Source organism: Impatiens glandulifera, chromosome 4, assembly GCF_907164915.1.
Source record: "Impatiens glandulifera chromosome 4, dImpGla2.1, whole genome shotgun sequence".
Taxonomy (NCBI): domain Eukaryota; kingdom Viridiplantae; phylum Streptophyta; class Magnoliopsida; order Ericales; family Balsaminaceae; genus Impatiens; species Impatiens glandulifera.
In genome coordinates, this window is record NC_061865.1 from 39901434 (window position 1) to 39955546 (window position 54113).

General features: G+C 37.1%; 2 protein-coding genes across 2 annotated transcripts; both read left to right on the top strand.

Moving 5' to 3' along the window:
- Nucleotides 1–6664: 6664 nt before the first annotated feature.
- On the top strand, nt 6665–11584 carry LOC124935117. The gene is made up of 3 exons (XM_047475575.1): nt 6665–8081; nt 8270–8919; nt 10781–11584. The coding sequence occupies exons 1-3, from the start codon at nt 6665–6667 to the stop codon at nt 11582–11584; spliced, it is 2871 nt and encodes a 956-aa protein (XP_047331531.1).
- An 11817-nt stretch (nt 11585–23401) lies between these two features.
- Nucleotides 23402–32049, top strand: LOC124936466 (IAA-amino acid hydrolase ILR1-like 4). Its single transcript, XM_047476968.1, has 5 exons — nt 23402–23828; nt 24792–24917; nt 30010–30324; nt 30698–30826; nt 31411–32049. Exons 1-5 carry the CDS (start codon nt 23466–23468, stop codon nt 31825–31827), a joined length of 1350 nt encoding a protein of 449 aa, XP_047332924.1. The 5' UTR covers nt 23402–23465; the 3' UTR covers nt 31828–32049.
- The last annotated feature ends 22064 nt before the right edge of the window (nt 32050–54113 follow it).

Below are 54113 nucleotides of genomic sequence, written 5' to 3' on the forward strand. Positions count from 1 at the left end.
AATTAGCTCATTTGGTGGACCAATGTCTTAGTTACAAAAAATAAAAATCAACACGGTTGCTTCATGTTTATCCTCGCGGCGTCACAATGAAGACGAAGATCGGAGCCAAAAACAATGTCGTTTTGTCTATTTTTGGTGTTCTGTTGGCGTTCCTTTAGCATTCCAGCTAACAACCGTTTGGTGATCGGTTACCTCGCGTGTGTGCGCTTCCTCCTCTACAACGGCTTGGGAGGTGCGCTCTTGGGCGTTGAATAAAAATTCAACACTAATCCAATGCGCGCGGTTGCGGCTGTAGCTTCTTCTTTCAGTTTCGGCTACACCCAATTATGAATTTGTTTTTTTATTAAAACCTTAAGGGTTTGTTTGAAATTGATTTTTTCCCACTTTTTGGCTTTAATTTTGATCTTTTTAAATACACAAAATATTAAAATAAATATTCCAAATATTTTACCAATTTATTTTTTATATTTTTAGGATTTAAATAAATATTTCTCTTTAGATGAAATGGATACAACAATTTATCAAAATTATTTAATTTTGTCCTTTAATTTTCTAAAATTATTTTGAGACATTATGGGTACAACATTTATCCCAAATAATTTTATTTTTTTATTTTGGCCTTAACTCTTAATTAATTTGATTAATTAGCTCAATAATTAATCATAATTAATTGTTTTATATATGTTTTTGGTCATGAGGTTAATTATTTTGATCTTGTTTATTTAAAAATAATTATTTTAATATTATAAATTGTGATGTACATTTTAAATGCTTACAATAATATATATAATTAATAATACTATTATTATATATTGAAAATTTTCTTACATTCGTCCTATGTAACTGCATATGTTGTCTTACCCTATTACTGGCCCAGCACATTGAATGCACACTTTTTGTGATTCAATCTCATATGATATTTGTGAATCCCCTCGAAGAATTTTTGGAGTGAGCCATAGTGATCAACAATTTCTTTGGACTTCATGATCATATATTTCACATAGACTTCAACATCTTTGTGTATCATGTCATGTAGTTAGGTCATATCGATATTGGTATGTCGCACCCTCATTTTTTAACTTGTATATTATTATTAAAGTTTATTAACGTAATATATATATTATCTTTTCTATTTCATAATTAACTTACAATTTTATTACATTTTTATCTTCTAAATGATGTTTAAAATTAATTTGTAACATTGAGAATCATATAAGTTATGATCAAAGAGAAGAAGGAAGATGTTTATGTAATTGTAATGATTCTTTTAAAACCTAATTCAACCTTATATATAAAATAATTTTATTAAATTTATAAGAAATTATTGGTCTTTTGGTGATATTTTTAGAATAAGGTGTTTAACTTTTTCTTCTTTAATTATAGATTTTAACTTTTTATTTTTTAACATATTTAAACTTAAATATTGTTAGATTAATTTATATAAAGAAAAAGATAATTAATTAAGGAAAAATGTTTTAATTCACTAACATGAACTTAGGTGAATCAAGTTTAGTACGACATAGTTTTAATGATGCGTTTGTGAATAAAACTATGTTTTGTAAATTGTCTATGCGCAGGTACAACTCAAGACGCACGAGTAGACGTCTAGCTTCTACAGACGTGTTAGTTTGAAGAGGTGCGTGAGCAGACGTCTAGCTTCTACAAATGTCTTAGTTTGAAGAAGTGCGTGAGCAGACGTCTAGCTTCTACAAATGTGTTAGTCTAAAGAAGTGCGCGAGTAGACATTTAACTTCTATAGACGAGTTAGTCTGAAGAAGTGCGCGAGTAGACGTCTAACTTCTATAGACGTGTTAGTCTAAAGAAGTGTGCGAGCAGACGTCTAACTTCTACAAACATGTTAGTCTAAGAAGTGCGCGAGTAGACGTCTAACTTCTATAGACATGTTAGTCTGAAGAAGTGCGCGAGTAGACGTCTAACTTCTACAAACATGTTAGTCTGAAGAAGTGCGCGAGCAGACGTCTAACTTCTACAGACGTATTAATCTGAAGAAGTGCGCGAGTAGACGCCTTACTTCTACAGATGTGTTAGTCTGAAGAAGTGCGCGAGCAGACGTCCTACTTCATCAGACGCTCTGGTCTGAAGAAGCGCAAGTAGACGCCTTGCTTCTGCAGCCGTCTGAAGAAGCATCCTCTTATCTACTCAGCTCATCAGCATAACGATCAGATGTGCTCGCTATCAACCGTCTACCAAGTCAGCTTATGTCGCTATAACTTCTTAAGTGTCACGTAATCAAATATTTCTACTATCCCACGTTGTACCTTCCAATACACCACATTCTAGGTAATATTCTGCAGTACAATCCGGTACGCCACAATCCAACGAATATATTCTCATGTACGATTTCGTACACTTGGCGTACGTACAACGTATAGCTGTCATGTATCCAAGAGGAAGATTCAACCGTTTCCACGACTTCATTATAAAAGGCAAATAGAGTACAACGACGAATCTCTTGGTTCTCTTAGTCTTTCTCTGAAAATTACGAATTCACGAATTTCTAAGCTTTGTGTGTTTACTTTCTCTAAGATCACTGTGTGATACACTAACCTAAGATGAACAATTGTTTATTGTTCTTTCTAAGTGAAATATCAGTATTGTAAGTTGATCTAGACTTTGTCTGTTCAATAGAGTGTTAGCTAGAAGTTCAGAAATAGGTAGATGTTAAGTCTTATGTGTCTAGTTGGGTTTGTGTAGTGTCTATACGAATTAAATCCTTTTAGTGAAAAAACTTTCTGGAAATTGAAGAAGGGGTGACGTAGGAGTTTTATCTATGAACATCCATAAAACTCCGTGTGTTATTTCTTTTCTGTATCTTCCGTCTTATATCTGCCGCTTCAAATCGAGCAAGCATTTTCGCACTTGAATCCGTTCAAGAGCTTGCGAAGATTTGTGAAGAATAGAAACAGATTTTCATCTCTAACAGGATAAAATTGAATTGAAAGTATCTTATTGAGTTCAACAATATTCAACCCCCTACTATTGTTGTACCCTATCCTAACAAGTGATATTAGAGCCAAATTTTCTATTCTCAAGCATCCATACATATCAACCATGTCTCTCCTAAGCAAAATTCCTATGTTCACAAAGGAAGTCAATGATGACTGGAAGATAAGAATGCAAGTGCACTTGGCCTCCCTAGATGATGACATGTGGTATGTCATCACCGACGGTCCAATCAAAATCATGAAGGTTAGTACAACCACAAACTCCGATGATACTCATGTGATGAAGGAGAAACCAAGGTGTGACTGAACTATAGAGGAAAAGAGGAAAAACAACCTCGACAATATGATCAAACAAATTCAGAATCTGACTATGTTGGAATTTTTTCTCCACTTCTTATTAATAATCCTGAGTTAAGAGTCCATGATGGGAAAAATATTCAACAATCTGGAATTGAGAATAATGCTAGCTCAAGGCTGTTACTTAGTCAAGGTAAAAGGATCGGATCACAAAGTGGAGGGACTAAGTCTAGTGCGGATATTCTTCTAAGGGTTGGATCGGCTAATAGTGCCCCTGTGGGTAGAAAACGAGTAAGATGGGCTGAGAAAGCTAACAAAGTGCAGAAAGAAAATGTTACTCCCCTAACTGAATCGGTCCCTGGTAATGTGCCTAATACTCATGACAAATCAGCTTCTTCTGATGTTCCACCTACTTGGGCAATGAATAAAAATGAAATATCTAACTTGACTGGATTGCGGAATCAGATTAGGAAGCTGCTGCTCCAGATTCGAAAGCATGAAATTGTTATGGTTAAAGACATATGTGAGTTGCTTAGTGTTCAATTTAATTCACACTATTTGAAGGATTGGAATTGTTTCAATAAAGATCAGTATGATGTTGTTGTTAACTGGTCAGTTAGCTTTATTAGAGAAGTCTCTAAGTGTCCTAAGTCCAGGGCATATTCTGTTAGAGGAAATCCAAACAAATCTTGGCAGAAGGGCAATGTATGGAATAATTCAGCTATGCCAGATCCTGAAAAGGGGAAATTTAATGTTGACACTGTCTCTTTGGTAGTGATCACTCTTGATCAACCTCATAAATTCAGACTCCCCCCAGAAATTGAGGAATCCTGTGTTAAAGCCTGAGAGTCTGTGCTGGTGGGTCATTTTATAGGCAACACAAAGGTCCATTTTAACATTGTTAGAAACTCCTTGCTGGAGAAATGGGAAGATTGTGGGCTTGAAAAGGTTACAGTCAATGATTATGGGTTTTATTTTCTTACCTTTCGAAATGGAAGTGAACTTCAAGGAATCATCAATGCGCAGTATACCTTTGTTAGAAATTACAGATTTAAGATCTATAAATGGAGTGAAACACTCAACACTAACAGCAAACCTCCAGAATGTGGGCAGATTTGGGTGCAGTTAAAGAATATTCCCCCTCATATTTACAATACCACGGGGCTTGCCTACATTGCTAGTATGCTAGGGAAACCTCTATTATTTGATCCAGCCATCGAAGGGTACGAGAGGGCCTCGGTTGCTAGAGTTAGTGTTGAAATTCACCCAGTCAGTTATCTTCCTATGAAGCTAGAGTTACATAACAGGCTTGGAAATGTGTTCTCTATTGGGGTGTAGTATGAATGGAGACCGAACCGTTGTAGTAGATGCAGCACCTTCACCCATTCCATCAAGACCTGTCCCATTAATAATATCAGCCGACCTGGTTTTTGTGCTCCTTCCTCAACAGCTGGAGTGAATAAAAGGAGCAATTCTGTCACTCCTGAATCCACAGCCCAGGTAAACAAATCGCAGTTGGGTGATAAGGTTGGTAACCGCCCTGATGCTGATTTGGCTGATGCTGGAAAGGTTGAAGGTTTCTTTAGAATTTTAAAGTCTGGAAAACTTGTTAACTTTGGTGCTAATGCTGAAATGGTTAAAGAACTGAACAAGTACCTGGAATCTGGGAAGTTAGTAAGCTTTGGTGTTAGAGGTATGGGTTCTAGGCAGAATCGACTGAAAAAGCTGAATTGGGTTAATGCAAAGAGAATGATTGTCAAACGTGATTGGGTCAGAAATAATAGTGGGGGTCTCGGAAAGTTGAAGGTCAAGAAAATTCAGAATAAAGTTAAAAATGCAAATCAGTTGGTTCATGTTGCTAAGGAGGTGCAGGTGAATAAAACACCAAAGAGTCGAGAATTAAAAAGAAGAAACAGTTGAAGCAGGTTTGGGTGAAAAAAAGGGCTGGATTTGGGAAGACTCAAGGTATTGACTAGGCTTCTTGTCAGGTGGACCATGTGAATGGTGTTGGGCTCAAACGAACTGATGACAATGGGGTTACTTTACAGAATGGCACCTTGTCTGATCAGGATCTTAATCAACACAACAATTGTATGATGTCCGTACCCTTAGGTCCAGAAGTGACTGATCTTGGCAAAAACCCAAATTCTAATGATCATGAACTGGTTTCTGCACTAAGTAACAAGGAAAATCCTTTTAAAAGTGGTCATGACTATGATATTGTAGAAGTACCCAAGGCGACAAACAAAGAATGTGACCAGAACAACATTAGAATTGAGGAGGAATTAAATGATCAAACTTGTGTTACACATCAGTCTGAAGTTTGTAGTTTGGCTAGATATGTTACTGTTGAGGACCAAATTGATTATATTGATAGTGGGAAACATAAAAGCAGGGTTGGGCTTCAGCATGTTCTAAGAAGCAACCACTTGGCGGAGACACTTACTAGTGAAAGTCACATTATTGGTTTAGTTGGGGTTGAATCTGCTGGGTCTGGGGTTGCAGGATTGAAGACGGATAGACTTGGATAGGTTAATTCGGGACAGATAGTCACTAAGGCAGCTGATGAGACTGGGTTAGTGGTTGCTAAATCAGATTTGTATAATTCTCTTGGATTGGCTGAGATTGATCTTGCAAAGCTGGCTTATGGGTCAGTTTTATCAACTGATATTAAGGGGATTGTTGGGTCTGAAAGGTATACTCTTGCTGATGTTGGGTCCAAAAACTCTATGGATGGTCATAAGGGTTCTGGTTTTTAAAATTCTGTTTCCAAAGCTGCTATGATGGGTATATCAAATTCAGCAGGAATCAATTTTGTTGGAAAGAGTGCTCTAAGTTTGGATGTCACTAAGGCTGGTTTAGCAAATTATTCAAGAATGGCAGGCTCTAATGCTGAGTTGACTAGTTTTTTTTGGTTCAGGTGGTATTGATGACAGAAGACATGATAAGTCAGATGAGGTTGCTTTGGTAGATTGGTCTGAAATTGTTAATTCTGAATCTCTTATTCCAAATGACGATGCTGGCAAACACTCTGGTTTAGCTGATGTTGATGGATTTGTTGAGACTGAAAGGTCTAGTCCAACTGGTTTTGGTCTGGATGTGATATTTATGGCTGGTTCTAGCCTTCCTAAAGCTGATAACTTGGTTGTTGATAGCCGTGATCAGCATTCTTTGGCGGTGAGCTTATTTAAATCCAATGGAGATGGACTTAGTTCATGTCTCAACTCTACCTTTGATGATAATCAGTCTGTGGCTATTGAAGATAGCAAAGACAGTGACTCTTACGGATTTTCTGGAAGCGAAGGCAGTGTTGACAAGGATCATATTATGGCTGGGTGTATTGATGGCCATGGTGACATTGAAATTCATGAATTCAATCCGTATATCCATTCATGAATATAATGACATGGAATATACGGGGCCTCAATGATCCTATCAAAAGCAAAGAGATTCGTAGGATTATTGATGATCAAAAGCTTGCTATTTTTGGTATTCTTGAAACCAAGGTGAAAGAGCGCAATGTGGATCGCATTAAGTGTCTTTGTATGGACATCAACTGGCATTTGGTTCACAATTCTAATAATAGGACCGGCAGAATTTGGGTTGCTTGGAACAAGGATGTGGCTGATGTTAAGATGATTTACAATTCTGATCAGGTTATTATGATTGATGTCAAAAGCAAGGTTGATGATAATCTGTTTCGGTTAACTATTGTCTATGGTTGTAATTCGGGATCTGATAGGAGGAGATTGTGGAGTTGTTTGAAAGCTAAGATTGATGATGGGGACCCCTGGGCTGTTATGGGGGACTTCAATGTTACTAGATTTGAGAATGAGAGGAGTCCTAAATCTGATATCACTCAAGACATGATTGACTTTAATGAGTGCATTCGTGACATTGGGTGTGTTGAACCGACTAACTTTGGCAATATGTTCACTTGGTCTTCAATGAGGGGTGATGAGCAAATCAGAAGGAGCAGGATTGACAGGGGTCTTATTAATTCGACTTGGACTGCTAAGTACCCTAGAAGTCATATACATATTCTTAACCCGGGAATCTCTGATCATTGTCCTATTAAGCTTTATTGGGAAAAGGATAAGAAAGTGAAACGACCGTTCAAATTCTTTAATTTCTGGATGGAAAATGATAAGTTTAAGGACATCCTCATTGAGGTGTGGAACACTCAAATGAATGGCTCCATGATGTTTCGCGTGTCGGAAAAGTTGAGGCTCCTCAAGAATCAACTTACTAAGTTTGATCGGAAGAAGTTCAGAAATATATCAAAAAGGGTCATGGAAGCAAGAGTTGATCTTGAGAAGATTCAATCTCGATTTCTTTGTGATGATATTGATGATACTCTGCGGGATCATGAAAAGACTGCCATTGCCACTTTTAGAGAGCTTAGTTCTATGAAGGAGAGTTTTGCGAGGCAAAAGTCGAGACAGAATTGGATTTCTCTTGGTGATAGGAATACGACTTTTTTCTACCGGAAATGTTCTTCTAGAAACCTTCGGAATAATGTTCAAAGGCTCAAAAATGACAAGGGTGATTTTGTGCACGGACAGGACCAAATTCATGACTTGGTTGTTCAGTTTTATCGTGGTCTCATGGGTAGTAAAACCAGGCAGCAACACGGTCAGCTTAACGTACTCTATCAGATTGTTGACAAGAGAATTACAGCTGAGGATAGTCGTGATCTTGTTAGAGTTATTTCAAGAGATGAGGTTAGAAAGGCGATGGCTAGTATCAATGGTAATAAGAGCCCCGAACCTGACGGTTTTAATGCGGAATTCTTTAAGGCTAATTGGGATATTGTAGGTAATGACTTTACAGAGGGGGTGCTGGAATTTTTTAGAAATAGAAAGATGCTTACCCAATGGAATGTCACTGTGCTTAATCTTATTCCCAAAAATTTTGTGCCTAAAAAATTCAAGATTTTCGACCTATTTCTTGTTGTAATGTCGTGTATAAAACCATTTCTAAAATATTTGCTAAACGTTTTCAAGGTGTTATTCCTAAGATTGTAAGTCTAGGGCAATCTGCTTTTATACCCGGTAGGTCTATTTCGCATAACATTCTTATTATGCAGAATCTTTTAAAGGGTTATGGGAAAAGGAAGATCTCACCTCGGGTCGCGTTTAAAATCGACATCCGCAAGGCTTTTGATTTCGTTAAATGGGGAACTATACATGATTTTCTTGTCGTTGCTGGTTTTCCTAGAATCTTTATTGAATGGATTATGCAATGCGTCTCTACCTCCCGGTTTGTAGTTTGTGTCAATGGTGTTCACGGGGGCTATTTTAAGGGCGAAAATGGTGTGAGACAGGGCGATCCTCTCTCTTCTTACATCTTTGTATTGATCATGGAGATCATTGAGAGTGTCTTAACGATATTCCGAAAGAATTGCCATTACACTTTCCACCCTTTCTGCGAAGAGGAGAAGATCACTCATTTATGTTTCGCAGACGACTTGTTCTTACTTGCTCATGTTGATGTTGAAACCATTAATACTATAAAAGATGCACTTAACTTCTTTTCTGATGTTACAGGTTTAACAATTAATGTTGATAAAAGTTTAGCGTTTTATGGTGGTGTTGGTGATGAGACAAAGGCTAGGATACAAGACATTATAGGCATCCCCGAGGGTTCGTTTCCGGTATGTTATTTGGGCATTCCGCTCACAACAAGACATATTCAAATTGTTCATTGTAGGACACTCATTGAAAAAGTTAAAAACGTCGTTATGGGGTGTGTTAGATAAATTCAGACCGGTTCAAATAAACCTAACTTAAATAAACTTTCCATGCAGGAACAAGGAACTGGACCGGATGAACAAGAGAACCGACTGAAGAAACCTAACCGGTCAAGCTACCAAACCGATCAAGAGTATTCGGAACATGACCGCACAAAGGAAGGATCGGCCAAAGCTCAAAACCGGAACCATCAAACAGCCGATCATCCACAAGACAAGAATAACCGGAAGAAGTCCGGTTACATCACTACCAAAAGACATTCGGCCAAGTCAAGCGGCCGACCAGTACAAGAAGACAATTTGGGTATCTGTTGAGAATGATACCAAAGGAACAGACTGAATACTTCCATATCCATGCAAGTCTGAGGAAAGACTGTAGGCTGCAGAAAAACAGTACTACCGGATCCTTCCACTTCGGGATAAGCCAGAAAGGAAATCTTCAAAGTACAGACAACTGTCCAAACAGACAGTGCCTACATTGAGTAAAAGACAAACCCAGCAGGTCTGTCTTACAAACCGGAAGAACAGACCGGCAGGTCTGAGACGACCGCAGGTCTGAACCTCTGAGACACTGAATCACTGCACCGCTGATCAGCCAATCAGATTCAAGGCAGTGAAATATGACCGTTGGCATATTTCACCTATAAAAGGAGGCAGTTGCAGAAGAGTAAATGCGGGACATACATTGGGATAACGAGCGCTAAGAGCATTTACTACAAGTCATAAGAGTGTGCTATTCTAGAAAGCCTAAGTGTTGAAAGTTAAAGTGTGTTTTACAACTTCGGTGTAAATTGTAAGAGTATTATCGAGCAGGAAATAAGTCTCGATCGGCCTGTACTTGTATTCCTTAGTGAATATCCTTCTCGCAGTTTCGAGAGGAAGGGGTGACGTAGGAGTTTTATCTCCGAACATCCATAAAATCTGTTGTGTTATTTACTTTCTGCCGGCTTCATTATATAACCGACTAACTTAACCATACCGCTCCAAACCGACTTTATACTAACCATACCGAATATCCAGATTACCGAAACCGACCCACCATTTCCAAAATCTCCATCATCCGAAACCGACCGTGCCTATCATACAAGCGTGCCGCTTCAACCTGAAAGCAAACCTCTTCCGCGCTTGAACCTAGTTCAAGGGTTTGTGACAGGTTGTGTAGTATTGAAACCCCGATGTTAATCTCTAACCGGATTAACCACCACCCTACGAGTGAGAACCGCTAACCGGTCCAACCCCCGGTCCACCAGCGGCGACCTAGATCCTAACAGGGTGGGCAACCAAGAAGATTTCATATGTGGGCAGAATTGAGTTGGTTGGAAGCGTGGTCATGGGATTAATCGGTTACTGGTCTCAGCAAATTGTGCTCCCGAAGAAAGTTATGAAAGAGCTCGATACTATCATGCGTAATTTTATTTGGGGCAGCCAAGAACGTGGAGGAAAGAAAGTCAAGTGGATCGACGTTTGCAAACCGAAAGACGAAGGTGGTATTGGACTGAGGAGTTGTATTGAGTGGAATCGGGCTGTTACCTACAAACATCTTTGGGCTTTACAAACTAAACAAGATTCTCTATGGGTCAAGTGGGTGCACTCTCGGTTCTTGAAGCGTGAATTGAGCATATGGACTTGTAGAATCACGGATGACATGACTTGGTCGTTGAAGAAGATTTTGAAACTAAAAAACAGCATTGGTTCGATCTTTGATATTCGTATTGGGGATGGGTGTGGTACTCTCTTTTGGAACGATCATTGGTTTGAAAACTAGCCGTTGATTACTAAAGAGGAATTTCGAGGTTTGAGAATAAGAAGGGATTGTGCGGCTGCCACGTTTGGTGACATTGATGCTGGACGTTGGGTCTCAATTATAAGACGAGTTTCGGAAGGAAGACGAGTATTAGACTATTTGAGCGGAATTCGTCTAAGCGATAGGGTTGATGTTCATTCTTGGGCTGCCGAGGAAGAAGGTAAATTGAAGTCGAGAATGGTTTGGAATGTAATTAGAGAAAAAGGACAAAACGTCGATTGGGCTGCTCTTGTTTGGTCTTCAAAGGTCATTCTGAGGCATCGTTTCATCCTTTGGTTGGCTTTACGTGGTAGGCTTAACACCCGGGATCGGATTCTTGCCTACATGGACATTCCGGATGCTAATTGTTTGCTTTGTGATGGGAATACGGAGTCTATTAGCCACTTGTTTGGGAGCTGCCCGTTTGTTAAGTCTCTTTGGAATAAGTTCACGTTGGCTTTGGGCTTTGTTCATTTACCGGGTTCATGGGATGAGATCATTGTTGTTGCCCGCATCAAGGCTAAAGGTAATAGATTTTCAGCCAATGTCTTCAAATGTGATTTTGCTGCCATTGTTTATCATGTATGGGCCGAGAGAAACGCAAGAGTATTTGGGAGAGTTCGTCGCGACGTTGAGCATGTATGGAGAGATATCGTGTTTGATTGCGGTGCGCTAATCGATACGTGGAGGCGGGTTCCCAAAGGTGAGCGTGAATGGACCCTTTGTAGGGAGTGGAAAATCGATTATGACAAAGTTACATCTTTTAATTTTTCGAAAGCTAGTTAGTTTCTTATGATTGATTGTAAGTCTCGTGTTTGCTTTGTTTGTTTACTTGAACCTAACTTTAACTTTCTAGGTTTGTTAGAAAGTTAAAGGAGACTATGTCCGTTTTTTTTTCCCGTTTTGGGTTTTTTTTAATGAAATGACAATAAGTTGTTTTCCCAAAAAAAAAAACGCTGGACAATAATATGTTCACAAGATCAAGACATGCACCTCTGCAAAATAAATTTGGGAGAGGTTGACTTAGTTGTGTGAGGGCAACGAACAAACTAAAGTAAACAAACTTATGGTTGCCACACAATAATTCGACAGCATCAAGATGCGTCCCGAAGAGAAAATGACTGAATTTGATGAAAGATTTAGTAGAACTATCGTTGAACTCACCACTTTGGGAAAGACATATAGCAACAAAGAGGTTGCGATTAAAGTTATGAGAGCTATTCCCAGAGAATGGGATATAAAGACAATGGCGATGAGGGAATCTAAATACCTCAACAAGATGGAATTGCATGATTTATTCTCCGATCTGAAGGACTATGAGTTTGATATAAACTCAAGGAACGAAGATGAGCCATCCACATCATCCATCTCAACCAAGGATCTAGTGACTATTGAGGAGCCACCTGCCGCGAATGCTGTGAAGTCTGCTGAGCACATCAGTAGTGATGCCATGGCTCTCTTCGTGAAGAAATTCGGCAAATTCATGAAGAAGACTCACTCTAACTCAAGCTTTTCAAATAATAATAATAATAAGAGTGATTACAAAGCTAACTTGAAGTGTTTTAATTGTGACAAACTAGGACACTTCAAGACAGAATGCATAAAGCCAAAGAAGGATGACAAGAAGAACAAGAAGAAGCAAAATGCTCTCCTAGCCGAAGAAAGAAAAGGCAAGTGGGTAGACAATGACTCTAACGATAACTCATCAAACGAGAGTGATGATGAAGTCATCAAGTGCTTCATGGTAGATGATGACTTTAAGGTATTTGACTTCTCCTTAGACAAGTTCACTCGAGATGACTTAACCACTGCACTCAATGACATTGTCATTGAGTACAAGAAGCTATCAGACTCTTTTAATGAGCTGAATTTGAAAAACAAATATGATAGACCTTCTTCATCTCAAAACAATGATCAAGAAGTTTTGAAAATATCTGAGCTCTCATTTGAGAATGAGAAGCTCAAAGAAAAGATTCAAATTCTCTCTTTTGAAAATCAAAGGTTGAACTATGTGGTCAGTTCCTGGACGAAATCTGGAGAAGTCGTCAAACTTATGATAAGTCAGTGAAGGCATGCCAGATACAAATCTAGTTTAGGATTTGTTCATGACAACCCAGATAAGTCAAATAAACAGTTTAACCTAGTAAAAAGTGATCTTAAGACTATAAGTTTTGTCAAGGGGCACTTAACTAAAATTGGAACTGATCAAAGCTGTGAAGATTTAACTCTAAAGGATGAGGTTAAATATGTGAAGACAAATTCAAGCTGGCTGAAACCCAAGAAGAGGGTAGCCAGCAAGTCTGGCAAACAAAAACTTGGCAGAAAGACAAGAAGTTTCCGACAAAACCCATCCTCTAAAGTTAACGAATTAACTGCTAATAGGAAGACGTCTGTCAAGCCTAAATCATACGCACTTCTTACAACTCAAAATGTGAGATCCATCAAAATAACCCACATATAAATCCCCAAGGGACTGATCAACCATGGACCCAAGTGAATTTGGGTACCAAAATCTGTAAATATGTGTATTTGTAGGTAATTCAGGACAACTACTTGAAGGAGTTTGTGTGGTATCTGGACAGTGGCTGTTCCAGACATATGACCGGCAACAAGAGGCTACTAACTGACATAACCAAGTGCACGGGTCCTAAGATCACATATGGTGATAACAACAAAGGTAAAATTGTGGGTAAGGGTAAGATTATCCATAGTAACCTCACTATTGACAATGTGCTGCTTATAGAAAACTTGTGCTATAACCTGATCAATAATAGCCAGATGTGTGACAATGACTATACTGTTGATTTTTAAAAACATGCATGCTTAGTTAAGGATCAGAAGGGGAATACCCTGTTGACAGGAAGTAGAATAGGAAATTCTTATAAAATAAACTAGAAAAATAAGACGTCTGATCCTTTATACATGATAGCCAAAAATGATCAAAACTGGCTATGGCATAAAAGATTAAACCATCTTAATTTTAAACCATTAACAACATTTGTTCAAAAGATTTAGTAACTGGTTTACCTAAGTTGAAGTTTTCAAAAGATAAGGTATGTCCTGCTTGTCAGATGGGCAAACAGGTCAGATCAACTTTTAAAAATAAAGGGAATACTCAATCTGAGCGGTGTCTGGAATTATTTCACATGGATCTGTTTGGTCCAATTTTAGTCATCAATTTAAGGGGAATGAGATATACCCTTGTCATTATTGATGATTTTTTAAGATTTACTTGGGTTATATTTTTAGCGTATAAGGATCAAACAATTGAGAATTTAATTAAGATTCTTAGACGACTTCAAAATGAAAAATCTTTAAGTGTTATAAAGATTATAAGTGATAGAGGAACTAAGTTCACCAACAGATGTTTGTCTTCTTTCCTTGAGGAGTCTAGTATACACGAGTTGTCTAGTGCTAGAACTCCACAAAAAAATGGTGTCACTGAAAGGAGAAATATAGCACTAAAGGAAGCAGCGAGATCCATGCTAGTTGACTCTAGTATTTCTCAAAAACTGTGGGCAGAGGCTATTAACATAACTTTCTATACACAAAATAGATCAATGATTAATAAGCGTTTTAATAAAACACCTTACGAAATATTTTATGGAAAGTTCCTAAAGTTTCATATTTTAGGATTTTTGGATGTAAGTGTTTTATTCATAATAATGGGAAAAATAATTTGACTACTTTTGATGCTAAGGCAGATGCTGGAATTATGTTAGGCTATTCTTCAGTTAGTAAGGCTTATAGAGTGTTTAATAAACGAACTCAAACTGTTGAAGAATCTTCTCATATCGTTTTTGACGAATCTATTGAAATCAATTCTAACGAATCATTGAAGTTGCTAACAGGTTGGAAGCTGTTACTCTCCAATCTGATAATGGTGATGAAGTTATGGTCAATAGAAATAGAACGTCTAATCAGACGTCTAATTCGGTTGATATTCAACCAGACGATCAGACTATAAGTCAACAAACGACTGACAATCCGAATGTCGTGGAGTCAGCTGACTAGATGTCTAATCCTATGGGACCAAACTTAAAATGGAATAGAAATTATCCACCCAAATTAATAATTGGTAATCATAATGCTTCTCTTAGGACTATACACCAATTAATTGATGAATTTACAAACTCTACTTTTATTTCCCAAATTGAGCCTAAGAAAATCGATGAAACATTACTTGATCCAGATTGGATCAATGCTATGTAAGAGGAGTTGAATCAATTTGAAATAAATAAAGTGTGGCATATAATTCCAAAACAGACTGATCAATCGGTCATTGGAACTAGATGTGTTTTTTGAAACAAGCTTAGTGAAGACGACTTAGTTGTGAGAAACAAAGCCAGATTAGTAGCTCAAGGTTATAAATAGGAGAAGGAATTGACTTTGAGGAGTCATTCGCCCCTGTTGCTAGGCTTGAAGCTATTCAAATCTTCCTAGCTTAAGCAGCTTTTAAAAAGTTTAAAGTGTATCAAATGGATGTTAAAAGTGCATTTTTAAATGGTTTATTAAATGTATATGTGTATGTCAAAAAATCGCCTGGCTTTCGAAATCACTCTCTTCCTAATCATATTTTCAAACTAGATAAACTTTATATGGTTTTAAGCAAGATCCTAGAGGTTGGTATGACACTTTGACTAAGTTTTTGTTTGATCATGATTTTATCATTGACACTATAGATAAAACATTGTTTAGATTTGTCAAAGACTCACATATATTGCTTGTTCAAATTTATATTGATGATATAATATTTGGGTCAACTAACCCCAAATTATGTGAGAAATTTTCTAAATTGATGCATGACAAGTTTGAGATGTGCATGATGGGTGATCTGACATTCTTCCTGGGTTTTCAAGTTCGTCAACTTGAAGATGGCATCTTTATCAATCAAGTGAAGTACACCAGGGAGCTTCTGAAAAAGTTCGATATGAAGAGCTGCTCAACTGCCTCAACGCCCATGAACTCATCCAGAAAGCTGAACAAGGATGAAGATGGCCAGTCTGTCGATATCACTACTTATGAAGAAATCATAGGATCTCTGCTTTATCTAACAACCAATCGACTATATATCCTGTTTGTTGTTGATGTCTGTGGAAGATTTCAGACTAACTCTAAACAATCTCATTATATTGCTGCTAAGCGTATTTTGAAAATTTTAAAATGAACTCAAAATGTGGGACTGTGGTATCCGAAGAATTCCAGTTTCAATTTAATTAACTATTCTGATGTAGACTGTACAGGCTGCAAGATCGATCGAAAGAGCACGAGTGGGGCTTGTCAGTTCCTTGGTGATCATTTGATCTCTTGGTTTAGCAAGAAATAGACGTCTATTTCCACGTCTACAACATAATAAAAATATCTTGCTATGGGTAGCTGCTGTGCTCAATCGTTGTAGATCTAACAACAATTGAGAGATTTTGGCATCTAGGTAAACGAGTCTCCTATATTCTGCGACAACACTAGTGCTATCGCGATCACATATAACCTGATGTTGTACTTTCGAACGAAGCATATCGACATTTGACACCATTTCATCCGGGACCATGTTGTTCAGAAGCATATTCGGCTGAAATATGTCCCAACAGATCAGCAAGTGGCTGACATCTTCACAAAGCCCCTGAGACTAAGTTTTCTTACTTTAGAAATATTTTGGGTCTTTTAGATTTAAATTAATTTAAATATGCATAAATTTAGGGGAATTTGTTGATTAATTGATAAGTCATGCGCTTTAAGACGAATGTCTCAAATCGCGCTGAACAGACCAGTCGTCTGACGACACTATGTATTAGATGAGTTGTGCTTAAGCGACTTGCATTTTAAGTCTAGTCAGATGCTAAAACGTTAGGAAGATGTCTGTTGACACGGCTGTTGCTATGAGTCAGCATGCACCTTTTGAACAGATGTCTTACCAAGCTTAAACGTAAGGCATGTAGACAGTACAGACATACGTCTGTTTACAAGTGTTGGTTAGATGCCTCGTCTCAAGCCGAAGTGGGACAACTGTATTACTTAATGCACTGTCATTTTATCTTCCCTTTTAGACAATAAAACAGTTACATTTCAAAATATTATAGGGAAATTATTTATTTGATCTTATCTTATAAATACTTTCAATAACGAATAACATGAAGACACATGTCTATCATGTCATTAAAATGAGACCAACACGCCTGACGGTTCATTACCACACACATTACCATTAATGATGAATTTTATTTCTATTCAATGACGTATTTTTAATAATGATTTTTTTGAAATAATGTATTTTATATTAAATAATTACGGTTTATTTTATTGATGTCTCTTAACACGTGTTAGTTAAAATTTATAAAAGGATGCCTTGCACGCCTAAGACGTCTCACATTTTATTTAAGATTTTCAAAAACCCTAAACCCTAAGTCGCTTATTTCTCTCTGCATTCTTTCTAGAAAAATCATATTCTTCTTCATTTATTCTCTAAACCCTAAGATGACTAAGAAAATTATCTCTTTCGAAAAAACACCATGCATGTGGATTTTAATTATGTGTACGCATCAGGGCTGTTGGCGATGGTGGCGATGTTCAGATCTCTAGAGGCTTCTGGCCTCAGGAAGTTTCTAGGTGAACCGTTCATTCTTCACGACAAGGAGGTGCGTGCGTTCTTTGATTCTATAAAGCTTGTCGGAGACTCCATTTCAGCAACAGTGAAGGGGGCTAAAATCTCTTTATCTAAAGATCTTTTTTCCCAGGTTCTTGGGCTTCCGACGGAAGGCCTCACAACCCTCGACGAGATTTCTACCGAGGATATCTCAGAGATGCAAGCCTTATTTTCAGACATCGATGGTCCCGTCGCGATTAACGGGAAGAAGTACCTCAAATTTGAGTATTGTCTTCTTAACGATTTTATTGCAAAGTCACTTTATGGGAAGGCAGGGTCGTTCAACGCCTATACCCATGTGAGATTTGAGTTTATGGTGGCCATAACGAAGGGAATGTCTATCAATTGGGCATCCGTTCTATTTTCAACTCTTGGCTGATGGTTTCTATGCCAAACAAGAAGAGTGTGGGCTTTTCAGTCCAACTCAGCTAGATTTTGGAGCATTTGCAGGTGCCTTTAGGCAAAGGTGCCCCTATTAACGTTAGCAGGGTAATGACAAGTTCTACTGTTGGGAACTATGTTGTGCGAATGAAGGTTGTCAAAGAAACCAAGTCCACATCATCCACCCAGCAGACGAGTGGTCAATCGACCACTCTGTCCAAGCGTCGTACGACCTCTAGTCTTAAGACCCCTGCAAAGAAAAGAAAGACGTCGACGATGGAATCTGCTGCCAGTTCAACTAGCCAGAAGCGGACGTCTGCTGGAGAGACCGTAGAGATTGACTCCGTTTTGAAGAAGGCCAGGCTGGAAGAAATTCTTGCTGAAGAAGTTCCTTCTTTGGGAGCTTCTATCTTGTCTCTAGACGTAGTATCTGTTGAGGCTTTTGCAGAGCCTGCTGGCTAGACCGTTTTCAAGGTACCCTCATCTCCTATTTTGGGCGTAGAGCCCATTGTGGTTCCTATTGTGAAACAAGTTGCTGAACCAACTGCTGAGACAGTTGGACCATTTATTTAGAAAAGATAGGGGAAGACGTTGTTGTCTCCCCTACCGCACCAGTGGCCGTTGAAGCTGCTGGTCAAGATGATGTTCCTAAACCTGTTCAGATGGCTTCATCTCCTACCAAGAAGTCGTCTACTACTCTTGTAGCAGAGTAGGAGGTTGTGCCTTCGTCTGTTGCTGCTGATATTGAAGGAAATACTAGTCTGACTGCGGGTAGATCAATGAATCAACACCTGTTTAAACGGTTGTTGTTCATGCTGCAACTATTCTAGCAGATGCCATTCCTAAGGCAACAACTCCCATAACTAGTACCTCTCCATTCACTATTCTTAGACAAGTCCGAATTGTTCAGGGCATCAATTTCAATGAACCTGTTCCAGCTGCCAAACCTACCAAAGTTACAAGGGAAAAGACAAGGCTTATTACATTCGCGAACTTTTTTCCGAATTAAATTAGACAATCGATATCATTATTTAGGAGGTGGATCTTGCTGCCTCAAAAAGAAATGAACTATTCAATAAGTGCTGAAGTATAAGGCTCCACACACGGTTCGAAGTGGTCCTCAAAAGTTCAAATTACTCTAAGCACTACAAGGAGTTGCTGAAGATGGAGAAATCTGTCCTAGCTTGGACCCGCACCAAAGACGTCAACGAAGCACTTAAGCGAAGAGAGCTCATTGCATCAAACGCTAAAGGGCGTGCTCTCTTACCCATTGTCAGCCAAAGGGAAGAAAATCGTAACCATTTGGACAAAACATCAGAAACAGATGGGAAAGTCATTAAATGTCTACAATTAGTCATGGATTCCTACTATTCCATGGCTCTCCGTTTTATTCATGGCATAGAATCGTCCAAAACTGATGAACTTCAGAACAAGGCGTCTTGAGTAGAGCTGAACTGTTCAGACGATGCTGAACAAATGTCATTCATTGATGAGGTATCGTTTACTCATGGTGAACCGCATTCTATATCTACTAATGAGTAGTTTCTCTTAGTGGTTGAAGAGTAGGCGAATCTTCACATCATCAAGCAATAGTAGACATCTATTGAAGAAAGACGGTTCTTTGTTCTTCACTCTACTAAGAAGCTGCTCCCTACATCTGAAGAGCAACAGACAATCCCTTCTATTGAGAATGAACTTTCTCCAATTACTGAGCAACAACTTCCTTCTGCTGAGAAGGAATTATCCTCAAAGGCTGCTGAGCAGCAATGTTCTAAAGTTGTAGAGGAGATCATCTCCCTAGATCAAGAGAAGGATCCCTCCTCTACTCCTCAACAACCCAACCAGTCTGAGAAGAAGTCGTCTATTGAGGAGGAACCTTCCAAGGCTGTTGAGCAGCCCTCATCCTTCGTTTCTAAGAAGACCCCTTATGTTCAGACTATCTCATCAAACGGGAAAACGTCTGAAGAGAAGAAGTCTGCCTCCCTAAAGTCCAAATATTAAACCTCTGCTACATCCGAGAAATCCCCTTCATCTAAATCCGTTCATTCTGAAAAATGGTGAGATTTCTAAGGGATCTAGGAGAAAAGATCGAAGGAGTATAAGGTGTATCTCAGGCAATGATAAACGTGCCTCGAGCTACATCTCAAGATAAAGACCATGAGTAGTCCATTCAAGTAAGTCATCGAGCCTCCAATATTCACTTTGTTCCAACTAGTTCCCATATCCTTTCTCCGGCCTCCAATTTCCTTGAGGAGTCCTCTCGGGGAACTATTGATCTCCACAACTTCATTCTTGAAGCTCTTGAGCTTATGCAACAGAGCATCAAGACAATTTCTAGAAAGTTGGAGATTATGGAAGGACGAACCAGTAATGTTGTCCAGGCTCAAGGGGATGCAAACAAAGAAATTTTGAGGACTTCGTGTGATATTTCGAAGCTTATAAATCAGATCACAAGAATGAAGACCACTCTGATCAATCATAATTTAGAACTTCACAAAGAGACAAAGTCTTCAATTGAAATTCTTGCCCAACAACTTATGGAAATTTCTCAATCCCTCAAGGTTCAAGAACCTGAGCGTATCAAAGTTGCTGACGCAGTCGCTTGACGCGTCCAAGTTGAAGAAGATGCGGCTGCTGAAGCTGCCAAAACAGATGCTCTCGCCCTTGATGCTGTTAAAAAGGGGGACATATCAATTGAGGGGGAACTAGTCGATGAGGAAGATCAGGAAGTTGCAGTCGGGGTCCTCGAACTGGAAGAAAATCAGACTGTGGTGGTGGTCAAAGTTGAGGTGGTCGAGGAGGAAGTCGACTACCTCAAATTATGTTCAGCGATCATTGTTAAAAAGGGGGGGAATCTTAAACTTTGTACTTTCTTTTTGTATCTCATATTTATATAAAATATCTTATTCAATTTCGTGTCCTTAACTTAGTTTTAACATCATCAAAAAAGAGGAAATTGTTAGATTAAATTATATAAAGAAAAAGGAAATTAATTAAAGAGAAATAATTAATTAAGGAAAAATGTTTTAATTCACTAAAATGAACTTAGGTGAATTAAGTTTAATGAGACATAGTTTTAATGATATTGTTATGAACAAAACTAAGTTGTGTAAATTGTTTATGCACAGGTACAACTCAAGACGCGCGAGTAGACGTCTAGCTTCTACAGACGTGTTAGTCTAAAGAAGTGCGCAAGTAGACATCTAGCTTCTACAGACGTGTTAGTCTGAAGAAGTGCACGAGAAGACGTCTAGCTTCTATAAAAGTGTTAGTTTGAAGAAGTGCGCGAGTAGACGTCTAACTTCTACAGACGTGTTAGTCTGAAGAAGCGCGCAAGCATAAGTCTAACTTCTACTGACGCGTTAGTCTAAAGAAGTGCGCGAGCAGACGTCTAACTTCTACAGACGCGTTAGTTTGAAGAAGTGCGTGAGTAGACGTCTAACTTCTATAGACGTGTTAGTCTGAAGAAGTGTGCGAGTAGACGTCTAACTTCTACATATGTGTTAGTCTGAAGAAGTGCGCGAGTAGATGTCTAGCTTCTACAGACGTGTTAGTTTGAAGAAGTGAGCGAGTAAACGTTCTAGGTTCTATAGACGTGTTAGTCTGAAGAAGTGCGCGAGTAGACGTCCTGCTTCTACAGACGTGTTAATCTGAAGAAATGCGTGAGCAGACGTCTAACTTCTACAGACGTGTTAGTCTGAAGAAGTGCGCGAGCAGACGTCCTGCTTCATCAGACGCTCTAGTCTGAAGAAGCGCAAGTAGACGCCTTACTTCAGCAGTCGTCTAAAGAAGCGTCCATTTATCTGCTCAGCTCTTCAGCATAACGATCAAATGTTCTCTCTATCAACTGTCTGTCAAGTCAGCTTATCTTGCTATAACTACTTAAGTGCCACGTACTCAAATATTCCACTAGCCCACGTTATACCTTCTAGCACACCACTATCCAGCGAATATTCTACAGTACAATCCGGTACGCCACGATCCAACGAATATATTCTCATGTACGATCTCGTACACATGGCGTACGTCCAATAAATAGCTGCCACGTATCTAAGAGGAAGATTCGACCGTTTCTAAGACTTCATTATAAAAGGCGATCAGATTATAGTGGAGAATCTCTCGGTTCTCTCAGTCTTTCTTTGTAAATTACGAATTCACGAATTGCTAATCTCTGTGTGTTTACTTTCTCTAAGATTACTATGTAATTCACTAAGCTAAGCTGAGCTGAGCAATTGTTTACTATTCTTTTTGAGTGAAATTTCAATATTGTAAGTTGAACAGGACTTTGTCTGTTCAACATAGTGTTAGCTAGAAGTTCAGAAACAGGCAGTTGTTAGTCCTGTGTGTCTGACTAAGTTTGTATAAATCAAAGCCTTCTAGTGAAAAAATCTTCTAGAAACAGAAGAAGGGGTGACGTAGGAGTTTTATCTCCGAACATCCATAAAACTCTGTGTTTTATTTCTTTTCTGCATCTTCCGTATTGTATCTGTCGCTTTAAATCGAGCAAGCATTTTTGCACTTAAATTCGTTCAAGAGCTTGCGAAAATTTGTGAAGAATAGAAATAAATTTTCATCTCTAACATGATAAAATTGAATTAAAAGTGTCTTATTGAGTCCAACAATATTCATCCTCCTTACTATTGTTATACTCGATCTTAACAAATATATATAAAAATAAATAATTAATTATAAATATAAGGTTATGAAATAAATTTATATGAAAGAAGGAAAACAATTTTCTCTTTTCTCTAGAAAAATAAATTTTAGAAAAGTTGAAAATTATTTTATCTTGGCCTCTCTGGTGACTAGAGAAGCATCAGAGGATATCTCATTTTTCTTTTCATGACTCAAATTTAAGTTGGTGTTGTATTTTATTCGATTCATTATCATGTTTAGCCGGATCAGTGTTTTCGTCTTAGATTGTTGTAATACGAATATGATTTAATTCGTTGGTGGGTCGTTTATTGCTCATACTTTTTGATTGTGTTGATGATTATTTCTTGAGACGAAATGATCGGATATTAATTTATTTTTCATTTTTTTAATAAAGAGTTACTGAATTTGATTTTTATTTGTAGACATTTTACAAATATCCTCTCATAATTTGTATGAATTTCACACTATTTCAGCTATATGTGTAAATGGTTCATTATCATCTTACAGATTTTTTTCGGTGTTGTTACCAATTATCGACTAAGGATAATTTAGTTGCCGTTCAAAATATTTGATTGAAATTTTTTCAATACCATTTTATTGGTTCGTTCAACTCTCTATACTTTAACTTTTATCATTCAGAAACTCAAATAAGATTGTTTTTGAAATAACTCTCAATTGTTAAATATTTTTCTTTAAAAGTTTATTTTTATAAATTGTTAATACAATTTGATGTATAAATTATCAATTCTTTATTTTAATTTTGGTAAATAATATTTTATATTATTTTCTTATTGAATTATTTAAATGAAATTTTTAATTGAATTTTTTAAGAAATAAAATTATATTAATTTATTTTTTTAATATATTAAATTAAGTAATAAATTATATTATATAATAAATGTTGATTATGATCCGTTTAAAAGTCAAAGTTCGTCCGCTGCCCATATATCTCCTGCTCTTCTTGTTTGTCACTCAGTCCAATTATACCCCATGCAGATGATGACGATGCTTTCCAAATGGGTTTTATTGATTCTCAGCCTCCTCTTATTTGTTAGGCCAACACCGTCTTCCCTCGCTTCAGAAGAACTCGCAGAAATCTCTAGAAATTTCCTAAGTTATGCCAAAGAACCGGACTTCTTCGATTGGATGGTGGGTATACGGAGGAAAATACATGAGAATCCAGAATTGGGTTATGAGGAATTTGAGACTAGCAAGCTTATTAGAGCCGAATTGGACCAGATGGGCATTGCTTATAAGTACCCAATTGCAGTCACTGGTATTGTTGGATTCGTCGGCTCCGGCAAGCCCCCTTTTGTAGCACTGCGAGCTGACATGGATGCTCTGGCTATGCAGGTTTTCTTTAACAAATTTCAGAGATTCGTTTATTTCTATTCCTTTGCTTAAATCTTCTCAATTAACCGAGTTTTGTGAGAATATAGATTGCAGTTAACTTATTAGCAATCTAGAAATCCATAAACGTGTTTATACCCTATTGAGCTTTCTGATTTTTCAAGTTTTGTAACTTATTCTTAACATCTCCCATTCTCCCTTTTTGGGAAGGTGAGTTTGATATCTTCTTGCTGAGTTGCTGTAACACTAGTAGCGATTTCTACTCTATTTATGAGTCTAGTTGATTAGAGATCAGTAATTATACATGATATCAGTGTTTTGGTCACTAGGAGGTTATGCATTTCAACACTTTCACCCTATGAAGCACCTGTGTAGATACAACCCCATTTAGAATCATCTATATATATTTTATAGAATTAAAACTATTTACTTATCTATAACTAGAACACTTTGTACAACTAAAATAGTCTAAAACATGATAATTATGTGCCAATTTTCAGTTTATCTTGAATTTCTAACCTACCATTCATTTATGTTGTGTTGGTAGACTGCCGCTTACTTTTAGTTAATTCATAAAAAAAACTTCAAATATGTCTCGATTGGGACGCTGAACACAATAATAGAATATGGAACATACCCCCACAATATTGCATGTAAAACCTCACCTATTTTGTATGTTTCAACACTTCATATCCTACTGTTGTAGAATCAGAAGTATAAAATGTGGAAATATTCTAGTCATTTCCATAACTAGCTCCTCTGCATAGAATGAGTAATTGACTATAATAGCCTCTTGACTTGGGGAGGGATCTTGTCTTGCTAACATAGTGCTAACACTTTGTTGTGTCCTTTGGCCTCCTCATTTAATGGGTTATGTTGGGGTTCTTTCTCTGGTGGCTCTCTTAAGCTCTTTTAATGTGCTAGCTTTTTCTATCTTTCTTTATTAATTTTGTAATGGTTCTTCAGGAGATGGTAGAATGGGAGCACAAGAGTAAGGTTCCTGGAAAGATGCATGCTTGTGGTCATGATGGCCACGTCGCAATGCTTCTTGGGGCTGCTAAGATCCTAAACGAACATCTTCGACTCTTGCAGGTTCTTTTTTCTATATGCACTAAGACAATTTTGGCCCCCTTTTCAATTTTATATTCTTCTTAGTTAGGTGTGTTATGGATTTAGGCTTGTCACACCAAACTGATCAACCAAAACAGCTCAAAATCAACCAACACTTGCAGAAAATGAAGAAAATACACTAAAAACAGTTTACAACCTAAACTATTCAAAATAAAGAGGTACATTTTCAACTGAAACTATTCAAAAGAAAGAGGTAGAAGAAAAATATGAAAGCATCAAGCAAATGCCAAACAACACAAAGTTTTTATAGTTATATAACACATTAACACCTACATCCACTTGCCAAGACAGAGCAATGTTATTCACTATGATCAAGATAGAGTTTACCAAGAAGAGTACACTTGTTCTATACAAGAACACTCAAGAAGAAAATGCTCTCGGGTAGCCGCCACTTGGAAAATGGATTTTCAAATGTCAACTAAGATTTTGGCACACAAAATTAGTTCAGTATTTGGAGTCCTTTATATATAAGGATTCCAAATTTACAGTCCAGCCACTTAAAAGATACGAATTTATTCAAAAGCTTCCACAATCCAGAAAACTTGGCCAGCAAGTTGTACCATTGTACCTATGTACTATATTCCAGCATATTCTTTTTGTCCAGGCCATTTTACCAAACTGTCCCCAGATGTCCCTTTGAGTATTAAAATCCCAAATGTTAGAATCTTGACATTCCATGCTACCATACTATTTTAAAAAAAATTCTTCATCATCTCGTATACACTCTTGTAAATGTTAATAATATAAATTTCACAACATAGAAACATTTGTATCATCTATTTCAACAATCTCCACCTTGATGCATATGTGCAATAACCTAAACTCTATATGCAATCACCCGGATCTCAACATTCTCCTATGTTGGCAATCTTCATACAAGTTTCATGCTTCACCCAAGGAACCATCTTTGTCAAGAAGTCATTTGCATTCATCTCAGTTGTAACCTTCTTCTTTGACAATGTCATTTTCTACCAAAACTTTCACAAAATGGAATTTGAGATCAACATGATTGGCCGTCTCATAGTGCAAGGGATTCTTGCTCAAGTGCAAAACACTTGTGTTGTCACCAAAAACAGTAGCCTTTACTACAAGGTTAACTTACTTCCTAACCGATCCGAAAAAGTCTGTTTAGGCAGTTTCTTCGCTGAGTACAACAGAATGGAGAGGTCTGTGGATTGATAACTGTGGATTGATAACAAAGGAAAGCCCCCCTTACTTATGTTATGCCATTTGATTGATGAAAGTTCCGTGCTGCTCACCACTCCTCGAGGCCAAGGACGGGGTCGAACCGTCATTCTAGGATTTGCAGTCCGATACATTTCCATAGGCGAGAATTATAAAAAAGAGATAGATGTTGCTTTTTGAAAAACTTATTTCCACCCTTAAAGCAGCCAGATTAAACCCGGACCAAATCTTTCATCCTCTTTTTACTATTGAATGAAAGTCCTAGACTACTAAAGATGCAAATTGGACTGGCTTTTCTCAATGATCTTAGCTCCCCCGCACCCAACAAGGGAACCGCCTTCTTCTGATCCTAGTGGCTCTGGGTTTGGTCACGAACGCGATTGATTTGAGCTCTATCGTCCCATCCTCTAACTAAACTAGTCCACCAGACAGGGTAGGCAACTCCACTCAATAGGCGTTAGAGTCGTCCTCCTGTTTACATGCTATATATAGCTTCTACTTCTAGGTGAGCTCATTGAATGACATTAGAAAAAATAGCTAAATTCTTAACACTTGGTTTTATAACCTACGCGCCTCTGAAAGTGAGCTTTTGACCTGGCTTCAAGAAAGATAGAATACTCTTTTGATTTGAGTGGTTAGTGACGCTTAATCAGACTTGAAAACAAAGAATGTTCCAGTCAAGAGTGAAAGTTATTCTTGAGTAGCCAGTGGGATGGGACGATTGATGGATAATTCTAGTTTAAAGTATATCATCTTCATTTGATAACTTTGAAATGGGAATTAGGAGTAGACACTCCCTTACAATTGGACATGGAAAATCTAGACTCAACATTTTGAGGTAACTTAGTTCAACATGCTATAAGCATGTCTCTCTTGATTTCCATTCCAAACAATTTTATGATTTTCCAAATCCTTCATATCAAATTCCTTTCCTAATTTAGCCTTAAGATCCACTATAGCCTTCATATTTTTAAAAACAATTCACTTATCATCCACATATAATATCAAATAGATTTTGCATGCACCATGACCATTCTTCCAGTCCCTCAAAAATTTCACATTCTTAACATCTTCAACATTTTTCTTGTAAAACACAATCAAAACTACTTCTGATAGATGAAATTTATTATACCAAAACCTAGATGAATGTTTTAAATCATACAAATATTTTAAGAAGACATGCCTTGTTTTCATTTCCCTCTTCAATGAAACATTTTAGTTGTCTCATGTAGATAGTTTTCTCTAGAATCTAGCAAACAATATAGAGTCAACACGACTAAAATAGAAGTGTACTTCATCATATGGGAGAAAATCTCTTGGTAATCTATACATTCCCTTTGTGTGAACCCCTTAGCCACAAATCTTGCTTTGTACCTTGTGTTTCCAATTTCATCATCACTATTTTTTTTTCTTTTCTGTCTCCGGAGCACAATTGAATGTAGGTATCATGAACACAAGGTTCAAGATACCAGGTCGAGAAAGCCGGGCAACCATTCCCTTATGTGTCAATTGCTAGCGCATCCAGGGCCCCTTAGCCCAACTGGAGAGGCTACGCCTGATCTGAGAAGTGCGCATGGATCGGGTAAAATTGATCAGTTGTACCTATTTTCTCACCCCTATCCTTAACCTTCAATCTTCACCTCAATATTCTCCAAATCCAATATCAACTCTAACAAATTATGAGATACTTCTCCATGATCTTGTCGTCTGCCATCTTATAACCAAATGGCTACTTTTTTTGCTTCTCAATTGTTTTTTACTTCTCCTTTGACAACAAAGCATTGTGGACCTCCTTAAATGTTATGGACTCTCTTTTATAACATTGTGTCCTTGAGAGATTTAAATAGGACTCAAACAGGCTTTGGAGACTATTCAATCTTCACCTAAATATTCTTCAAATCTAAAATCATCTTAAAAATTCATGGTCTTATTGGCCATCTTATAACCAAATCGCTTTTGCTTCTCTGCTGTTTTTGACATCTTCTTTGATAACAAAGCATTGTGTACCTCCTTAAATGTTATGGACTTTCTTTCATACTGTCCTTGAGAATTGAATTGGACTCAAGACAGGTTTTGGAAAAATAGTAGGACTTGATCTTTATCTCAATATTCTTCATATCTAAATTCATCTTAAAAAAATCATCATGGTTCTCCTATATAGTCTTGTGTGCTTCCATCTTATAACCTAACAACTTTTTCTTTAAGAACAATCTCTTCACAAGAGGTTTTGTCATGTAAATGGTCTCAAACATTTTCCATAAGGATGCAGTTGTGGCTTTTTCCTAAACCTCCTCAATACTTTGTCTCTCAAGCTCAAGATGACAATGAAATGAGTTTTTTCAAGGATTTCCTTCTTCTTCTCAAATGTTAATGTAGCTATATCTTATCTTCACCAAACAAAGCATTTACGAACCTTTGATGGACTAAGAGTGCCCTCAACTTCATCCTCTATATCTTAAAGTCATTTTTAATTGTGATCTTCTCTATTTCAAATCGAAGAAAACAGTTTCACTAGTTTTCCATATTATGTCCGGCTGAAGTAGATATACACAAAACCAATTCAACCGCCTTAGATCTGGTGTGCCAGCCATATGATCTTGTTATGGATTTAGGCTTCTCACAACACCAAACTAATCAACCAAAACACCTCAAGATCAACCAACACTTGCAGAAAATGAAGAATACATCATAACAGTTTTCAACCAAAGTTATTCATGAGAAAGAGGTAAAAGAAGAAACGAAAACAACAAGAAAACAACACAAAGTGGTTAGGTCTAACACCTACATACATTTGTAAAGACAAAGCAAAGTTATTCACTATTATCAATATAGAGTTTACAAAGAATATGACATTTGTTGTTCTTTACAAGATATATACAAGAACACTCGAGAGGTAGCCGTTGCCTACCTTATTAACCGTATGACATACTATATCCTTCAATTTCAAAGCCAAATCAAAACCTTCATAAAAATCTTTCTAGTTTCAAAATTGCTTCCAACACATTCCAGCCAAAAAAATTGGATGCACCTTCTTTGTCCACATTTATAACTGCAATAGGAACAAACTTGACCTTCGAGCCACAAAACACATTTTCCTCGGGTACTCACCAAACTAAAAAGACTACAACTGCTACTAATCTCACTCCGAAAAGACTTTTTACTCTATGGATTCTTTGAAGATAAATTTCCTACCACCATGTTGAAGGGGAGAATCTTAACAATCTTCAACATAGTGGTCCCACAAGTCACAAAGACATCAACCCTCCCGAAATATTGCTGCAGCCGAGTATTGGGCTCTCGCACTCAGATCTGTGAAGGAATTTGGATTCGACGTATCCTAAACAATTTAGGAATACCTCTCTATGCACCTATTCAGATGATGTCCGATAATCAAGTTACAATCATTATTGCGAAGCATCCAGTTGATCTCCACTTCATATATGAGATGCCACCGAAGGGTCCATTTAACCCCTTTATGTTACCTCACGCAATTACCCAAGTCAAATTTCGAAGAAATATATGTCAAGTGGGCACTCTCAAGATCTATTACCCAACTTGAAGGGAATATAGAATTAATCAAAGACTGTCTTCTCTCCCCACCTTGGTTCTACTGTGTGTGGCCGGCTGCTTCTTTATATCATAGGAACTCTCTTGTATTATTTCTTTTATTATCCTCACAAAATGTAATATATATTTCTCATAATCTTAATTGTAAATATAATCATACTTCTCTAAAAAAATTCAAGTTTCTACATGCTTTGTTAGGGTGCACACATACTGGTTTTTTTATTACGCAGTTTTTTTTCTAGGACTGGTTGAATACATTTTGTAGACAATGTTTCTAATTATAACTCGTCTTCTATTATAGGGTACAGTGTTGCTAGTTTTTCAACCGGCAGAGGAAGGCGGTGGAGGTGCAGAGAAGATGGTAAAAGCTGGAGTAGTTGAGAATGTTGAAGCCATATTTGGTCTTCATGTTCATCCTAACTTGCCATTAGGTCAGGTATCCTCCAAGCCTGGACCAATTTTGGCAGCATGTGGCTATTTTAATGCTATTATTAAGGGAAAGGGTGGTCATGCTGCAATTCCTCAACAAGCCATAGATCCAATTTTGGCAGCTTCTAGTGTCATTGTTAGCTTACAGCACCTTGTTTCCCGGGAAGCTGACCCACTCGACTCTCAGGTCAGTTTTGTCCCATACCACATCCGAATGAGAAACAACACATGATCTTTGTAATCTATCTCTATTTGACTTAGTTTTATTTCCAAATATAATCTCGCGCAAGATGCGTTCTTGAAATTAGAATTTTTGAATTAAGGTGTTTCCAAATGAGGAATTGACTTGATTTGGAGCAGACTGTTGAATTTGAAACAAAAAAGAAAAAGAAGAACTGACACTAACTTCATTTGACATCTGATGATGATTTTCATTTACATGTAGCATAGCATTTCATTTTCTTATTATTTAGTACTACTCCATTGCCCATCTTTAAACTTACTTTTTCTAATATTATTTAAAGTTTCTAAAAATGACGGTTCTTTGTATGTATTTCCAGGTTGTAACTGTTGCGATGTTCCAAGGTGGAAAAGCATTCAATGTCATTCCAGATTCTGTAACCATCGGGGGAACTTTCCGTGCCTTCTCCAAGGAAAGTTTTATGCAACTTAAGAAGAGAATTGAAAAGGTAACGATTGTTTCATTTTCTCTATAAATAATTTGAGTAGAGGTAAAAACTAAAATTAAGTGTTGAATGTTGAATATTGATACTTAAGTATTGAATTTATATTTAAGTATTGAATTAGTTAAGTGTGAAATAAATCAAATAAAAATATCTGAATTTTAACATTTTTTTGAGAAAATGACAGAACCCTTTATTAGTAAAAGAGGTCGTTTTAAGGGATGAATTTTAACTCTTAATATATAAGTCATTCTGATAAAATATGTGACTAATGCTAGGAAAATACTTCAACTATTTTACAATAGAAACTTGATTAACTTACCAGATTAAGTAGTGTTTGTGTAGGTACTTGCTATATTATCTTTAAGTCATTTGAACTAATTAAGTGAATTTAGATAATAGACAAATAGTAATAATTATTATTAAACGAACTAAATTCAAATAAGTACTTAATTAGTTAGAGTAATAAGTTGTCTTATAATACATTGTCTAAAAGTGAGTGAAAGAAGAGATATTTTATAATTTACTCATCCAATTTCTTTGTTTTTATTGCAAATGGTTCTAATATGTATTATGTACTTTTGATCTAGGTTATAATTGGACAAGCCTCGGTTCAGAGATGCAATGCAACTGTTGATTTCCTGGAAAAGGAGAAGCCTATCTTCCCGGCAACTGTAAATGACGAAAGTTTGCATGAATATTTCCGGAATATTGCAACTGACATGCTTGGGAAGCTAAACGTGAAAGACATATCGCCTCTCATGGGATCAGAGGACTTTGCGTTTTATCAAGAAGTTATCCCTGGCTACTTTTTTTTCATTGGGATGAACACCGACTCAAATGAGAAATTACCAGCTTTCCACTCACCCCAATTCAAGATTAATGAAGATGCACTTCCTTATGGGGCTGCACTTCATGCATCACTAGCTATTAGGTATTTGATTCAATCACAACAGAAGATGATGGCTACTTCATCAGGCGAAAGATATCGTGACGATGAACTATGAACCAATTTTCTGGGTTTGGTAAAATTTCCACAGGGATGATGTTCGATATGTTTAGAATTTGATAGTGCCTTTTTCAAATGTATAGTTGGTATTGTATGTTGAGGAAAAGAAATGAAACAATCCTCCACAACCTGATACCTATGTACCTATGTAGATTATGAATTGCAAATGATTATAAAAATTGTAATAACAAGAATGTAGTGAAAATTAACTCAAAGGTCATCAACATCCCAGATGAATTGTCAAAATCACCAAATCATTCATAAGTCTCAACATTACTATTTGTGATGAAGTGAAAGAAACTTCACAAAAGAATGCAGCTGAGCAGTCAGTGTGAAACTTTTCTGGATTCTTTTGTTGAAGAACCAATTCAATTAGAACTAGAAGACTGTAATTGTTCCAGAAAATTTAACGAAAGAAGTAACTCTAAGCAGAACATGATGGATGATTATAAATAATATACAATCAAAATGATGTTGACTCATTTTTCTTATTTTCAGACTGCAATTCTAAAAACATTTGAAATTGTTATCAATCAATAGAAAAATGATTAATAGGAGTTGTAATATAAAAAAGACATAGGGATAAAATATGTATTCAAAACAAGTTGAAAATTGTGAAATGAACAAGTATAAAAGGAGATTGGTTGCTAAAGACGACAATCAACAATATGTTATATTGAATATTGTAAGAAAACTATAATCTAGAGATTATGAAAAATTATATGTATTTTTGTATTACCGTCGACATGTATATATAAGAAATAAATAAACAAATTCATGGACAGTTTACATGCATGTGCATCCCTAACTTATTACATAAGTCTTCAAATGCCGTCTCGGAAATTTTTTAATGAGTATGTCGACAATTTGAAGTCTTGAAGGAATGTGAGAAAGTACAACTCTTCTGTTGTTGACTTTCTCTAATATAAAGTGTCTATCTATCTCGACGTGTTTAGTTATGTCATGATGTATTGGATTCTTGACGATATTAATAGCGGCAAGATTATCACAATGAAGTTTAATTGACTCGTTATCTATAGCTCCAAGTTCTTTCAAGATTCGGACGATCCATATTCCTTCACACAATTTAAGAGTAAGAGATCTCAATTCAGATTTAGCACTGCTTTTTGATACAACAAATTGATTCTCTCCTGAGCGAATAACGATAAATCGATATTATCTTGAAAAGCGTTAACGGACGATATTCTATTGGATTCATTGTAAAAACCTTCTAAAATATGAAAAAGTTGCTGAAAACCGGTAATAATCTTGATGACGCTATCGAGAAAAAAAAAGAAGGAAAAGTAATCAAAACTTCCCCACCTCCAAGTCGTTTCCCAAGAAAGGAAAAGACAGAAGTACACCATTTAACAACTGCCTGACAAGAACGTCCACCTTAGAAAACTAGCCCAAACAAGCCTCTACCGGCTAAGAAGTGCACACCAACCATTACTAAGCCCATACCTCCAAAGGCACCCAAACCTCCTAGAGTCTTTGATGACCTAGGAATGTCTTTGAGTCGGGTTATGAAGATTCTCTAGGAGAAAATCTTATCAAACCCCTTCCCACAAGAGTGGACATACCACTCTTATAGAAATATGAGAACGCTTGGTGTGACCATCATTAAGAAAATGGACATGATAATGATAATTGTAGCCAGGGACGGACTCAGGATTTCGAACTGGGGTGGGTTTGAAAAAAATTTAGGGTGGGCTTAAAATAATAATGAGAAAATTTTGAAAAAAACAAGTATATAAAAGTAAAGTTTTACCATTTTTTTAATAATTAAATAAAAAAACAATGAATTATATTAAATTTTTTTAAGAAATTAAAGGTAATGAATGTCATATTTTTACCGTAAAAATTTTTTTTTTTTTCGGGGTGGGCTTCAGCCCACCCGAGCCTCTACATAGATTCGTCCCTGATTGTAGCGCCTTTAAACATCTGTTCCAGGACTTGATCGATCATAACGTGATTGCCAAACTTGAGATAGCCAAGAATCCGCTACAGGATCAGCAAGTCAACATGATCACATCTGATGAGGTGACGATTGATGTTGACGCATTGCTGGACTTAATCCATTATGTTGAACTAGAAATCAACATGATTGATCCCTGACATACAAAGAAGTCCAAAACCTATTTCCGTAAAATTTCTGAATGGTAAAGTAAAAAACGACTGTCCACACCCATGCCCTGATAGATATCGCAGCAACACGTGGTGGAACGGATTTTCAACCCTGTTTCATGAAGACCATAATGGCTAATGTGTCATCCACTTCCCAACAGTCAACCTGGAAAAGATAGGAAGATGATCCTAAAGCTCTTAACCTAGGAGACAACCTCCTAAGTCAACTTAGAAGAACGAATGCTAACATTTCCATTTAGAAAATCCCAATGTACTCTATCGAGCATAAAAAAGTCGTTCTCAATGAGTTAAGCAAGGCCAATATCCCTAATAACACTACTCTAAAGGAATTAGTAGGATTCATTTCCGCAAGTTTGCAACATAACATGATCAGTTTTAAAGACAAGGATCTTCTATCAGCCGAATTAGATCGTGTTAAAACCCTCTACATTTCTGTGCAAATGGAGGGAAAGACCATTCTAATGGTCTTGATAGACAATGGATCCGCTCTCAACATATGCCCTTGGAGGATTCTTGAGAAAATAGGCGTATCTAGAGACAAATATCCCACCGTATGACTTGTGTCAAATGTTTCGCCAACTCTCGCCGTGAGATAATGGGTTGCCTTAATTGCACCATCCAAGTGGACGACACACCCTTTCAAGTTGACTTTTGTGTCATCAACATGATTTCTTCCTATAACTTGATCTTATGAAGACCATGGCTTCACAAAGGCAAGACTTTAGTTTCCACGCTGCATCAAAAGCTCAGGTTCATAGCCAACGACCAAGTTATCATGGTCAACGGTGTGACTGACACTACAACAGTCATTAGGTCTACCCATATTGACACTCTTGAGGTTGAACTAAGCGGGTTCAAGATATATATGATCTTCCTAGAAGTTAAGAACTCATCCAATGACCTTAACTTTAGTACATTTAGCCTCCCCTCTATTAAAATTATGCACAAAATGAGATATTTCCCTAGCATGAGCTTAGGCCCAAACACCAATGGCATGCCATCATTTCTTCAACCATGTTACAACATGGATCGCCATAGTTTGGAATATGTCCATATAGGATTTGAAGAAATCCACAAGAAAAGATATCCAAACAACGCATAACTATTCCGCCAACCTTGAATGAACAGTTAATCTGTGAGGACATAGCACCCTATACTTTGACTTCCCCGAACCCTCTACCAATCTAGATTTATAGAGACATTTTTCAGGTCTCAAAATCTTTTCAGATTGTCCTCATAATCCTAAACCTTCTATTTGTGTGATCGGGAAAAGAATAGACTATTAGCACTACCCCCTAAAAAACTTGGCTCAAAATTCCACGACAGCTGATCTAGCTCACGAAGTTAGCTCTTCTAGTGGAACCCATGCCCCATTATCCGTCAATATTTTGATCAACGAAAATAAATCTCTTTCTTCTCTCGTATGTATAGAGATGTCAAATACTGTACATTGTAAGAAAATTGAGAACAATGATCTTGTTAGATAATCTTTTCTTACATGTAATGAACCCTTAGATGTAACACCATAGGTTGAATTTGAATGTATGAGTAGAAATGATCTTTCCTCTTACTCTAATATAAACTTCGAAACTAAAAATTTTTTAGAATACGAGAATGAGATTGTATCTTCATCAGAAAAGACGATCGAAATCAATCTAAGAAAAACCGACGATCCTCAAATCATATTAATCAGCCAAAGTTTAAACTCATAAGAATGTTTGGAGTTAGTTGAGCTATTGAAAGCCATCAAAGACATCTTCGCCTGGTCATACAAGGACATACCAGACATCGATCCAAAGATCACACGATACCATAATCTCCTTTATCCAGATGTTAAGACAATAAAGAAAAAGCTTAGATGGATGAAGGAGGAAGTCTTGACCAAAATCAAAGAAGAAGTCCAAAAGCAACTCGAAGATAGATTTCTCGAGGTAATGGACTATCCTAATTGGATAACCAATGTATTTACCATTATGAAGAAATATAGGAAAATACGTGTATAAATTATCGGGATTTAAATAAGGCTAGTCTTAAAAATCACTTCCCACTACCACACATCAACATATTAGTCGACCACGCTACCGATCACGAACTATTATCATTCATGGATGGATTTTTAGGATACAACCAAATCTTGATGGCCACACAAGACAAGGAAAAAACCACATTCATAACAGAAGTAAGAACCTTCTGTTATCGTGTCATGTCTTTTAGTCTTAAGAACATGGTAGTAACCTATCAAAGGGAAACCACTATGATCCTTTAAGACATGATCCATAAAGAACTGGAAGTCGACGTCGACTACATGATTATCAAATCAAAGGATCGTGAAGGACATGTCTAAAACCTCGAGAAATTCTTATAGAGAATAAGGAAATATCAGCTAAGACTAAATCCGAAGAAATGTACATTCAGAATCACAACTAGTAAAATGCTAGGATTCTGAATCACTCAAAGAGGAATCGAAGTCGATCCCTCTAAGAAAGATGCAATCACAATTATGCTGGTACCTTGAAATGAAAAAGAAGTCCGAGGATTTCTTAGAAAAATACAATACATTAACCGATTCTGTTAGGATCGGGATCGCCAAAGGAGACCAGGGGTCTGACTTGGACGAACGCTTATACAACACGCTAGTTGATACTAACTCGGTTAGAAGTTAATATCGATCTCTATACTACGCAAGTTGTCACAAACTCTTGAACCGAGTTCAAGTACAGAATAGTTTGTTTCAACTTGAAACAACACACACACTATTTGGACAGCGATAAGGAGGTGTGGAGAAGATAAGAAATACAACACAAGATTTATGGATGTTCGTAGATAAAACTTCTATGTCACCCCTTCTTCTCAAACCTTGAGAAGGATATTCACTAAGAATATTCAACCCACTTTACAATACGTCAAATAACCGAGGTTTATTTACTGCTCGTTATTGACTTACAACTCTCACTTTTGACACAGAATGAATGGAATTGTAATACATTTAACACTTTTTTGGACAAAATGTAAACAAGAACAGTTTGAAGCTTTTCGGTTCTATATCTTGATATGTTGCTTCTTGTGTTCGTTGTTTGTATTGTGTCCGTGTTTTTCTGCTGATCTTCAACCTTCTCTTTAAATAGTGAGAATATGACAACGGTCATATTTCTCATACAACGGATACCTGCATGATAATCCTTGATTCTTATTGGTCGGTCAATAAAGGACTGCATGACATTAAATGTGGTTGATACTTCCCAAGAATCAATACAACCGATTAGTTTTTTATTCTCTTGATTTTATCATCTGGAGCGATTTGACAAATACCCACTCCTTGGGGATTGTTGTTGGACTTATACCAAAATAGGTACTTGATCACTTTTGGCAGTCTTCTCCTTCCCAAAGTCTATCATCAGACTTGTATTAAAATGGAAATAACACAGTCTACATATTTGAAGGCTTCCTTCTGCATATTCCCAAAGTAATCCGATTTCTATAAAATGGAAACTTCCAACAGTTCCATATCTTTGATTTGATCTGTTAAATTGCCCGTTATTTTTGTACGATAGTCTAGGATTGTGTCAAATATTGTGCCGACCGGACATCTTACCGGTTTGTTGTTTTAATATCGGTTGACCGGTCTTACTACCGAAGAGTGAAAATCGATCTTTAAAGTATAGGTTTACCGATCCTTCAGCTGAGCGGTAAATTCGTTCGAACTGATTTTCTACTTGATTCTGTTGTAAAGATAGCGAAAGGATATTTTGATTAGAGAATTCAGGTTTGTGTCGCCTATGTGATATCGGTCGACCGGTCTAGAGTGATAAGATTGATTTAAGAATGTGATCGATCCTTGTGTTTCCTGCACAAATGGTGAATTTGGTTAAGTTCTTTAGATAGTTAATTACCTACTAATTAACTATCTAATTTGTTTAACAATTTCTCCCTTTTTGATTATATAAGTTAAATATTCAAAAACCTGTAATTGTTGGCCGTTTTAATTTGTTTTAAAAAAAATTATAGGTTAATTTCTTTAGCAAATTCATTAGTAAGCTTACTATGACATGCGATATAATGTTTAAGTTTCTGAAGAAAGATCTTAAATTGTATGGGACAAAAAATGTCAACAAGCATTTGACATAATAAAGGATTACTTAAAATCCTTTTCCATACTCATGCTGCCAAACCCGACATTCCTCTCATTTTATATCTTATTGTAACAGACACATCTATGAGAAGCCCGTTAGCCAAATAGATGATGATGATATTCGAATATGACATAACCCACACAATACAAAAGTCTATCAAAGGAAGCATTTTATAGACTTCCAAGATGACCAACCCATCATTGTTGAGTCAGAAGACGAACTCGAATTCCCCGATGAGACAATTGTGAGTATCACATCAGATACATGGAAACTGATGTTTGATGGAGCATCCGGAAAGTAGGATTACATAATTGAGATTAGTCGACCTAAAAGGGACGACAACCCAATATACATAAAACTCGATTATCCCATCACCAATAACGAGGTCGAATACAAGGCATGCCTCTAAGGTCTCAAATTGGCAACCAAACTAGAAGTCGTTGGTGACTCTAACTTGGTTATATCCCAAGCCAATGGCACTTGGCAAGTGAAAGGAAAAAACTTGAAACCCTACCACAACCACCTAACCAAACCAATTCAATCAAGTATCGTTTGTTCACGCTATAAGAAGCCAAAACCTCTCCGCGGCCACCTTAACTAATTTGATAGACTTGACTCAAATTCTTGACGGAATTAAAGTCAAACCTTAAAAATCCGAAAAAAGCAAAGACCTGCTTTTGAAAAGAGAGTAGTAACTTCATATGAGAATGCTTTTAAACCTTAGTACAATACTATCCAAAATACATAGAATACAAGAGAGTATCCTTCACTCTTCCGAGCAAAGGATCGACAAACTTTGCGCTAGTATTCAACCAATTATTCTTTGATTGCCAACAAGCTTTACTGTCGATCTTTCGACGGTCAAAACATGTTTTGCACAGATAATCCTGAATCTAAGAGAATCATAAAAGAAGTACATGCAGGGACATGTGGCCCACACATGAATGAAATGGCTTTAACAACGAAAATACTCCGTTTATGATATTATTGGAAAAATTGAACAAGAATGTGTGAGCTATGTAAGGAGTTGTCATCAATGCCAAATTTATGTTAACCTAAAGAATACTTCGACCTCGCTCCCCTACAATATAACATACCCGTTGGCCCTTTTCTACATGGAACATCGATTTCATCGGGAAAATATATCCCCACGCTTCAAATGGACACAACTTCATACTCGTAGTCAAAGACTACTTCACCAAATTGATTGAAGCAGTCTCCTACAAAGTTTTGAAATCATCTCAAGTAACAAAGTTCATTTGAACTACCAACATTGCTAGATATGGAGTCCCACATGCTCTGATTTCAGACAATGGTCGACACATTCAAGGAAAAGTGTTGTAATTGCTCAACGAATTCAAAATTGAGCATCATAAGTCATTATAGACCCCAAAATAATGGTGCGGTCAAACTGGAAAACAAAAACGTGATTATGATCATAAAGAAGATGACTAGCATGTACAAGGATTCACATGAGAAGTTGTCATATGTAGGATCACAATATACGCTCATTTTCCATTCATAAAAAGAGAGATATTTTGTAGAAAGGATGTGTATAATAGGACGAGTTATTTTATTCAATTCCTTAAGGTATTTGGATAAAACACAAACTCACAATCGCAAATACAAGCACCCCTCATAACCGCGTTACAATGTCGCTCATGCATCTTTATAGAGAGATTTATATTTAAAGCATAAAAGAAGTGTAGTCTAAGTCTTTGAATCTTCAAGTCTTTTCATCTTTCTTGATCATGTTTGTTATTTTTGATCGTCTTTATGCGTCTTTCTTGATCATCTAGAGTTTTTCTTGATCATGTTCACGCTTAGAATTTGAGTATTGAAGACACAAAAACAAGAGCTTGTTAGATTAAACTTTTCTCTTTTGATTTCTAGATTTTATTGATTTTTCTCTTTTAGATTTTCTAGAATTTTCTAAACTTAGACTTAGTCTTTTTTCTAGAATCGTCTTTTATCTTGACTTAGTCTCTTTTCTAAAATCTTATATTATCTTGACTTAGTCTCTTTTCTAGAATCTTCTATGAATGTTAGCATTTTGCAATCCTACTCGATTTTTAAATTATGAGGGGAATTAGTTTTAACATTATCAAAAAATTAAGTGAAAAATGATTGACTAGTGATGAAAGTTTTACAAAACTTGGATCAGACTTTGATAAAATAAGTTAATTTAAGGTTGGGTTCAATGTCATATTATGCGTAACTTGATATTATAAAAATATATTTTAAGTGTGCCAAGATTGTTTAGGGCAATGAATTCTTCACCTTCTACTATAAATGGGCAAATTGCTTTACGAGGAATGATTTTCTTAATCATGAACGGTCCTTCCCATTGGGATGAAATTTCCCCTTGGGTCTAGGAGTTCAAGAGTTTGTTTAAGAACTAGATCACCTTCTTTGAGATTTTTAGATTTTACCTTCCTGTTATCAAGATTGTTTTGACTTTCTTACCTATATGGTACATTTATTTGTCCCTAATATGAAGGCTTTGGTAATTGGATTACACCACTTTTGCCTTTGTATCAAGTTTATATTAATTTTTATATTTATAAGCTTGATGATTTGGTTTAAACCGTAGATTTTGTACTTTAATCTGCATTTGATGTGATGGTTTATCAATGGGTTAAAAATGTGTTGTCTAAATTGAAATGATTTTGTAGACTAGATACAGAGACAAGTAAACGTTGACACCCCTTGTTTTGAAAAGTATAATGTACTTGTAGATGACAATTTTATTTATAATGTATACACATATACATATATAGTATTCACGTAATGGTCTATTGAAGAGGTTTTGTTGCTTGGGCACGTCAAACAATGAGTCTGGATAGTATAACTAGGATTTTGTTGCTATGGTGAATCATAAGAGAGTATCACTCACCGATAGTGGAAGGGTTAACACCACCATAATCTGGGAAGTATTAACTCAATCGGGAATTTTTTTTCTCATCTCCACAATGCATACGTCCTGTTGGACGACTCATTTCCAAAGAGAATGATCGATCTCAATTCTTTTAGGTCAAACTCTCGCAACATCGCTTGGATTATAACAAGTTGTTGTTCCTCGTCAACAGACTTTGCATTTAATTTGTAGAAATGTGGGCAGCATCACTTTGATAATTTGGTATACTTCTGAAGATAATAGGGTTATGTACCCTTTTGATCATTCATGTCTAAGCAATTATCAGGATAAAGCTTAAGCATCATTTAGGCGGCATGTCCTCCAATTTGTCTTATCGGGGTTTGAAAATGTAAAAACATATTTTCTTTTAATAGCCAAAATTTGGTTTTTCGAGTTAAGCAATTTAATTCACCAGGAGAGTCGCCAAGAGAGCTGTGAGGTCTAGAAATCCCTACGTCCCGAAAAAACTCGAGATTCGAGAAATTTTAACCTTAATTTGAGATATTAAAAATCCTTTATTAAAATATTAATTAAAAAATCATATAAAAATGTATTTTAATATCTTAAAATTAATTATAATAATTATTAATTTTTATAATCAAATTTAAATAACCATTTGGATTTAAGATAAACAAATTATAATTTGATTAAAGGAATCCTTATTTTAAATTAATCAAAGATAATTAACTTTAATGATTATTTATTTGATTGAATAGTCGCCAATTAATTTTTAATTTAAAATCAATAAAATCTTTGTATACGTGTGTATAAACATAATTTATTTTAGAGATTATATTATTTGCACTCGAAAAATGGTTTTCGCACTATATTATTCGTGTCCACTGAAGAACGGTCTCTACTTCATAAAATTTTAACTATTTCTAAAAAAAATTAGACTTCACGTTTTATTTATCCAATTATTTTTTTAATCCTAGACATATATTTAGGTTTGCCATTTTAATTTTAAAACATTAAAATAAAATAAATGTTCAATATCTAAATTGATGTTAATAATTATTGAGGAGGTCAATTAGTCCTGACCCCGCGTGGCGTCAACAAATGCGTGACTTTCTTTCTCCCTCCTCTTCATCTCAGCATCAAAAGGCGAGCCTTATTTAAATTTTCTTTTTGGAAATTCAAAAATGGAACAACGGATTAAGTATATAACCCGCAAACACACTTAACTATTTAACACTTGTTGTCTAACAGACTTGAACCTAGGACTTTAAGGGAGTATCCATCTCTTATTATCTCTAGGCTAAAAGAGATGATAAGCCTTATTTGAATTGATCAAGGGCCCAGCGATTAAAATTTTTATTTTGAGTCGATCAAAAGTAAAATTTTGCTTTTGATTTGATCAAGTAAAATTTCTAACTTTTGTTTTTCGTCCAGTCTTTTTGTTCCATCTCCGTCATTTATTTATATTTTAACACCTGACTTAGGTCGGTGATAATAATTAATTATTATATATTATATTTAATTTATCTCCAATTTCATACCCAACATTATTTCTAAAATAATTATTTATTTTATTTTTTATTCAAGATTTTAATTTAAATTATATAATTAATTAACAATAATTATCTTAATTAATTATTTGTTTTTTACTCTTATTTTAATTATTTTAAATTTATAATTATAATATTTATTCAAAAATAATTATTTAAACATCATAAATTGGAGTGATATAATTTTAGTGCTTACAACATCTATCCATAAGCTGGTGCAAATTAAAATACAACTATTATATATATATATATATATATATATATCAATCAACAATACTCTTACAAAGAAACTGTAAAGTCATCCCCTTTAATTAGAAAATATTTTATATGTTACATCAATTGTCTTTCACATTAAACATTATTTAATTACGTTACCTTCTGTTGAGCTATTTCAATTTTCAGTTAAAATGTATATATATTAAGAGAAATGATAAACTCAACAAAGAATCGGCGAAAGCAAGGCCACGAATCCTACGTGCCCTGCCACGTGTGTAGGAGAGAGGAATTTAAAACAAAATAAAAAAATATAAATAATATTAAAAAAACGTTTCAGTTCCCAGTTCCCTCTCTTTCTTCTTTCATTTTTCATTTCCGGCGATCGGTTTCTTTCTTCCCTGACGATTTCGCTCTACGGCATCCGCGACTTCTTCTCTTTTCTTCATCGTCGTCCGATCGAAAATGGTAAGTTTTTAGCTCTCCTTCGTGTATCTTCACTTCATTTAGGGTATGTCTAGATTCATACTACTTCTCTTCTTTTTAGGCTGGTGTTGGTTCAGGTACATTGTCCAGCAAGACTCCAAGGTAAATAAGAAATTTTATCTTTTTTATATCAATATTCTCTTTAGTATTTAATAGGGTTTAGCTCTATTTAGGGTTTAACGGTAGAAAAGTATTTAGCGATTAGAGTTTAATGGTAGAAAAGTATTTAGCGATTAGGGTTTAACGGTAGAAAAGTATTTAGTGATTAGGGTTTAGGGTTTAGGGTTTAGTAAATAAGAAATCTTATCTTTTTTATATCAATATTCTCTTTAGTATTTAATAGGGTTTAGCTCTATTTAGGGTTTAACGGTAGAAAATTATTTAGCGATTAGGGTTTAGCATAAAAACGTTTTTTAAATCCATATTAGGGTGTACATGCATATTTATCGATTAGGGTCTATTGTCTCGAAACCACCATTTCTTGTCCCAAAACCACGATTTTGGGTCTTGAAACCACGATTTCGGGACGAGAAACCATAATATTGTGTCCCAAAACCACAATTTTTGGGTCCCGAAACTACGATTTCGGGATGAGAAACCATCATTTGAAAAGAAGAAATGATGTTTTTTTGTCCTGAAATGGTGGTTTCGGGACCTGAAATAGTGGTTTCGGGACCTGAAATAGTGGTTTCAGAATCCAAAATGGTGGTTTCGGGACACAATATGATGGTTTCGGGACAAGAAATGGTTCATTTATTTGCTTATCTACTGCATGGTTCATTTATTTGCTTATCTGCTTCATGGTTCATTTATTTTCTTATATACTTTATGGTTTTTGAATGTTTATCTGCTACATGATTCATTTATTTTTTTGTTCATTTGCTTCTTTTGTAGAGCAAACATAAAAGGAATGCGCCCCAAGAAACCAAAGCAACCCCCCACAACATATTTTTAATGAGGACCTCATCTTTTTGCATTTTCAATCTTCTTCAACTATTGTCTAATGAAAAAAAAGAGGTTGTGAAGTAAATAGGCTTTAGCTCTCTTCTATTATTATTGCTTTTAAATGCCCCGGTGAGATCTCTCGTTATCTCGTTAGAAGATTTGAACCTACTAAATGTGCATTCATCCTAGATAGTGGAGAGGAAGTAAAAATCGAAGAAGATGATATTCAAATAGTATTAGGTCTCCTTAGACCAGAGCTGGACATTGTAGAATACGAGGATAACGAGGTCGATAAGAAGTTGAAGGCCTTTAGGACTCGATGGGGTAACCCGCTTAATGGCGCTCCTATAGTGATCGATATGCCAAATAAAATCATGGAGAACAAAGCAGCTGACAAAAATTCCAAAATAGACTTTGTATTATATGTTGTCATCTGTTTTTTCTGGTGTGATCACCTGGGTCAACTATCTAGGGATATCTCAAAGCTTAAATATAGGTATGTTATATGCATTGTTAATAATCCTCAAATCTATTTTTTTCACTTGTAGGTTTAGAATTCTAAAATCTATTTCAGATGTTCATAATATTAAAATGTTTAATTAGTACAAATTTATACTTGAAGGATTAGTTCAATCATGCGAAAAATGGAAGGTGCATGAAAAACGACATTTCCAAGGACCACAGACGTTCCTTATTGTAATTTACCACTAATTTATTTTGGTGGCTGCAAATGTAGATATTTTTAACATATGTATGTTTTTAGTTGTGCTACTTGTATAGGGTGAGTAACCCTGAACTCTTAGTTGATGAACGTCGATTTCCTATACGGTCATGTTGGAATGACATGAATTTGAAGGTTAGGTTGGAAACGGAGTTGGCAAATAGAGGATTCAAATGTGGAAGCGATGTTGAACGCATTCCACTTCCACCTCTTTAGAACGAGGATAACGAGGAGACATATGGGGATGGGGGAGAACGAGGATGCAGATGGGGATGGGGGAGAACGAGGATGCAGATGGGGGGTGCTTGAGCATGAGGCAGTAGTGGAAGATAGTGGGGTACTTGAGAAGGCAACGTCTAAAATGGTAGCACCTAAGAATGCAGCACCTCTGAACACAACACCTCTGAACTCAACACTTTTGGCGCACCACCTATTACTTTGAATTGAAATTTGATTTGCATTTCTAAATGTACACAGATGATTGATGAAGCCACACAAAATTTGGCAAATTTAAGTGTTGGCTGGGACACGTCGCCATTGTATGACAATGCGATCCACATCTTATACAATGTCATGGACAATGATAAACGTTTTAGGGATGTCATGCACAAATACTTTAAAGATCGAACACCCACTGTAGAAAATGAAGATATATAAATATAAATAAAAAAAACACCCGAAGTGGGGGTACCCGAAGTGCCATGCACAAATACTTCTCTTAGGGCTTAATGTATGGTTGTGCTCAAGACAAATATTTGTTATCACATATTTTCCTTCATTCCTAACAACAACATTAATCTTTGCTTTACAATCTGTCTCGTTATTGGTTTAGGCTTATGAAACTTATTTTTGGCCTTCGATTCTTTCATAAAACTCTTGGCACAACCAATACTGAAGTATTTCTTCTTACCACCTATATTTTTGCTCTCTAACTTGGTAATGCCGAATCTAGTTAAGTGGGCATATGATGTGTAGAATTCAAAAAGTTGTCTTCGGAGGAAAATGTCATTTTAACACTGAGAATTTTACTACAAAAATATGTGTAACTATAAGAAATACGTCTCGAAATCAACCTTTCAGGTCCCGAAACCACTATTTCGGGTCTTAAAACCACCATTTCGGATCCTGAAACGACCCTTTTGTGTCCCAAAACCATCCTTTTAGGTCCCAAAACCACATTTTTGGGTCCCGAAATCACCTTTTCAAGTCCCGAAACTCACCATTTTGGGTCATGAAACCACCTTTTTGGGACATTTTGGGAAATTTCCCCTCAATATTCTATTTTCTAGTCCCGAAATGATGATTTCGGGACATTTTGGGACATCGAAATATACCAAAATTGAAATGTACATTTTTTATACCAGCAATCGGGTATCTTTCCGGTTCAACAAGGGGAATTTGTTCAAGTTCAGTGCTTCATCTACTGTGTTGTTTAGGTTTGGTGCTTCAGTGCTGATTTCCTGAAAAATAAAATAGTTCGTCATTATACAAAAACGAACTGAAATAAATTCTTAAATCCTGAATAATTAGATCTGTAAAAACTAAATAACTAGATCTGTAAACACGATACCATGAGCTGTGGTTTAGAATTTTTACCGGAGAGGTTTCAGTGAGGGAAATAAATGAAGTCGGAGAAGTTTCAGAGAGAGAAATAAATGAAGTTGAAAAAGATTTATACCGAATATATTTTTTAATTTTTTTTCTCTCTCCTACCCACGTGGCATGCCAATGCCATGTAAGATTTGTGGTTTTGTTTTCGCTGATGTTTCATTGAGTTTATCATTTCTCGTATATTAAATACATACACAAATATCATCCGTAACTAACAGAAGAAACTGAGATAATCTATTATGTGTTTTTCTTTTGTTTTTTACCTTTATGTTTGCTCAATATGGTTTGTTTGTTGTTTCTTTTATGAACTACTATGTGTTTTTTTTTTTTTTAACTTTATGTTTGCTCAATATGGTTTGTTTGTTGTTTCTTTTATGTTCTGGTTTAGTAAGTTTGAATATATTTTTCCTTCAATAAGTTGATTCAATATGTCCATGTTTTTCTTCTTTGTTTTTTATTACTTTTGTTGTTTCCTCTTTATTAGTTCTTTTATTTATGTATCTGGTATATTTTGATTTAGTAGGTTTCTGTTAGGAATTTTAATTATGGCCGAGCCTTTCAAGTTCTTTAATTCAAGAAACGGGTTCTTGATGTTCGGGACCGATGATGGAATTCAACACTCTAGCGCAGCGGACATAGAATTAGAGGTGAATTCGAGGTTAGGGAGAGAAGAGCCGAGGGGGAGGGGAGAAATACCACTAGTTTACACCTAGCGGTCCAAGAAGGGGAGGGGGGCCGAGAGATAACTTAAACACCAAGTTCCAAAATATCAATTCATAGCCCCAAAAAGTGGGGTGGGCATCACCATTTAACGAGGCTGAAGTACCCAAAAGTCGGTTACAAATTTGTTATAACAACTTACAAAATAACAGAATTCGGTTTTAAAGAAATAAAAGAGAAGATAAAAGATGAATTAATAAACGGAACATAAATCTGGCCCAATTGATCCATAGGACCGAGGAGGGTGCGCTTTCTTATTCGAGGATCGTAACATCATCTCCCCCATCAGAAGTTCGTCGACCCCGACGAAGAGAGTGTTGTTTTGTTGGCCTCCTTGCAGCTAGCATTTCTGGGCATTGAATACTTATAACTTCTGCATCCTCCCAAGTTTGGTCTTCTGTTTGGGCCCCATCCCAATTGATTAGCAACTGTTTTTTCATTTTTCCTTGCACCATTATGTCTTGTTCACCAACAATTTTTCCGGTCCTGTTTGGCTGTGTGCTAAGTTGGGGAATATTTTCTACAGCAACAGGGGTACCTTTGAATGATTTTAATTGTGAGACATGGAAGACATTATGTATTCTGTTGTCGGCCCCGAGTTCCAGTTTGTAAGCAACTTCCCCAATCCTTTCCAACACTTCAAATGGCCCAAAATACTTTGGTGAGAGCTTGTGGAATAACTTCTGGACAGAACGTTGTCTATATGGCTGTAATTTCACCAATGCCCAGATACCCACTTGCAATGTGACATCTTTCCTCTTCTTGTCCTGCTGCTGCTTCATTCGATTCTGGGCTCTTTTCAAATGGAATTTTATGAGTTGGAGTGAGGCTTCCCTGGCCGTTAGCGATACATCCACCTCTTCCACTCTCGAGTCACCTGCTAAATAGGGTGTGTGGACCGGGGGAGGATATCCATATATGGCTTCAAAAGGAGTTGTTTGTATTGCTGTATGAAAATTAGTGTTATACCACCATTCAGCCAAAGGCAACCAGCGTACCCAATCTTTCGGTGTCTGGCCAGCCATGCAGCGTAGATAAGTGACCAAGCATTTGTTGACTATCTCGGTCTGGCCATCCGTCTGGGGGTGATAAGATGAAGATAAAGCTTGTTTTACTCCTTGTATACTTAAAAATTCCTGCCAAAAGGTGCTTAAGAACACTTTGCCCCGATCACTAATGATGGTTGTTGGCATTCCGTGGAGCTTGGAAACGTTGTCCACAAATAACTCAGCTACTGTCCGGGCAGAAAAGGGGTGTTGCAGACTCATAAAGTGGGCCATCTTCGATAGTCTGTCAACTACCACAAATATAACACTTTTACCTTTTGACTTAGGCAAGCTTTCAATGAAATCCATGGAGACCGATTCCCAGAATCGATTGGGAATTGCTAAAGGCTGAAGCAGGCCCCTATATGCTGAGTTATCAGATTTATTTTTTTTGCACACTTCACAGGTCCGAACAAATTCCCTAATGTCTTTAAGCATTCCTGGCCAATAGTAAACAAGTTGCATTTTCTTCTGGGTGACTAGGGTCCCCGAATGCCCCCCTTCTGCTCCCATGTGCATGGCTGCAATTAAGGTATTTCTGAGGTCGTTATTCTTCCCCACCACCAGCCGGTCCCTTTTCCTCAATAACCCGTGGTCGTATGAGCATTCTGGGTGAGAATCAACATTAGCCAGAATTTCACAAATGACTTTGGTCAAGTTGGGATCTTCTTCATAGTTTTCCTGAATCTGTTTTTGAACAGCAGTGTGATAGACCGAAATTCCTGCACATTTAACACCTGATACCCGCCTAGACAAAGCATCTGCCACCAAATTTTCCTTTCCCTTTTTATATTGAACAACAAAGTCATATCCCACCAATTTATAGAGCCATTTCTCTTGAGCCGGGGTTTGAACTCTTTGTTCCAGCAAGTATTTAAGGGCTTCATGATCGGTTTTTACAATAAATTGCTTGTACCTAAGGTATGATCGCCACTTCTCCACCGCAAAAGTTAAGGCCATGAGTTCCTTTTCATACGTGGATGATGGTAACTTTTCTGGTTCAATACCCTTGCTTATGAATGAAATTGGTCGACCTTCTTGCATTAGAACTTCCCCTATACCAATTCCGCTTGCATCAGTCTCTACTACAAAGGGAATATCGAAATTTGGAAGCGCCAGGACCGGAGGGGAAAGCATACGCTGCTTCAACAATAGAAATGCATCTTCAGCTTCTTTATTCCATTCAAATTGACCCTTTTTCAACAGGGCCGTGAGTGGTCGTGCTATAGAGCCGTAGCCTTTTATAAATCTTCTATAGTATCCGGTCAGGCCAAGGAACCCTTTCAATTGCTTAGGAGATTCTGGAACTGGCCATGTGCTCATTGCTTCTAACTTTGCTGGATCTGTGGCTACACCATTCTCGTCAAGGATATGGCCAAGATAGGCAATTTGCTTGCACCCAAAATTACATTTCCCCTTGTTAAGGAATAATTCGTTATGTTGCAATATTGAAAGTACCTTATGTAGGTGTTGGATATGTTCCTTCCAGCTCGGGTTGTATACTAGGATATCATCAAAAAATACTAGCACAAACTTCCTTAAAATTGGTTTCAGGGTCGCGTTCATTAAGCTTTGGAAGGAGGACGGTGCATTAGTTAGGCCGAAGGGCATCACCAAAAATTCATACAGGCCTTCGTGAGTACGGAATGCTGTTTTGTGGCAGTCACCTGGGTGCATCCTTATCTGGTGGAATCCTGAGCGCAAATCGAGCTTGGAAAAAAACCTGGACCCATGCAATTCTTCCATTAACTCTTCAATGACCGGGATAGGAAACTTATCCTTAATGGTTGCTGAGTTGAGCCGCCTATAATCAATACACATTCTCCATGATAAGTCTTTTTTCGGACCAACACCACAGGGGCGGCAAAAGAGTTGTGGCTTCTTCTTATGACTCCCCTGTCTAGCATATCGTTGACCAAATGTTCAATTTCTGTCTTCTGCAGGGCAGGATATCGGTAGGGACGCATGCATACAGCTTTTGTGCCTTCCTTTAATGGGATACGGTGATCTTGTTCCCTGGCGGGTGGTAAGTTCTCAGGTTGCTGGAATATTGGGCTGAAATCATCTAGCATTTGCTGAAGGTCTTCAGGAATATCATCTGGTGGCCTTGTATGGAGCGAGAAAAATTGTGCTTCGTTTTCACTTCTTATTTGGATCATGGCAGCAACATTGCCTTTCTTTAATAGCTTCTCTAGGTGATCACCCTTCATTAAATTGATTTGTGTATGAGGTATGCCTTGCAAGACCGTGGTTATCCCTTCCCTTTTAAAAGAGATGTTAGGACTTATAATTATGGTCGAGTCTTTCAAGTTCTTTAATTCAAGAAACGGGTTCTTGATGTTCGGGACCGATGATGGAATTCAACACTCTAGCGCAGCGGACATAGAATTAGAGGTGAATTCGAGGTTAGGGAGAGAAGAGCCGAGGGGGAGGGGAGAAATACCACTAGTTTACACCTAGCGGTCCAAGAAGGGGGAGGAGGGCCGAGAGATAACTTAAACACCAAGTTCCAAAATATTCAATTCATAGCCCCAAAAAGTGGGGTGGGCATCACCATTTAAAGAGGTTGGTTTACCCAAAAGTATTCGGTTACAACTACTTCCAACATAACAGAATTCGGTTTCAAAGAAAGATAAAAGAGAAAGTAAACAAAACAGAATTATTCCATAAAAAACATAAACTGGCCCGTATAGACACTTGGGCCGAGAGACGGATGAATAAAATATTTTAGGACCGGGGTTTTTGATGAGCAGCCCTTAACATTATCCCCCCCTTCGAAGTTCGTCACCCTCGACGAAAAGAACGCGGATTGGTCAGCCTCTAATATGCATCTTCAACTTCAAAACTATTGCTTCGGTCGGGCTTCGGCACATTCAGCAAAGGTCGCAGCATAAGACCGTATTTTCACAAAAAACTTTCGGCAGAATCGCTTCAGTAGTGGAACTGGCCGGGTCCTTGCGGTCCTTTGCGCTGCTGGGTCGCTTGCCACTCCGCCCTTGTCTAGAATTTCTGTGCACCCAAGGTCGAGTTTTTCAGTGTTTAGAGCTGGCCTTGGTTGCTGCAATGTCCCCAGCGCCTGGTGCAAAAATAATTTCTTCCAACTTCGATTAAACTCCATACTTGGCTCAAAAATCCAGGCCAAGTCTTTTTCCCGAACCAGCATAACAGCAGCATCGAATGAACCATAGCTTCTAATTAGATCATTAGGAATATCTTCCAAGGTCATTGCAGCAAGTGAAACAGTTTGGCCTTCGGGCTTACTCTTTACTTGCATTTTGGCAGCAACAATATATTCATCTAGGGTCTTTTCCAGCTGGTTTCCATGCATCAAACTGGCCTGCGACCGAGGAATCCCTTTAAGGACCGTGGTTCTGTCTTGCTTATCATAGGATAGGGTCAGCTTTTCAAAGTCCCAAGAAGACGGGCCTAGAGTAATTAGCCATTCAATTCCCAACACAATATCATAACCGTCCATGGAAATTACCTTCATTTCTGTTTGGTATTCATTGCCTTCCATCAACCACTTCAAGTCCTTGCAAACACTAGAACATAAAACATTAGATCCATCAACCACTCTAACCGATTGTACCTGGGTTGCTATGCTTTTGTGGTCTATTTTCTCCAAAATCCTGTTGTTGATAAAATTGTGGGTGCTGCCTGTATCGATCAAGATCACCACTGGCAGGTTCCCAACTTTGCCAAGAATCTGGAGCGTTTGGAAAGCTTTAGACCCGGTCAAGGCATGTAAAGATATGGCTGGTTCATCCCTTGAGCCGAGCAATAGAGGTGGATCATCCAAAACAGGTTCTTGGTCAGGTTCTTGATCTTCTTGATTGGCCGAAACCATGAATAACTTGGATTTACACCTATGGTTTGGTTGCCATTTTTCATTGCAAGAATAGCATAGACCCTTCTTTCGCTTTTCATCCATTGAGGCTGAGTCTAATTGCTTAACATGGCCCTGGTTTGCATTTGAAGAGGACCCATATGATGAATTCTTGAATTCAGTATTGGTGCTCGGCCCGGCTGTGTTGATATTGGATGGCGTGGGCAGCAATGATGATTCAGCGCTGTACAAGTTACCACTGCTCATTAAGGACCGATATGTTGCTTCTTGGACTTTAGCCATGGCCATTGCTTCGTTTAAAGAATCTGGAAATCGCAACCTGATGCAGTTCGCAATCTCTTCCCTTAGACCGGACAAATAACAATCAATGACGTAGTCCCTTGGCATATGTAATAGCTTTTGAGAGATCGACATGTACCGGAGGTTATATTCTTGAACCGACCCAACCTGTTTTAAATTCATTAGCTGTCTCATTGGTGTATCATGTATAGATGGCCCGAATTGAGTCATAAGGTCTCTTTTGAACACATCCCAAGATAAGGCTTCCATATGATTTCGGTTTTGAAGATATGACCCGTACCACATTCTTGCTTCGCCAGAAAAATGAATGGGGGCAATTTCTAATTTAGTGGCATCCTTAGTTTTGTCCACCCTGAAAAATTGCTCGGCAGATATTAGCCAGCCCTCGACATCGGACCCATCAAACCGAGGAAAATCGACCTTGGTTAGCCGAGTAGGAGGGGCATAGTGTTGATCGCGGTTCTGGCCAGGGTGCGGGGGCCTAAATGGTGAAGGACCGTGGCAAGAATTATCATCATAGGGTCTGTGGCGGGGTTCTTGCATGTTTCCAGATGCCCCGCTTTCAAGGGCCGCCATTCTTTCTTCAGCAACATCAAATCTACGGTCTATGGCAGCTTGCATTGCTGCTGTTTGTTGGGATAAGTTTTCGATCAGGGCCTTGAGCGCATCCATTTCCGATTGCTGGCGAGTTTCTACCATGTTGAGAATCGGCCAGCTCTGATACCAAGATGTTAGGACTTATAATTATGGCCGAGCCTTTCAAGTTCTTTAATTCAAGAAACGGGTTCTTGATGTTCGGGACCGATGATGGAATTCAACACTCTAGCGCAGCGGACATAGAATTAGAGGTGAATTCGAGGTTAGGGAGAGAAGAGCCGAGGGGGAGGGGAGAAATACCACTAGTTTACACCTAGCAGTCCAAGAAGGGGGAGGAGGGCCGAGAGATAACTTAAACACCAAGTTCCAAAATATTCAATTCATAGCCCCAAAAAGTGGGGTGGGCATCACCATTTAAAGAGGTTGGTTTACCCAAAAGTATTCGGTTACAACTACTTCCAACATAACAGAATTCGGTTTCAAAGAAAGATAAAAGAGAAAGTAAACAAAACAGAATTATTCCATAAAAAACATAAACTGGCCCGTATAGACACTTGGGCCGAGAGACGGATGAATAAAATATTTTAGGACCGAGGTTTTTGATGAGCAGCCCTTAACAGTTTCTAATATATTATTCCTTCAATGTTATATAAAATAAATAAAAAGAACATATGACAATATTTTTTTAATATCCCAAACATTGATCTTTAACTAATGAAAACATCATGTTGACATAATCACATTTTCTGGATGGAGTGGAAATATTGAGCCAATTGGGAAGATTTTGGCACTGATCCAATTTTGTTTGTTTGGTATAAGATTATATTATAAATCACTATTTAAATTATTTTCTAGATTTTTCAACAACTTCTCATTCTCATCAAATTTGCTTAATTTTATGAATGAACGATTTAAATTATTTTCTAAATTGTTCAACTTCTCTAATTTCATCCCTTGGGTGACCTTTCTGGAGATAGCTCAGGGTTTGTTAGGCTTATTTTGCATTTCCTTGTCATGACCATTTTCTAGTCAATTGCAAAGGGGTTTCACAACCTTGTTTCACTCTTTGCGGCTGCCTCAACTAACACAATAATT

What these genes read in the sequence shown, in the direction of transcription:
- LOC124935117 (XM_047475575.1), top strand. Translation starts at nt 6,665, where the DNA reads ATGACATGGAATATACGGGGCCTCAATGATCCTATCAAAAGCAAAGAG. An exon ending in GGCTAATTGGGATATTGTAG is followed by an intron (nt 8,082 to 8,269) that starts GTAATGACTTTA and finishes AACGTTTTCAAG; the next exon opens with GTGTTATTCCTAAGATTGTA. An exon ending in TCCCCGAGGGTTCGTTTCCG is followed by an intron (nt 8,920 to 10,780) that starts GTATGTTATTTG and finishes TTTGAAAACTAG; the next exon opens with CCGTTGATTACTAAAGAGGA.
- LOC124936466 (XM_047476968.1), top strand. Translation starts at nt 23,466, where the DNA reads ATGCAGATGATGACGATGCTTTCCAAATGGGTTTTATTGATTCTCAGC. An exon ending in TGGATGCTCTGGCTATGCAG is followed by an intron (nt 23,829 to 24,791) that starts GTTTTCTTTAAC and finishes ATGGTTCTTCAG; the next exon opens with GAGATGGTAGAATGGGAGCA. An exon ending in AACATCTTCGACTCTTGCAG is followed by an intron (nt 24,918 to 30,009) that starts GTTCTTTTTTCT and finishes CTTCTATTATAG; the next exon opens with GGTACAGTGTTGCTAGTTTT.